At 31.2% G+C, this 72,089-nt stretch overlaps 3 protein-coding genes and 2 long non-coding RNA genes across 9 annotated transcripts in view; all 5 read left to right on the plus strand.

Annotated features, from left to right (window-relative positions):
* Positions 1–17,293: 17,293 nt before the first annotated feature.
* LOC129289433 (ankyrin repeat-containing protein At5g02620-like) lies at positions 17,294–20,027 on the plus strand. Its single transcript, XM_054926204.1, has 2 exons — positions 17,294–17,935; positions 18,950–20,027. The coding sequence occupies exons 1-2, from the start codon at positions 17,333–17,335 to the stop codon at positions 19,817–19,819; spliced, it is 1,473 nt and encodes a 490-aa protein (XP_054782179.1). The 5' UTR covers positions 17,294–17,332; the 3' UTR covers positions 19,820–20,027.
* A 2,152-nt stretch (positions 20,028–22,179) lies between these two features.
* On the plus strand, positions 22,180–24,504 carry LOC129289667 (ankyrin repeat-containing protein BDA1-like). The gene is made up of 2 exons (XM_054926479.1): positions 22,180–22,939; positions 24,206–24,504. Exons 1-2 carry the CDS (start codon positions 22,319–22,321, stop codon positions 24,497–24,499), a joined length of 915 nt encoding a protein of 304 aa, XP_054782454.1. The 5' UTR covers positions 22,180–22,318; the 3' UTR covers positions 24,500–24,504.
* Positions 24,505–38,930: 14,426 nt separating this feature from the next.
* LOC129287533 (uncharacterized) lies at positions 38,931–40,218 on the plus strand. The gene is made up of 2 exons (XR_008587730.1): positions 38,931–39,236; positions 39,324–40,218. It is a non-coding gene; the product is annotated as an uncharacterized LOC129287533 (long non-coding RNA).
* An 18,033-nt stretch (positions 40,219–58,251) lies between these two features.
* Positions 58,252–62,449, plus strand: LOC129287618 (ankyrin repeat-containing protein ITN1-like). Of its 3 annotated transcripts, none has more exons than XM_054923833.1 (3): positions 58,252–58,809; positions 61,150–61,552; positions 62,000–62,449. In XM_054923833.1, the coding sequence occupies exons 1-3, from the start codon at positions 58,345–58,347 to the stop codon at positions 62,074–62,076; spliced, it is 945 nt and encodes a 314-aa protein (XP_054779808.1). In that variant the 5' UTR covers positions 58,252–58,344; the 3' UTR covers positions 62,077–62,449. The 3 variants fall into 3 exon arrangements, with proteins under 3 accessions (XP_054779808.1, XP_054779809.1, XP_054779807.1); XM_054923834.1 differs by lacking the exon at positions 62,000–62,449 and adding an exon at positions 61,707–61,776; XM_054923832.1 differs by having other exon boundaries at positions 61,150–62,449.
* Positions 62,450–70,205: 7,756 nt separating this feature from the next.
* LOC129289699 (uncharacterized) overlaps positions 70,206–72,089 on the plus strand; it is a 3,891-nt gene continuing 2,007 nt past the window's right edge. The window contains exons 1-2 of one of the 3 annotated variants that reach the window (XR_008588191.1): positions 70,206–70,289; positions 70,916–71,319. This is a non-coding gene — a long non-coding RNA (uncharacterized LOC129289699). Of the gene's footprint in view, positions 70,290–70,679; positions 70,838–70,915; positions 71,320–72,089 lie in introns of those variants that run through there. The other 2 variants (XR_008588192.1, XR_008588190.1) reach the window with 2 other exon arrangements.

Below are 72,089 nucleotides of genomic sequence, written 5' to 3' on the forward strand. Positions count from 1 at the left end.
GGAAATCAATGATACTATTTTTATTTATCTGAAGAAAATTAATGACAGTGTAACTTAATTATGTTAAATTTTGTGATTAAATTAGACACTCATAAATAAATAGTATATCCTTAGCACAATATAATTATGCTAATAAAGCTAATATTATAATTTAATTAATTTAAATAAAGATTAAAAATTAAAAAGTTGATTCTACAGTTGTATATTCGATCACACGTTTTACTTCTTTGTTATAAAAATAATTATTTTGACAAAAAAATCACAAAGCATGTTTCTGCATGTAAGTGAAAAGAAAATATAATAAACATGCCTTGTCAAAGGAATCGCATTTTTAACATTTTGATAATATTTGTTTTCCAAATTTATCCGAACTTTTGAAAGTTTCGATCATCAATTCATGGGTACATTATTTTTATTATTGTATTCACATGTATTTCTCTCTATTTTTCCCACCATATTTCATTGATGAAAATATTTTTATTTTTTATTTCTTTTTCCAAATTAAATGCGTTATGATCAAAGCTGAAGGAATTGCATCAAGATGCTAAGTGCAAATTACCAAAGGTATAAGTGTGAGTATTACGTCAAGTGCTAAACATGTTTAGTATTTTATTATCTTTTTTGGTCTTTAGAATTATAAATTTATAATAAATCAAAGTTGATTATTGTCATGCATTTTAAGCTATCTATAAGGGAACGATTTGATATTAATAATAAATAGTACATCGATTACCAAAAACAAATGTTAATTAGGTTATATATATAAATTTTTTTGGCCAATAGGGTAGTATAATGACGAGTCCTCGCTTTCTGGGATGTTTAATTTGCATTTGAATTGGTCAACTGCAGACACAAGAAATAGGCCCATAAGAAAAAGGTCATCGCTCTTATTGCAGTGTATGGCTTTGAGCAATACCAAACAATGTTAAATTACCTTGAAATAGTCACACTAATAGAGAGAGCAGGGTGCCTATATTAAAATTTGGGTTTCATTCTGATACTGTGTGGCATGTATGGAAAAAAATCCGTAAATTACATTTAATCATAATCGATATAAAATTAAAAATAATTCCTACATATCATATCTACCTACTATATATATATATATATATATTACTCCTGTTTTAAAATAACTGGTCGTTTTTCTTTCTGCAAAATGCCCTTAACCGGTCAAATTCACGGAAATTGATAATTTTTAATTCCATCGAAGTACAATTAAAAAAAATACATTCCATTCCATTGTGTAATAGTACTATAACCAAACGGAACTTATGTCCTTAGGCTTTTCATTGTGCAATCGAAAACCTCAAATCATGGGTGGGATTGGAGCTTGCCTGAAATGGCATGCTTGTCAACTAAACTTCAGTGCTCCCACTTGCGAGCGAATTGCTTGTTTCTGGTTCAGACACAAAAAAATTGTCCCAGGACCTTTTGTTTACTTTCATTTGGAATTAATTCATCTAAAAACTAACAAAGATTAATCCAATTGATAAAAAGTTAATTCATAATTTATATCGTTGATGCAATGACCTTGTTGGTGGACTATAATATTTTAATAAGCACTCTTAGAATCTAAAAATATATCTTGGCCCTCTAATGAGCTCTTGGGACCAACTCATCTAAACTACTTTACGTAGGGATCAAGTAGATGAAACTCAAAATCTCATACCACCAAAAAGTCATCATCATACCAGATATGGAGATTACAGCCTCTTATTTTTATTCTTTAAATAATTATATAAAAAAAGAATATTTATGAAGTCCTAACCATTAAGTCAAGACTATCACCCATGATGAGTGAACATGATGGAAAAAGTACTTCCTAAATTCAAGAAAAGTAGCAGTCATAGGACTTGGGCACCAAGCAAGGATCATCTATAAATAGATAAGCTCTCTCTCAACAATCATCATCAGCATCAACAAACTATCAATCTCAGACTTTGCGTCTGTTACTTTATTTTTCTTTTTGTCATGTAGCTTTACTCTTTATTTTTCATTGTACGACCAACATAGCCCGCCACCCTTTTTCTTTAATTAATGCATATTTGCTTTTCTGCATCTATATTAGTGTTCTTCACTTCGCATTCTCGCATATGGATGAATTGTGATAAGAGATCCCAGGGTTCCCTGCATTTGCTTAGAAGTCAGGTTCTTCTATCCTTTTGAGACCCCACGTCTCTGGCATGCCTCGCAACATCATACCTTAATTGTTTTTTTTTCACGAACAATGACAAAAAAAGAATGTTGAATAAATTTATTTCCATAAAAAATTACTTTCCAGGAGTAGACAATTTCCACATATTTTCATCATCTGATTGAAACCATGCAGGAGTTAGCTCTCTCTCTCTCATAGAGAAAAATACATGTTGGAAAAAAACCAACGAGAGGCCAGAGATCGATTGCGACTATACATTAGAGAATGAGTTATCTTAAAGTTGCAATACACACAAAAATAGTCTCCATTACTTGGGACGGGGGTGTCTAATGTGCCTTATGATGCTTCTCATCTTAGCTGTTGATTTCATCTTGAGTTCATAAACAATTCATTAATCAAAACTACATTGTTTAGCATGTTAAATTTATACGGTTCATTCTAACACTTAATCCTAGCCATTCATGGTTTTTAACTTAAAACCACCATCTTCCTCATCACATTGATAGAGAAGACGATCACAGAAATAGAGTCACAAGCACGAGAAACTGAAATAGAGTCACAAGCATGAGAAACTGAAATAGAGTCACAAGCACGGGAAACTTTTGCACCATCATGTAGACCTCATCAAGCATGATTTTTGACACTTTTTTATGATTATTAGTGTGAATATGGTGTAAATAGGCTATAATATGATAAAAAAAACCTATAATTTAAAGTTTTTATTGAGACTTTAAAAAGGGGAAAAACTTTACAAGGTGTTTGGGACTATTATGTTCATTATTAGAACTAAAAATATGATGCTGAGTATATTGTCATTTCAAATATTTACTCTGGGTTATATTGATCATGTTGGTGTTCTTTATTTACTTAAGTTTCTCAAGCCTACATTTTTCATGCCTCCTTTGTCTGCGTTTCTTCAACTATAGCTTACAGGGCATGATATGAAGAACTAGGCTATTCTATACGCTTGTGGTTTGAGATTGGTCATTGCTTCATGTGGAAGTTAGATGAAAAATAATTTTATGTATGACTCCTATGTGCTACACCAAGGTTTTTAACAAGGAAACAACATCTAGCTTTCTTAAAGCATGTTAAAAAAAATCATAATCAAACTCACACTTTAGTTAATTTTCAAAAGTGGTTTATGTATGGAAGACACATTGTCTTTACAATTTAAAAGTCATTTTTCTTCTCATTCTCTACTACTATGTTCTTGTTGAATTTTTTCCTACTTAATTGGATGGATGTTCTAGCTAAGTGTTTCAGATATGTAACTTTATGACAATATATTTTTTGAACTTTATGCTTATTTTTTAACCATGAATTTTGATTTTTTATGTAGATTTAATTGGATTAATATTGAATTTACACCCAGAATAGGCCTTGAGTTTGAAAGTTTAGATGATACACATCAATTTTAGACCAACTATGGAGGTAAAATGGGCTTCAATGTTAAAAAGCATAATTTCACCTACAATAAGAGGGGCAAGTCTATCAGTATTTGTTATAGATATGTTTGTAGTAAGGAAGGAGTGAGAAGGCTAGACGAACAAGATTATAAAACAAAGCATCTTTGTGTAGAGACTAGAATGGATTGCAAAGCAAAAATGATTGTAAAACTTGTGGATGGAATATGGAGAGTTATTGAATTTGTTAGTGAGCATAATCACTCTTTGCATCCTCCAAATTCAATGCATCTTTTATGATCTCAATGTAAAATAGGTAAAGCTTAAGGAAATGAAATAGAAACTGCAAATGATGTTGGGCTTCAATAAAAAGCTACATTTAATTTGATGAGTAAGCAGGTTGGAGGTAGAGCTAATTTGTGGTTTGTAAGGAAGGATGTCAAAAGTTATTTAAGGTCTAAGAGGTAATAAGAAATGAAGTATGAAAAAGCTAGATCTTTATTTAAATATTTTCAACTACAGTTGGCAGAGAATCCATCTTTTTTTCATGTTTATCAGATAGGTTTTGATGAGCAAGTAACAAATGTATTTTGGGTTGATCCTCAAATGCTAATAGATTATGCTTATTTTGGTGATGTTATTTCATTTGATACAACTTATTGCACCAATCATCAAAACAGACCCCTTGCTATTTTTTAGGCTTCAACTATTACAGAACAGGGGTAATGTTTAGTACTGCATTATTGTATGATGAGACAATAGAGTCATTTAAATGGCTTTTTGAAACATTCTTGTAGGCTCACAAACAAAAGTGACTACACACTTTCTTTATTGATCAAGATCAAGTAATGGCTAGGGCATTAGAAGATGTAATGCCTGAGGTTAAATATGGCTTGTGCATCTTCCATTTACATAAAAATAGTGTGAAACATTTGGGGAACTTAATGAAAGATGGCTCACATTTTCTTGATTGATCTTAACAAGTGCTTGTATTACTATCATGAGGAATTTGAGTTTGAGGATGCTTGAAGGAAGCTATCGTTGACTTACAATTTGGAAGAAAACTCTTGGTATGCTCCATATACAAGGTAAAAGAAAAATGGGTAGCTTGTTATATGAAATATGCTTTCACAATTGGCATGCAATGCACTCAAATAAGTGAGAGCATCAATTCATCTTTAAAGGATTGCATGAAGCCTTAACTTGATATCAATACATCCTTCAAGCTCTTTGAATTGATAGTTAATGATAAGCGACATATTGAGTTGCAATCTGACTTTAATACACGTGAAAAGCTGCCTAGATTAATTGTGTTAAGTACATCAAAGCTCCAATAAGTTTTTTAAATCTACACTCCTACTATACTTGCTATATTCCAATTTGAGTGGGATTATAAATGTGCATGCCGTATAAAAGAAAGAGATGAGGTAGGTGATGTAAAGTAATATGTGTTTAGAATGGTTACTAAAACAGGAGAGTGGAGAGTTACTTATGATACTACTAATGGTTCAACTAATTGTAGTTGCATGAACTTTCAACAATATTGAATCGAATAATTTGTTTTCATGCATTGAGGATATATACACATCTAGAAGTTTATGAACTTCCAAAACAATATATAATGAGAAGGTGGACAAGGGAAGCAAGATGTGGAGTTGTTCAAGATATTATGGGTAATGTTATTCAAGTTGATCCTAAGATAGAAAGTTCAATATGTTATAAGCAATTATGTCCTATGTTTGTAAGATTAGAATTTGAGGCTTCAAAATGTCAAGAGACTTTTGATATTGTGCAATAAGGGATCATAGAACTTAATAAGAAAGTTAGTGACATTGTTGCCATATTTGAATCTTCTGAAAATGAAATATCCTCCAAAATGTGTATTAAATGTGTTATAACTATGGTTTTGAAAAGAGAGAGGGGAAGAAGCATAAAAGGCAATATATGACTTGGGTTGATAATAAACCTAGCAAAAAAAAAAAGAAAATTGAAATATAAACATAAATCTAAGGTAAAAATATCATTTTACCATATATGTCATTTTTATTTTAAATTTGATCAATATTAGTTATTTTTTATTGTAGGGTGCTAAAATGTCACGAGGAAAATCCTACTCAATCATTGAGAAGCAAAGAAAGAAAAAAAAAATCAAATTCTCACAAAAACTTGAAGTAAAACATAATTTTTATCATTTCCTATTGTCTTCTTTTTAACTTTGATTATTACTAATCTTTATTTGCTTTCATTGTAGGATGTTCAAGTGCCACAAGATGCCTCTAACTTAGCTTCACAAAAGCAAAAAAATAAAAAAAATTTGAATCTTTTGGATCATTGGGTACATTAGAACATGGTATAATTTTATTCAAAATTTGGTACAATACATGTGTTCTAGTACACTAGAACTTTCAATTCAATTATTTACAAGCAGTACATTTGTAAAACTTTAACAATGCTGTCCCTTTTAACACAGGTTCTCAATCTAGCACTATCAGTTACATGTGAAGATATATCCCATGATCTTGGCCACTACTCCAGATTTGGCATCATTTTGGTCTAAGAAGACATTTTGGTCCAGTCATTGAGATAGGTCAAAGTAGCTCCTTCAATATTTTTGATTCATTTTGGTCCAGTCATTTTGGCACTATAAGGCAGCTCCTTCAGTATTTTTGATTCATTTTGGTTCAGCAAATCATTCAGCAACAACATAACATTACTAGCAATTGTATATTTTGCCAATGGATGTGGTTTTCACTCTACAATTCAGACACATATTCAATGGAGTTTGTTCATTGAATGAAAATTTTAAATTTTCATTTGTTAAATCTCTGTTATAATAACCAGCATAGCCTACATAAATAAAATAGTAGAACTAACTTATTTTTCATACAATCAGTAAAGAAGACATATACTTCCTCTATTAAAAAATGTAAGGCATTTTTTGAGGAGTTGAATGTTAAAAAATGTAAGGCATTTTTAGTCTTTCGAGATGTAATCATTGTTTTTGTTTCAAAAATGCCCCTATTGATAGTGACTTTATATTTATTATAGGGTGTTTAATAGGGATAAATATAGAAAAATAGGGTTAGTTTAAAAGTAAATAACTACTTTATTGGATGGTGAGATTTGATTAAAAATTCCTTATATTTTTAAACGGAGGGAGTACATATTAACAAGACAAAATATGCTAAAGTCAAATGTACAGGGAAGCACTACATTTTGTAGAAAATGGCAATGTATAAGTTGAAGCAAATAGTTAATGGAGAATGATCATAATTTTGTATAATAGAACAACACTCTAATATATCTTACTAGATAGTTCTTAACATAATAGGGGCAACAATTCTACCAAAAGTTATTGCTTTGTAGTAAAATTTTAACCACGTATGATTTAATTTATAAATGCTCAATATCAAATGGAAGTTAAAGTCATAAAATAGATTATAGATGTGTTTAGGAGCACTAGTGCCAGGACCACTTTAAAATCTTCATAGAAATTTCCAAATATAATAGGACCACATAATATTAAAAATAGATTATAGATCTATTTAGCTTTTTTTTCCAACCAAGAAAATCTATTTAGTTATGCCTATTATAAAATTAATAGTGATACAAATATAAAATTCATAATATCTATGTTCATTTGCAATCAATGGTGATGCCTTTTAACAAATTCTATTAATAAATTGTGTGTAGCATGCAAGACTTGCATATAATTTTATCTCAAAAACCTGTTTGAGGTATCTTTTTTATAATTTATTAAAAATATATATATTATCAGAGTAACACCAATCAAATTTATTTTTGAAAACAAACAAAAATTAAAGAAATAAGACTTAGTCACAGAACTTCAATTAATCTTATTCATATTGTAAAATTTAATTAGGCACGAGCATGTTATAAAAAAAAACTAATTAGGCAAGTTCACATGACTTGCACCAATTCAATATAACCAGGGAAGACTTCATTTATTTATTTAATCGTAGATTTCATTTATCTTACTTATTAAACAGTTGATGAAAAAGGAACCATATGATATGCTAATATGAATTGAGATGATTTGGGTTGCTGATCACTCCTATTATTTTGTTAATTTTCTCTTGCAATTTTATTAAAAAAGGAACCATCTAGGTGTTTCTGTTGACTAATTAGATGCATATTTACAAGAGAATAAGGAAATTTGATCATAAGCAGGTAATGTTTAATATAGAGGAGTCTTGGGTCAATTTTCTGCACTAATTTATGTATATTTAAAACATTATAGCTTTGGAGTCAAAGTTAGCATACCTTGGATAAAACAGTATTATAATGTTCTTTCTCCTTCACACCCTAGGATCTTTAATCCTTATCTCCATATATAGTTTCTCAAGAAGTTCAGCTGTCATGATGACATCTTCAAGGACTCTAGATGCTGCCTATAGGAAAATAATACTAATTAGAACCAAGAAATTCATGTAGTGAAACTGCATGTATAACATTACTATGATGATTATACAAGTCTGCGCAGAAAGGAAAGGAAAATCTTTTTCTTCTCTTCAATGACAATTTATAAACTATGCAAAATAAGATTAACTTGCCAAGTCTTCACAGCACATTTAGTCCTACTTGAAAAGATGAAATATTCTATATTTTCCTCACTTGAGTACTATCCTAACTTTAGCAGTGCTTTCTGTTGAAGTATAGACAAATGTCATGCACAACTGAATATCAGTGAACACAAAACCTAAAAGGAAAAGAAATTTAGAATTTTAGGAAGAAGAAGGAGAAATATAGGAAGAAGTTAGACAGTGTACAAAGAAGATCAGTTAACAAAATTCACATCCCTGTCTCACATGAGTCATCATTGGTGAATGTTACAGAGAAGCGATTGAGGCTTTAACTTGGGTAATTGCAGGGCCAGTAGAAAGCAACTTGTCTAATCTTAAATAGGAATCTGATCATAAAAGCTAGTGGGCGTAGCGGAAGAATACATGAGGAAGCTCTAACAGTCGATGAAAAGATTTGCATCTTCATTGAACTTATACTCCGCCATTTAAAGTCAAAAAATTGGGGAAGAAGCCGTTACAAAAGGTACCCTAGAAATAAAGAATGACTAGCTTAATCAATGAATTTAACATTAATAAATATCAATGACTAGGATTTATTCTGTGGATAAGCGATCAGGATTAGCTCCATCAAAACGATGTTGTTTTAATTAATGAAATGTTTCTACCTAATGGATCAATTGAAGGGATGAGATTAGGCATATTAGGTAAGGCAGTAGACACCGTTTGTCCCCATCACTTGGTGTAAAGCAAATGAGAGTTTCTAATTTCCTATAAAAGACATAGTTGATAAACATAGAAATTTCTTATCATCATGAAGAAGATAAAATGAGAATTCTGTATGAGGCATCATACGAAGGCTTTGAATTTATGTTGAAATCATTGCTACAGGATGAACTAAGAATGTTACACAAAATTAGTTCGCAAACTATTATTGTTGAAACTCCTTTGCATATATCAGCTTGCCATAGCCACCTTGAATTTAACAAAACCCTTCTTTCACACAAACGAAAACTTGCTCTTGAGTTGAACTCCTTTCGAAGCAAGCCTCTCCACTAAGGCCACATTGACATTATGAAGCAATTATTGCTATGTTGTGAAGAGGCATGCTTAGTTTGTGACTAAGAAGGCAGAATTCCCTTGCACTATGCTATTATGAGAGGTAGATTAGAGGTTGTGATACAGCTTATTAGAATAAAGCCAGAGTCTATGAGGATCCTTGATAGGGAAGACTATTTTTCACTTATGTGTGATGTATAACTACTTGGAGATCCTAAAATCTTTAATAGAACAATTTGTTCTTGATGACATCTATGAATTCTTAATGAGAGAGACTTGGAGGGAAAGAACACTATTCTCCATTTAGCTGTCATGTTGAAGCAAGTTGAGGTACTTCTGATGAGTTATTTTTATGATTTTGCATTATATTAATTAGCTTGAGTTTAAAATATCTAACTAGACTGAAACAAAGTCTGCATTATGGAAAGTAGATGCATTTATTATCATAATGATAGGATTATTTGTAGTGAAAGGATACAAATGTCGTGATTTAATAAAAAAAGGATCATGATATATTTTCAAGGACCCACGATCAATTATTCTAGTATTAATGTTTATATTTCAATCCTTTATCTATATGGTTATACATCAAAAGCATTGAAAACATTAACATATTTTGTTTATTGTTTAGATTGTAAGGTACCTCATGTCAATTCTTAAAATAAGAGAAGTATCAAACTTGAAGAACAACATGGGTTATACTGCCCTTGATATTGTTCATCTTATTTCACAAGACTCCAAGAGCCTTGCACTACAAATCATATTGATGAACTATAGAATTGAAAGTAGTGAGAAGAAAGAGATGAAAACTTTTAAAGTGCCAATGGTTACTAATGTTGTAGGCCTAGAAATGATGAAACCTTGAAAGAAGTGTTAGAAAATTTTTGCTCTAAAGCGTATGGGGAGATGGTTTAAGTATAATGATTATTGATTAGAAGATATAAGCGAGAATTTAAGTCTTGTGGCTACTGTCATCTCAACCATCACATTTCAAGTAGTATATAACCCTCCAGGAAGCATCATTCAACAAGGTATCTTTGTTAGTTCCAACAATACTGTCAATCACGACCATAATTTTATTTATTTTAATAAGGAATTAAGACCTCTTGGCTGCTTGTGATTCAACAATTATGATGGGAACGATAACGTTGTTTGATATGCATGTCCTGAGGAAGCTATACTTGCTTTGCTTTTTCTAAATGACTATTGCAACTTCATAGTTTGTAATACTATATCTTTCATTACTTCTCTTAGCATTGTCCTCTTGCTAATAAGTAGAGTTCCTCTAAAAAAAAAGTTATCGTTAAGAATGGGGAGCGACTGCCCAAGAACAAGGGGAGAGAAAAGACAGGCAAGAGTAATGGAAGGACATCACATCCTAACTTAAAACCTCAAAGTTTAAGTTTATGGATCTGTTCTCTTTATTATATGTTAATTATTAAGCCCAACTTTATTCAATATAGGACTTTCCATATCATCTTATATCCACTCACATTTGGGTAACTTAACAATCTTTCCCTTAAATATGAGTCTACAAGCTCCCCATATCAAAGACGTTATAAACACTAAGTCCCTATTTTTTAGGGCCAACTCAGTTTTCGAGCTTCAAACAGTATGGCACGTATAAATCCCTACTGAAGTAGGGCTAGTCCCATTTTGGACTTTAAATATGTGAGAAATAATAGGCTTATAGGTCTCGGGCAAAACTTGACTCTGATACCATTTGTTACGAATGTGAAGCAATCGTTGGGGAGCTAAGGAAGAGGAGAGATGGGCAAGAGTAGCAGAAGGATGTCACATCCTAACTCAAAACCTCAAGGATCAAGTTTATGGTTCTTTTCTCTTTATTATATATTAATTATTAAGCCCAACTTTATCTGATGTGGGGCTTCCCACATCATTTTATGTCTATTTACACTTAGATAACCTAATAGTTATCATGTGGATGTTATTAATAGCCATGTGCACTGCTCTCACATTCCTAGCACTTGCCTATTTTGTTACCCTCTTCTTGATCTCCCCGAGCAATTCTCCGAATATGTCAATTGATTTATTGTTTTGCAAAGCCATGTGGACTTGGATTGGATTGCTTGTGCTAGTTGGTATATACATCATAACCCTTTTTGTTATCTGGTTAGTAAAAAAAATTAAGCATTCAAATCAAGGAGTAGAAACGGAAGAGGCTGATGTTTGATATGATCTTACTCAATGTTTGTGTTCTTGCCTGCTTAGGCTATGTTGATGACAAATGTTAATTACTTGATTTCTTTAAAAATACTGTTAGTGGTCTATATTTGCATTCTATGTGTGAAGAGTGTAATTGTGGGAATTTTATATATGGTTATATATATTTTATATATATATATATATATAGTAGCAATGGAAAAAGCATCTAGCTGATTATGAAGGAAAAGGGGGCCAGCGACATGAATAATGGAAGGCAAACTATAAATTTGGAATGGTCAAGTAATATTACAATGATTAATGTGTTTGATGTAACATCCCAATTTAAATTTGTAATAGTTAATTTGAGTTAATAGAAATTTTGAAGAATATTTAGAGGTAAGTAAATGAGTAAGAGATGATTATTAGATCTAACTTAAAATATAATTCTAAGTTAAGATTTTAAAAATTATTATTACTATTATTATTATTAGGAAAGAAGAAAGAGAAATATAATAAAGAGAGAGAATGAGAAATGGGATATAAATATACATGTGTGTGTGTGTAGAAATAAAAAGTGAAAAAAAAAGAATGGAAGGGGCGGACGTTTCCGCGTGCTGTGATTACATATATATATATACATTAAAAAAAAGGGAAAGGAAAGCAAAAGGGGGTGGGACCCATACCTTTTTTATAAACCCACGCACACCCCTCTTTTCTCATTTTCCCTTCATTTCCTTTCTCTTTTGTGTGCGAACATGGGGTGTGTCTGCGAGCACAATTTCGTCGGTGCTGGGGGGCTACATTTTTTTAAAGTGAGACTTCTTAATAGAATATTTAAGGTGAAATTTCAAGCTTTTCAAGACTAAGTAAGTATTTTAAAAATTTTTTTTAGCCATCCTTCCTCTTTAGTTTCTGATTTTGTGGTGGTAGAAAATTTAGGGTTTGAAAGAGGGATAAATTTATATTGAATAAATGTAGTTGTTAAGGTTGTTAGTAGTATAGTAAATATTCTGGAGTATAAATTTGTTAGTGAGCTTTAAATTTGAGGCTTATGGATCAAACTCTAGGCTAGATTTTTATTAAATTTAAAAATATATGTTAATTTATTGAGGTTTAGATGATTATTTGGGATGAGAAATGGATTATTATGGCTATAGGATGATGATTCTACGCTTGAGACTCAATTTTTAATTTTTGGGTATTTTAGGTGCGAGTTTATGAAATAAAAAGAAAAATTTTGATAATAGAAATTGGTTTAGAGGTTGATTTTAGCTTATTAATATTTATTGATGACTAAAAGAGGAGTTAAAAATTTTACTTAATAGTACTAACTCTAGATTTGTATTAAGATTGAGATTAAAAATTATGTTATATTCTCTAATCCTATTATTAGAGTTATTTTATTAGTTTCAATAATTGAAACTAATATTTATAAATAATATGTTATTTGTAGATTGTGTTGTTGGTGAAGATTGTGGTGGGAGAGAAATTGTAAGGAATAATTTATTGAAAAAGCTATAAGGTAACTATGCTTTTAATTTGTGCTTAGTGTTGCTTTATATTAATTGGGTGATTATTGAGAAAATTATGAATTGTTGTTGAGAAATTATGTTGTTATGTTTATGGAAAAATTGTGAAAGTGTAGATTTACATTTTGAAGTATTTTTGCCAAGTGGGATGTCATATTGTAATATTGTTGAAAATGAGAAAATTGTGAAGATTGTAATATTGTATAATTGTACAATATTATTATGAATTTATTTGATTAGTATGAGAGGTGTTGGGAGACTTGTTTTTATTGTTGTATTTATGTGCCACGTGGTATGCTTCTATTAAAGCCCAATAGGTGGCTTGTAAAGGCTCGAGCTAATCTACTTTTAGTCGGGTAATTTAGCACCAAGTAAGGGCTACGGCTCGAGATTAATGGAAGGAGATAAGGATGGTTGTTTGTTATACATTGTAATATTTCTTGTATTTTTGTTAGAATTATATGACTGTTGTTTTTCCACTTAGCAAGTGTAACAGCACGGAGCCACCCCTTGGGCCTCAACTCGGTACTGGACTCTGGCCCATCACTGGACCAAAGCCGACTTTCCCACAGGTGGTACTGTGGTTATTCCTCACCACTGCCTCTCCAGGGTCTTTTGGAACCTCCCCAGACTCGAACCTCCAACCTCTACCACCTTAACAAAGTTGAGGCTAAGTCTGGTACCATTGGGTCACTTGACTCAATGGTACCAGACTTAGCCTCAACTTCGTTAAGGTGGTAGAGGTTGGAGGTTCGAGTCTGGGGAGGTTCCAAAAAGACCCTGGTTAGGCAGTGGTGAGGAATAGCCACAGTACCACCTGTGGTAAAGCCGGCATTACCTTGTGAGAGGGAAGTGTCCAGCGCCTGGGAAAAGACCCTGGAGAGGCAGTGGTGACCCAGGAGGGCTGTTACATAAAAGGCGCCTTTTATGTAACAGCCCTCCTGGGTCACCACTGCCTCTCCAGGGTCTTTTTCCAGGCGCTGGACAACACACATGTCACCACATGATTGCCGGCTTTAGCCCAGGTGGTACTGAGCATATTCCTCACCCCACCCTCACGGGGGTCTTTTGGAACCTCCCCAGACTCGAACCTCCAACCTCTACCACCTTAACGAAGTTGAGGCGAAGTCTGGTACCATTGAGTCGTGACTCAATGGTACCAGACTTCGCCTCAACTTCGTTAAGGTGGTAGAGGTTGGAGGTTCGAGTCTGGGGAGGTTCCAAAAGACCCCCGTGAGGGTGGGGTGAGGAATATGCTCAGTACCACCTGGGCTAAAGCCGGCAATCATGTGGTGACATGTGTGTTGTCCAGCGCCTGGAAAAAAACCCTGGAGAGGCAGTGGTGACCCAGGAGGGCTGTTATAGCAAGCACACATTTAAATGTTTGTATATACTATCATAAATTGGCATTAGTTAATGAAACTTTTGAGTCTCATTATGTGGTGAACAATTTTCAAGAGAAGAGTCACGAGTGGTGCGTAGAGGAGTCCCTGAGGCTTAGTGGCATAGATTCATTGTCTCTTTTGGGTATTTAATTTATGATTTTTAATGTGTTATATTGTCAATACTAGGGCTTTTATTTATTGACAATTATATAAATGTAATAATGTAATCATGCCCTTCAAACTATTTCTACTTTTGGTACACTTTGAATGACTGTAACTTTGATCTCTGATTTATTTTGGATGGTTTGAAATGGCATGATTATGAGGCCAAATAATTGGCTTGTTTTGGGAATTAATTAAATTGTTAGTTATTGGTTTGTGGTTTGCACTTGTTGGGAGTATAAGGATGAAAAATATATTTTTAGCCTAATGGCATGTGGGAAGTAAAAATTTATCTGAGATGTTGTATTGTACAAGCTTAAGCCAATTATAAAATGTTTTATATTGAATTTATTGATATAAAATGTGTTAGGTGGTTGTAATCCAACTGTGATTGTAAATGTATGTTAGTTGTATAAAATTATTTTGTATTATTTAAAAAGGGGTTTAATTTTTTCTACCATGATAGTGTTTTAAATTATAGAATTGTTTCAAAAAAAAAAGGATAAGTTGACTTCTGTTTACCATAGTAGATACTTTTCTACCATAATTGAGTTAAATTGTTTTTGAAAAAAAAAATTAGGGTGTTACATTTGAGCCCAAGAAATTCATGTTTCCAGCACATTTTCTGTTGTTATCTTCCATTTATTGATGAATTACACTCATTATTCCATTCTCTTGAGATTGTAGTGTAATTTGTAGTTGAGGTGTAAAGATAATAATACTCTTATTAATTTAGCTTTCACTTACAATAGCGACTTCAAAATTTACAAATAAATTTTATTTAACTTACACTTGATATAATATGGAGTGTTCATGAAATTAATTATACCTACTTAAGGCTACAATTGGTCTACAAGTTGTTTGATGTTAGATTTAATTAATAAAGCTATTGACAATTAATTTTGTTTTCACTTACAAAAGCAACTTCACATTTTATAACTAAAACTTCATAATTCACTAGCCAAAAATTTCTTGTTTAACACTTGGTATAACATGATTATCTTGTTGCCAAAAAAAAAAGCCTGGTATGACAATTAAGGCTATGATTGTCTTATTAGGATGCAAAATTCATAATTTACTCTATACATATCAAGTGTTAAACATGACATTTTGACTTGTGAATTACACATTTTATTTGAAAATTGTGCAGTTGTAATTATAAGTGAAAGTTAAATCAATAGGGGCAGTATTATCTTTGCTTCCCAACTTAAAATTGCACTCAGGTTTTCTAATGAACTGACTATAGTTTTTGAATTTTATGAGACTTATTTGTAAATAAATTTCTTGCATTAGACCTATTTTCAAATTTGCAATAAAGAACTAGAGGTTCTTAGTAATTAAATGCATTTACTTCATCATCATTTTCTCTAAAATGTTTCATGTTATACAGGGAGATAAATTGCAAATTATTGAACTAAATGTTCTTAATAATTACATTCATTTACTTAAAATTTTGTCTAAAATAATTATATATTTAGTAGTAAAATTTGGATGATCAAAACTAACTACTTGATATAAAAAAATTTAAAATCGTAGGGTTTCGTTATATAGTAAAATATTTCATGTTACATGCATATCAATGTAAAAGTGTGATGTAATGTAAGTGATTTTTTTTTTTTAATAAGCGATATTTTAGTCAGTCAGGTAATTTATTTATTTTTTCTTGGCCAACAGGTAATTTAATATTGAATGTTCGCTTTCCGGGGGGAATGTTCAATGTTATGCATTTGACTTAGTCAGAGGAAGATAAAAAAATCGGCCCATAATAAATAGACCATTGATCTATATATTGTATGGTTTTGAGCCATCGAGCAATAATAAATTACTTGTAAATAATCGCCAAATTATAAAGAACGAAAAAACCTATGAACTCTATCCATAGATCCGTATTAATTAATCATAAACTCTATATATAATTAAGTTTTTGGCTAAACTATACAGGCACCCCCCTCATTTGGCTAACTACAAGCAACACATCGATCACATGATATTTTTGATAAAAAAAGATCACATGATATCTAACCGCACTGTATATTAAAAAAATAAGGCTTTCATTTCGAAAACTTATATTTAATTTTAATCAAATTAAAATTTGAGAAATATCTTCCAGTAAAAACATATCGATTAAATTCAGGTAAAAAATATATCTACTAATTATTAAGGTCAAAATTATATCTGCTAATTAAGTTACTTCTTTCATTTTTCTTTCTAACTGTAATTATACTTTACTTTTATTAAACTTACAAGTCAACTTGTGAATTTTCAAATATCTGCAAGATACCTTCAACCAACTAAATTTTGAAATACATTCTATAGCTTAACATACATACAGACATACATATCTTTCTATCCAAATGGGGAGAACTTTTGAATTGAAAAATCCATTGTGCAGGAGTACTGGAACCCACCAGAATTCTCAATATTATTAGTATAAGCATGAAAATAATCGCGAAGAATTTTAAAAATGATTTATTGTATTGAATAACGTTGCTGACTTGTGTATTAATTTTTCAATATGCGCGTGATGTAAGTGAAACTTTACCACTTTAAATGTTTTCCATCTTCTACATTTTTTTTAAAGGGTTGAATTGGTCAGAAACGGCCCAAAGAAATACTATCCCAATTTTGGTTTAATTTATCAGCTGCCATATACATTTCCATCTTTCACATCAAATACGAACTTTGTGAATTGAATTCAATAGTGAAAAAGTTTGAAGACGTTGTCATGAGAGACAAAATAAGAAAAACAAGCTGAAGAAATATAAATACTATTCCACCAAAAATTTGCTTGGAATAATCATTGATTAGAACATTAGACAACCATACGCAATATATACTTTGACAGATTCTTTCAAAATGATGTGTATATATATAATGAAGCATATGTACACGTTTCGCATTCACGCAAGAGATCGAGACTATAATCAAAATGGGAACTTGTCATCGTGAAGAGGATGGATTGAGCATTCTATATGAAGCATCACGCACAGGATCTGTATCAACTTTGAACTCAGTTTTGCAGAAAGAACCATTAATCCTTCACAAAATTTCACTGAGTGGCTTCACAGAAACTCCTTTACACATATCAGCTTTGCTCGGCCACCTTGAGTTCACGAAGGCACTTCTCACGTGCAAACCCAAGCTGGCCATTGAGGTTGACTCTTCTCAAAGCACGGCCCTGCACTTGGCTTCTGCAGAAGGTCACAACGACGTCGTTAAGGAACTGCTTAAAGTTAATAACAAGCCATGCCTGTTTCCTAATGGAGAAGGCAAGATTCCATTGCACTATGCAGTTACCAGAGGAAGAACCGAAGTTGTGAAAGAGCTGGTCAAAGCGAAGCCTGAGTCTCTGAGCTTTCTCGATAATGGAAACACTGTTTTTCACCTATGTGTGATCTACAATCATTTGGAGACTCTCAAAGCTTTGGTGGAATTAGAACTCGCTATTTCTGGGAAGCTTCTCAACTCCACGAGTTCTGATGGATCAGGGAACACCATTTTCCATTTAGCAGTCATGTCGAAGCAAGTTGAGGTGCGATATTCATCCTTTTATGTCTCGATATATCGCCTTGTTTTTACATTCTTGCGTTGTTTTTTCAGTGAATTATTGGTTAAGACTATAAATCTGGGCGTATTGTTGTAATTTTGTTATGTTACTATCATAAATTTAGAACATGACTGATCCAGTTCCCAGGGCGAATTTCTACACACTCGGATGAGAAACCAAATTTCGCCCAATACCTAAGTTGTTTATTTATTACCCGTAGCTGCGCTAGTATGAATTTGAATTCCCGAATTTAAGAATTCATCACAATATTAAGTTTATATTTAGTCCCTTTATCTAGTTTGCTTATTTTGGGCAATAGCTCGATCACTGTCAGATCGATGATAGCGGCGGCGGAGGAAAGATTGTAGAATTTTCGGGTTAATGAGTTAGAAGGAAGAAAGGGGGCCTATCTTCTGATGATGAACCCCACCTCCATTATAATCTTGCACAATAATTTATTTAATTTATTACCGAGAATTTGAATTTAATCTTGAGTTTGTAATATTTAATTAAGTAGGAGGATCAGGAAAAGATAAAATTGAAATAGAAAGCTTTGAATTACTTCGTAATTGATTGAGGGGTTTGGATTTTTGTGAGTGTGTCAAAGCAACGTGAAAAGTCGCCTATAGAATAAAATTGGTTTAATAACAAATATATGATAAATAAAATAAAATGATTTTATAATTTTGAGTTTTAAAATTTGACTTAAATTTTTGTCTTCCCATCTTCCAACGTTGAATATGATGGAAAATAATTTTTGCTTTTGATTATGATTGTTTGCTTGCTGGGCCTTCACGGCTTTGACGTCGACAATGTCAACCATTCTTTTCAATCCATGGAATGAACCTTATCTGGGGTCCTTTTGTTTTTTGTTTTTTCCTTTTTTCCTTACCCCAACAATCCTTTCTTGTTACTTTCTTTCTTCAACCGGAAATCATATATGATACACCACAATATATATATATATATATATAATAACATGCGTGTTTATTATTTCAGACTATAAAGTACCTCCTATCAATCCCAAACGCTAGAGAAGTGGCAAGCTTAAAGAACGACATGGGTCTTGCTGCATTTGATATCCTTAAACGGAATCCCAAAGATTTCAAAACCCTAGAAATCCAACTGATGCTGATGGAATGTTCTGGAATCAGAACTGAAGAAAACGGAATCCACGTTCATTCACACTCCTCATCACCACCAGTTGCAAGATCTCGAATCCGAAAGAAGAAGAAGAAAAGGAATTGTTTCATGAGAATTTTGAAATGGATTGGTGGTTGGTTCAGACACAAGGGTGACTGGCTAGAAGAAATGAGAGGAAATCTGAGTTTAGTGTCCACTGTTATAGCCACCATAACATTTCAATCTTTAATCAACCCACCTGGTGGCTTCATTCAGCAAGGTTTATCTCGTGACTCTTCGTCACCAAATGATGCCCTAAACTGCACCATCCTTAATAACAACGAGTCTTACTGTCCTGGAGAAGCAATATCATCTTTTCGTCTCCAAACTTTGTTTCTGAGATATGTGATTTGCAATACCATCTCTTTCATTTCATCGCTCAGCGTCACACTCTTGCTCGTAAGTGGGGTTCCTGTGAAGAACAAAGCTTTGATATGGCTGTTATCAATAGGCATGTGTATCACTCTCACAACCCTGGCTCTTGCATACTTGATTGCCCTTAAAATGGTGTTGCCAGACCATCTTTGGGATAACCATGCCGCGTCGATCACAATTGAAGCGTCAGTTTTGGCGTGGGCTGCAATGCTTTTTCTGATTGTGGTGTTAATCACACTGCGTCTTTTTATTTGGATCGTAAAGAAATGTTTCAGAGCAATAAAAAAGCTTTTGACATGGGCAGTTGGGTGAACTTGATGCTGCTTCTTTTTATGACATTTCATTTCAACTACTTAGGTCCAATTTGGTTTCTACAGTATTTCTTGTTTAAAGCTTGGTGTAACATGTTTACATGGTGTTAATTATGCCTACTTAAGGCTATAATTAGTTCAAGTGGGATGTAAAATTTGTAATTTACTTTGTAATTACAGCATAAAGTAGGTATAATTAACTTTATCAAGACTCCATGTTATATCAAGTGTTAAATAAAAAATTTGACTTGCAAATTATAAATTTTTACTTGTATATTATGAAGTTGTAATTGAAAGTAAAAGCCAAATTAATAGAGATAGTATTGTCTTTACTTTCTAATTTCAAATTACTCTTGAGTTTTTTAATCGATTTAGCTATAGTTTTTGAATTTTACGAGACTTATTTGTAAATAAATTTTTTATACAACACTTATTCATAATTTTCCCATCATTTATTGCAGTTTACAACTAAAGGTTCTCAACAGTTACATGCATTTACTTATTTCTCTAAAATGTTTCCTGTTATAAAGTGAGATCAATTACAAATTATTATACAATTAGTAGTAAAATTTGGAATATTATCAAATCTAACTACTTGATCTGTTAAAATTATAGGCCAGGCTTCGTTATATTGTTACATGCATATGAATATAAATTTAATAATTTTCTTACAATAGATATATCTATTAAATTACTCCAATTTTCGAACTGTACATTTTTTTAATTCAAACAAGAACGTCATTATATTTTCGTCAATCAGGTAATTTATGCATTAATTTATGGATACTAGTGCGCTGTAATGCACGTGATTTGTTTTATAAGCGTAAGTGATATTTTAGTAAGTCCGGTACTTTAATATTGAATGTTCGCTTTCCGGGGGGAATGTTCAATGCTATGCATTTGACTTAGTCAAAGGCAGACCAAAAATAAAAAATGGCATGTTGTATGGTTTTGACTTTTAGCCATCAAGCAATACTAAATTACTTATAAATAATCACCAAATTATCAAGAAAGAAAAAAACTATGAGCTCTATCCATAGATTTATATTAATCATAAACTATGTATATAATTAAGTTTTTGGCTAAACTGTCTGTGTGTGTGTGTGTGTGGTGTGTGTGAACACATTTCATTTGGGCAATAACAAGCAACACATCGATCAAATGATATCGAACTGCGTTGAATATTAAAAAAAAAAAAAGAGAGGATAAATTGGCCCACCAGCAAATCTTAAATCCAAAAAATATGGATTAAATTTTTAAAAATTTAAAAGTATAGTCAGTTTATATTAACATACGAGAAGTTTATCATTGATATATAAAAGATTTATCATTGAATATTTAAAAATTTACAAGGAGTTTTTTATTGATATACAACAATATATCATTGACAAATATAATAAACCAGCCAAAATACAAAATGTAATAAATGTTAGGCTGTTTATTTGATTTGGTCTCATGACATGAGTTATATCTACAAAAGTCTAAAAAAATAAGACTTTTATTTTTGTAATTTATATCTAATTTTAATCAACTTACAATTCGCTAAATATCTTACAGTAAAAATATCGAATAAATTCAGGTAAAAAAATATATCTACTAATTATTCATGTCAAAATTATATTTGCTAATTAAGTTACTTCTTTCTAACTATAATTATACTTTACTTTCATTAAACTTACAAGTCAGCTTGTGAATTTTTCAATTATCTGCAAAGTAGCTTCAACCAACTAAAATTTTCAAATAATCATTTTTTAAAAATCAGTTGCAAAAAGTGAAATACGTTCTATTGCTTAACACATACAGACATACATATATCCAAAAGGTGAGAACTTTTGAATTATAAAATCCATTGTGTCAGGTGTAAATGGAACTCAACAGAATTCTCATGCTCTAAGGACAATCAACATTATTAGTATAAGCATGAAAATAATCTCTCTAAGAATTTTAAAAATGATATATTGTATTGAACAACATTGCTAACTTATGCATTAATTTATCAATATGCGCAGGGTGTAATTGATAATAGCCAATAGGGAAGGCATTGGCTTGGATGCCCCTGTTTTGTTCTGCTTTGTTATTTCCATTTTCCTTTTTATTTTAATTTAATGCTTTGGATTCTATTTTGTACTCTGGATACTTCTTTAGCTAATGGGATTCCCATCTTTGCTGGTTTTTTTTTTAAAAAGTGAAACTTCACCGCTTTAAATGTTTTCCATCTTCTACAATTTTTTTTTCTTTAAATAAAGGATTGAATTGGTCAGAAACGGCCCAAAGGAATACAATCCCAGGAATGTATTTGGATTGGATATGGTTGGGTGCTAGCAAATAGAATTCACGCTCTGAGAATATTACTAGTATAATCATCAAAGTAATGGATCAAAATTCAGAATATAGTATATAGAACATTAAACAATCATAGGCAATATACTTTGACAGATCCTTTCAAAATGATGTGTACATATAATGAAGCATATGTACACCTTTCGCATTCATACAAGCGATGGAGACTATAATCAAAATGGGAACTTATCATCGTGAAGAGGATAGATTGAGCGTTCTTTATAAAGCATCACGCGCAGGGTCTGTGTCAACTTTGAACTCACTTTTGCAGGTAGAACCATTAATCCTTCACAAAATTTCACAAAGTGGCTTCACCGAAACTCCTTTACACGTATCAGCTCTTCTCGGCCACCTTGAGTTCACAAAAGCACTTCTCATGTGCAAACCCAAACTGGCTATTGAGGTTGACTATTCTCAAAGCACGGCCCTGCACTTGGCTTCTGCAGAAGGTCACAACGAGGTCGTGAAGGGAATGCTTGAAGTTAATAACAAGCCATGCTTGTTTCCTAATGAAGAAGACAAGATTCCTTGGCACTATGCAGTTATCAGAAGAAGAACAGATGTTGTGAAAGAGCTGGTCAATGCGAAGCCTGAGTCTCTGAGCTTTCTTGACAATGGAAACACTGTTTTTCACTTGTGTGCGATGTGCAATCATCTGGAGACTCTCAAAGCTTTGGTGGAATTGGAAATTGCCATTTCTGGGAAGTTTCTCAACTTTACAAGTTCTGATGGAACGGGGAACACCGTTTTCCATTTAGCAGTCATGTCGAAGCAAGTTGAGGTGCGATATTATCCTTCCTTCTATAGCTTCTTCCTTTTTGCATGTTTGGATTATATTTTTGCTCAATTATTGGTTGAAACCAAGACATTTAAAACCAGATTTCATTGTTGAACTGGTTAAGGTCAAGAGTTAATGATCAAAACTGTATAATCAAATCGTGGTTAGATCAATCATGAATGAAACATTTTATTGAACCGGCCACCACATCAATTTAATAGTTTAATCAGTCAATCGACTGGGTTATAATCTTTAATACTGTGGTTGAAACTATAAATATAGGGGTATTGGAGTAATTTCGTGGTGTTAAGATCATAAGTTTTTAGAACATGATCGCAGCTCACATGGCCAATTTTTACAGGTGGGGAGAACAAAGTGAATAAAAAATCCAATTTTTCCTCAATAGCGAGCATCAGCCCGAATTTCTGAATCAAAAAAATTATTAGAATTTTAAGTCTATCATTTAGTCCCTTTCGCTAGTTTTCTCATTTCGCCTTGTAGCTCAAATGCTCAATCACTGGCAAAGCCATTACGGGAAGATCAGATCGATAAGGCCGTCGCTGGGAACAAAGATCAAAGAAATTTCGGGACAGTTAGTCAGAATGAAGGAAATTGATCCCCATCTTCTACTGAACGACAACCGATTACAATAATACCACAATAATTCAAATATTTATTACAGAGAATTTATGAACCTATATAATATCAAGTTTAAAATATTTAATTAAATAGGAGGAAAAGATGAAATTGAAACGGAATGCTTTGACTTACGTTGTGATTGGTTGAGGGGTTTGGATTTTGACTATGCCTTTTCTTTTCCTTTCTTCTTGTCATTTTCTAAAGTTGAATGTGGTAGAAATTAAAACTATTTCTGCTTCTGATTATTATGATTGTTTGTTGCTGTTCCTTCACGGCTTTGACATTGACAATGTCAAACATTTTTTTCAGTCATGGGATGAACGTCATTCTTGGGTCCTTTATTTTCACCCAACTACACCTTTTTTTCTTTCCTTCCTTCCTTCTTTTTCAGAAAAATATGAATTATGAAGAGATTTTTGTGCTTCGTCGACTAATTTTTCTTGTCATGGAATGAAAGAAAATACAAGGAAAATAAGCCGCCTCCATCCAGCTGGTGAGTGAGTGAGTTTATTGGGCAAAGTAAGAAAACTAGAGCTAAATTATAAAAATAAAAATATTTTACCTGACAATCATATATATATATATATATATGACACCTCAATATACTGACAAGCATGTATATTATTTCAGACTATAAGGTACCTCCTATCAGTCCCAACAATAAGAGAAATGGCAAACTTGAAGAACAACATGGGTCTCACTGCCTTTGACATCCTTAAACATAGTCCGAAAGACCTAAAAACCCTGGAAATACAACTCATGCTGATGGAATATTCTGGAATCATAACTGAAAGTAACAGAATCTACGCTCATTCACACTGGTCACCACCAGCAGCAGCGAGACCTCGAACTCTGAAGAAGAAATTGTTTGATAAGGATTCTGAAATGGATTGGATGTTGGTTCAGACAAAGGTGACTGGATAGAAGAGATGAGAGGAAATCTGAGTTTAGTGTCTACTGTTATAGCCACCATTACATTTCAATCTTTAATTAACCCACCTGGTGGCTTCATTCAACAAGGTTTATCTCAAGGTTCATCAAATAATAATGATGCCCTAAACTGCACAGTCCTTTATAATAACGAGTCCTATTGTCCTGGGGAAGCAGTCTTGTCTTTTCCTTCCCAAAGCGTGTTTCTGTCGTATGTGATTTGCAATACCATCTCTTTCATTTCATCGCTCAGCGTCACACTCTTGCTTATAAGTGGGATTCCTGTGAAGAACAAAGCTTTGACATGGCTGCTATCTATAGGCATGTGTGTCGCTCTCACAACACTAGCTCTTGCCTACTTGAGTGCTCTTAAAATTGTAATGCCAGACCATCTTTGGGATGATAAAGCTGCTTGGATCACCATTAGAGCCTCAATGTTGGCCTGGGCTGGATTGCTTCGGCTGATTGTAGCTTTACTCACCTTGCGCTTTTTTGTTTGGATTGTGAAGAAATGTTTCCGAGCAACAAAAAAGGCATTGAGATGCACAATATGAATGATGCTGCTTTAATTATCTCAACTGATGCTGTTTGGCGAGCGACAAGCGGCATGTGATGTTTTTAGGATTATAGTTATTGTTATACTAGAGTACTATGCTTCATTTGTTGCAATATTATTGTGTTTTGAGCTTGTAATAAATTTCTAGGTAAACACACTATACACACTATTGGTCACTAGTGTTAGTGTGTTTTATTATTAGTTCCTGTATTTTTTTCAATGTTCTATATCTCTATAGTTTTTCTCGATTATAATGTTAGTCCATCTATTTTAAATATACCAAGAGGGATGAAGATATAGCACTAATTGTATTAAATTATTTCGCATGTAACTAACGTACATTTAACTACTCATCAAACAGAATTTAGGTTTTATTTTATTCATTTTTATAGACTTCAAACTCATCTTTTCATCTCTTCAGTTTCGTTCATCACACCAAGATATTCTGTTTTATTTTATTTTATTTTTTTTCTAATTTTGAAGCCATTGGTTGTTGTTGTTGTTGTTATTGTTATTATTATTTTGTAAAGGTTGACGTTGAAATTTATTTTGTTTTCATGTAGCTGAGCACAGTCTTTAGTTTCTTCAAGTTGATGTTCATTACTCTGTATTCTGTGAGTGCTCTGCTTCTTTTTTACTTTAACATGTCAGACAATTTAACACCATTAATGCCACATCATCATTCCTTTATGCATATTTAAAGATAGAAGGACTAACGTTATAGATAAGAAAAATTACAAGGACATGAACCAAAAAAAAAAAATAATATTGGGACCAATAACAAAACATAATAAAACTATAAGGACTAATAGTTTTGTTTTCCCTAAATTGCTCATAGGAAATATAGATTTTTTTTAACTTACCAAAGAAGGAAACTCGAATTGCATTTTTGTTAGTTTTATTATGGTTGAAATCATAATTTGGGCGAAGTATTAAAGGTTTTGAAAAAGTTTTGCTGGATCCTAAGCTTCAATTTAGTCCAAGGCTGAGCAGGGGGATTTTGAATGAGAATCATATGCAGTCATCACTAGTTGGTGATAAATTAATTAACCCGCTACCCCATTTAAAACAACCCAGTTTATCAAAAACTTAAATAACCGTAAGATTCATCTAAATTTTTAGACCTAGGAGAATTTATTGTAATAAGGACTCACTGGTTTTGCATTGGATATTGTCTTATGAAAATATGAATATATTATTGTTAAAAACTAAACATTAATTTGTTAAATTTCTAAAGAAACCCTAATAAAAAATACAAGCTATGGTTCAGCTTCAACAACAAGATATGCATATTTTTATAAAACAATATTTAATGCAAAATTGATAAGTCCTTATTGCAATAAATTCTCGTGAAAGGGCCTTAGACGTCATTCTCCTGAAGAACAATTGCAAGGAGTATGTAATTTAATTAATTTTAGTGACATCATAAGCTAAGGGACCATGGAATTATAAAATTTAGGAATAATATAAAATTTTTAATCTTTTAAATTTGTCTCAATTATTAATTTGACCTCCTAAATTTACTTTTTATCAATTTGGTTTCTTAAGTTTTTCTCATTCGTTAATCTGGTTCTTATTGTCTAAATAGGAGATGACAATGTTAAAACATGCGTGTTGAAAAGAATAATGAAATATTGACGACACCCATGTAAATTAATGAAAAGAAGTATAATTATCCAGGTAAAAGGAATAAACTCAAAAATTTAAAAAAAAATAACAAGGGAGAATGAAACATGAATCTCTTTGAAATAGCAAAATGATAATTTAATCTTGCAAAATATGATATTGACATTGAGGTCCAAGAAACTTCTTTGAGATTAAATTTCTATGCAAAATTACTTTAATACCACTTTGTGATTTAGAAAATTATGATTTTCTAAATTGTTTTGGTCATTCATGGAACCAAATTTTTGAATATTTATACCAAACTTGTAAATGATATAAAATTAGTTAAACTTTATTGATAGAAAATTGTGATCTTTTAAATTGTTTGAGTCATTAGTGGAACCATATTTGAAAATACTTACACCAAACTTGTTAGCCATATAAAATTAGTTAGATTTTGCTAATAAAAGAAAATTGCTAATAAAAAATTGTAATTTTCTAAATCTTTTTAGTCATTGGTAAAACCAAACTTGCGAATACTTATATTAAACTTATAAACCATATAAAATTAGTTACAAAAGGGATAATAAAGTAATTTTACACAATAAATTAAATATCAAAGAAGTCACTTGAGACCTCATTATCATTATATTTCACGTGCGGGACTAAATTTTTATTTTCCTATTTCAAGAGAATTTATCTGTCATTCTCCCAAATATCAAAATGATGGGTAAGGGACTAGATTAATAAAATTTAAATTGATTTAAGAGTAAATTAGTTCTGATTTAGTTACATATGCATATCAAGTTATCAAAATAATTTACATATTAAATTAATTTGAGATTAAATTTGTTTTTTAAAACATAAAGGACTAACATGAGAATTTAATAAAACATAAGTAACCAAATCAATAAAAATTAAACTTAAAAAATTAAATTGACAAGATAAATATTGTAGACTAAAAATTTCATTATCACGTGAATCTTATTTTAATATGGAAAAACTGTACATTGTTTTTGTTCTCCTTTCTCATAGACTCCTGGTCTATGTGTGAATGATGTAACCCAAGATAGTTTTGTAATTCCAAGTGTCAGCTTACTTCCATTTATCTTCAATTTTTCAATAATCTGCCTGGATAGAGCCTTATGGCTATTCTTATCCATAATATATACTGGCATGCTGAAAATGTAAAATGCGCGTATAGGGAAGGGGAGGTTGGTATTTTGAAGAAATAGGAAAATATAAAGTGGAAATCACCTGATGTGGGGTGGATAAAGTTGAATCTAAATGTGGCTGTGAAAGGACAGCTAGGAGAGGCTGGATGTGGTGGTTCAATAAGAAATAATAATGGAGGATAGTTAGGAGGCTTTGTGAATATAGGATTGGGTGTTGTACAGCTATTGATGCTGGTGGGGATTTTGGTGTCATGAATTGGTCAAATAGCACTTGTGGGGCCCAAGATGATCACATGGCTTGGGAGGTGGTGCTTCTGTATGATGTTGTTACTAGTAACTGAATGGGAAAGACGCTTGAACAATGTGAAGCTAAGGATATATATGAGGCGAGATTGTTTGCAAGGGTGTGTGAAATTTGTGATGATGCTTCTCCTTTCTGTTGCTTCTTTATCTCTAAGCCTTCCCCTGTATCTCTCTTCTGATCTGTACCTCTCCTTCTTCTTATAATTCCCTTTTGCAACTTATGTAATTCCCTGTAATTAATTCTTCATTAAGAATACCTTGAGTTTATCAGTGACGTTCTTGAGTTCTTGTTCTGCTTATTTTGTTGAGTACGTACGTGATAAAGGTGCTTTCATTGAGAGAGTCAATCCTGCTTCAATGGCTAATGACATTGATGAGACTGAACTTAAAGAGCTACATCAGGCAATTAAACAAGTGGCTAAGGAGACCAAAAGCTTAGTGGCTTTCTTGGAGGCTTCCTGAAAGCAACGTGAGCAGCACTTTGACCGAATTGAGGCTATGATAAATGTGATTAAACATAGCTCGAGGTTTGATGATGAGCACTTAACATTATTAATCAAAGGAGATATTAAGTTTTCGCAAAGTCATCCTGCTCTGGCATCAGTCGTTAATGAAGAGATAACAAATCATCTGGGAATATCAGTTGAACCTCCACCTGCTAGTAATATTTCGTCCGTTGAAGTGATCGCTTCTCTACATTCTTCTCTCTATTTTGACCCTATTGTGCTGCAATCTGATCTTGAATCGAGTGACGAGATAGAAGACATTGTCTTCGTGAACTATGTCCTACCGTTGGCAAAATTTAAATCAAATGGAGAGATAGAATATATATGTTTTCCTTCTACTATTAGAGTGTCCTCTACCGCTGAAGGGACTGTTACAGAAGATGATAAGGGTGATGCAACCATTAGCTTAGGAAATGAAGAGGGTGTTCCATCGGTGATCAGTGAGTCACAGAGTCTGGCTAGTTTGCCGGAGAATGGACCTTTAATGCATGGTGTTTATTTTTTCAAAACTACGTTTGGAGCCCAAGTTAGGGGTCTTCAACCCTCATTCAACTACCCTAGCAACTTCTCTTCCATCTTCAGTCAAGGATAAAAGAGAGCCAACAGCCACGAGTCTGGAGAGTACGATAGAGATGCATTACTTGATCCTTGCAATGTTGCTCTTATAGTAACAGGTTGGCTCAATGAATTCATTCAATATTTGTCATCACTAGCCACACGATTGAAGACTTTGGCCTCCAAAGCCATTTCACACTTCTAGTGTCTCGATCCTCTTTGGCCGTTCAAGTTTAGTACAATGGAAGGGAATTATTAATGGCTTAATATTTGATCCAGGTATTCCCGTCTCTCTTTTTCTTGTGAATTACAACCTACAATCATTTCAATTTTTTCTACAGACTCTAGAGAATTCACATGGTGTAGAATCAATTTAAGTGAAATTCTTGTCCGGCTGTGAGGGTCTTGCTCTTGTCTAATTACCTGTCAAATATTTTATCCTAGTCCCACTAATAACCTTCACTGCTGCAATTTTATTGGGATTCTTGGAGCAGATCATTTTTATTGGAATTCATTAATTTTCAAGTACAGGAATAATTGTGGAAATGATAAAGAAATGCATATGTTTAAAGCACGGCAGCATATTCCATTCAGTGGCTATGTTATCACCGAGTTGCTTTTACGTATGGTTGATTCTTGCTTGTTCACCAGTCTCCATGGAATGTCCTGTTTAAGTTTGCCAAACAGGATTGCATATAAAGTTAGTTCACCAATGACAATCTCTGGTTATGCAATTTATACCCTCACCTTCATGATATAACTCCGAGCTTGTTATGCATATCTCTTGCATGCTTTCTGTAAGAGGATAGGCAGTATTGGTCCTCTTTTTAGAGTTTTTCTTCTTGTGGATTATTAGAGTAAAGAACATTGTGATTTGACCTCGATGTTGAATTTTCACCTTTATCACGAACATACTGGTCTTGGATTTTTCTACTGGATTTTGATGGGTAAAATGATGTTTGTATTACTGTTATTAAAACTCAAGTTGAGATACAGTGTGGTTTCTGGAATCACTTTATCTTGGCTCGAAGTAGGTTCAACATTATCTCTACTTTCTTCAATAATTTTCGATCCTGGAATTATTGAGGGAGTTAGAAATTCGCATTTAATAATCCTAGTCCTTGCATTAGCCCATTTTTACATGTTACTGGTCATATGGGCTTTGACGAAGCTTAGCAATATGATACCTTCTTGGATGTTTCATGCGCCATCCAATTTCTACATGTTAATGGAGTTAAGAGCTGAAAGCATTCCTTATGCTGTATCATCAAACAAAATTCGCCATCTTCATACCCCATACACTTGTGTTGCTCATTATGATTGGGTCATTGTGAACACAAACTCCCTGAGCACCACTAAATACTCAAGCGTTTAATATATGTCTCAAATTCAACCTAATTGATTGGAGTTCCAGGCTTAGTTGTCTTCTAGATGCCCCTTCTACTCTCCCTTATCTGTGCTTCAGACTAGAGTGGAACACACATAAAGATGAAAATACTAATTCAGACCTCCTCCTTCAAGTTTTCAGGTTGATGATAATTGTGCTTATTGGACTTGGCACGGATGCAGAGTACTTATGCATTCAATTCCAAAACTTTTGGGTTAATTATATTTTAATTTCTTGGAATGGTTTGGGTTCTCATGCAAGGTACACCTTGACTGCTTTAAATGCTTCTTCTTTACCCTTTGACCTTGAGGGCAAGGTCAATCTCTATGGGGAGGGTAATGTCATGAGTTGGCCGAATAGCACTTGTGGGGCCCAAGATGAACACATGGCTTGGGAGGTGGTGCTTCTGTATAATGTTGTTACTAGTAACTGAATGGGAAAGATGCTTGAACAATTTGAAGCCAAGGATACATATGAGGCAAGATTGTTTGTAAGAGTGTGTGGAATTTGTGATTATGCTTCTTCTCTTTGTTGCTTCTTTATCTCTAAGCCTTCCCCTGTATCTCTCTTCTGATCTGTACCTCTCCTTCTTATAATTCCCTATTTGCAACTTATGTAATTCCCTCTGATTAACTCTTGATTAAGAATACCTTGAGTTTATCAATGACGTTCTTGAGTTCTTGTTTTGCTTATTTTGTTGAGTATGTGACATTTGGTTAGGATTTCGTATTTTGAAGAGATTGGGTCTCAAGAAAGTAATTGTTGAATCTGATTCCATTGTTGTAACGACCATGATGCAAAATATGATGATTGATTTTGATGTAAATAACAAATTTATTAGAGTTGTACAGAGACTTATGCAAAATATGGTGCTTTTGTATAATGTTACTAGTAACTGAATGGGAAAGACGCCTGAACAATTTGAAGCCAAGGATACATATGAGGCAAGATTGTTTGTAAGGGTGTGTGGAATTTGTGATTATGCTTCTCCTCTTTGTTGCTTCTTTATCTCTAAGCCTTCCCTTGTATCTCTCTTCTGATCTGTACCTCTCCTTATAATTCTTTTTTGCAACTTATGTAATTCCCTGTGATTAACTCTTGATTAAGAATACCTAGAGTTTATCAATGACGTTCTTGAGTTCTTGTTTTGCTTATTTTGCTGAGTATGTGACATTTGGTTAGGATTTCGTATTTTGAAGAGATTGGGTCTCAAGAAAGTAATTGTTGAATATATTCCATTGCCATAGTGACTATGATGCAAAATATGATGATTGATTTTGATGTAAATAACAAATTTATTAGAGTTGTACAGAAACTTATAGATGATAATTGAGATATACAGATTTTTCATACTTATAGAAAAGGTAATTTTTGTGCTGACTTGGTAGCAAACTGAAGTCTTAACTTAGGAATATAGCTTACAATTACTTAATTGTCCTCCTAGAGGATACTGATTTTTGTGTAATTTTTTCGACTGGATGCCCCATTTTTAATTAAAAAAAAGGAAGAAGTTAGTTATGTTTTGTTAGTCATAAAGAACGCATGCATGTGAATAGTGGTGAAAATAACTGACCAAGCTCTCCTTAACCCTTTTTTTTTTCACCTTGTAAAGAAAGGGTTACATATTTTCAATCTCCCATGATATATTTGTCTATATTTGGTACTAGAAAAATTTAACTTTACCTAGTTATTGAACATAGAAAGATATTTGAAAAGAGAATAATGTTTTATACCCAAAGAAATAGATGGTAAACATAAAACTACTCTCTTTGACCGTTGATCATCATATTATGGTATTTATATATTTATTACTATCATAGATTATCAATTGAATAAACCAAATAATAAATTCAATCACGAATTTGAATTATAAGAATGCATTTAATCATTTAAATGCATTTAATGCATGTGAATATCACTACATATAATCAGAGCATATATATTCTAAAAATGTTTTCCCAGTTAAAGTATTTCCACACTCACAAGACAGCAGTTTTATGGAACAAATTGTGCCGCCAGCACTTCCTCTTAAATACAATCAACATATGATCTCACAAATTTTGCATTGGCTCAGTAATTAACATTAGTAAATGATTATATTTCTCATCCTCCACCTTGCGTTAATAATTAAAACATTAATTAATTAGCATTTGATGCATTATCCTAATCGCAAGATTATACCCTAAAAAAATAAAACCTTTATAGACCATAACCAAGTCAACGATCATAATCGAAAATTAACGACGCTTACTTCCTCTTCATATATATCATCGTGCAGTGAGATTACCGAAGCAAATTGCAGATAATACTATCAAAAAAAAATATTTTTGTCGACATTTAACAGTTTTAAATCATTGAATAATATGGCATTTAATATTCTAGAACCTTTTATTTAACAATTTTTAACTGTTGAATATTCTTCATTTATTCAACAGTTTTTTAACCAAACCCATTGAATAAATGTTTGCATTTTTGAGGTGGATATTTGGAAGAGAAAATATTCAACAGTTTTTTTTAACTATTGAATATTATGACTACATTTCAAAAAATATGAAACTGCATTTCTTGCAACCTCAAGTGTTATAAATTATAGAACTATATTCTAACACCCAAAAACAAATTCCAGCTAATAGTTAATCACATATATACATGAATACACAATAAATTCTTATACAAGCTATATACAACTTGAAGTTGCTTACATTAAATCAGTTAGTGGCTAAAATATAAAGCTTAAAATCTTAAAACCTGACTAGGTATATACCTATCTATATCATTTATGTCATGATCCAAAATATATTAATAAAATTAGAATTATTAATTTGGTAACTGACTAAATAAATAAAAAAATAAATCCGTGGATCATTGGAAATTATGTTTCTCTTGTAGTTACCTTTGGTTCCCAGTTGGAACCTTTGCAGTGTTTGGGGAGACATTTTATTTTATTTTAATTTGGTGAAATTACCAAAATGCTCCTTTTTAAAAAAATAATAAATAAAACACCCATAAGAGTTTTTCCCCGATCCTTCTCCTTCACCCGGTGGAAAAACAGAGAGGGGTTCGGGAGACGTCTCGCTTCCCTGTTCTTTCTCTTCCTCCATCTTTTTGATTCATAGCCGGTGTGGGTGTGAATCGTCCATCCGTCGCTGCTGTCAAGGCTGTTAGATTCCTATTTCTCTGTTCAGTATTACATCACCAAAGATCTTCTTCCTCTGTTTTGTTCGACGCTGCTGCATGTTGGAGTTGGTGGCTTCAATATTTTATTGTTCTTCATTCTGATGTTAGTGAGTGAGCGTGAAGGAACGCCGTTCATCGTTGCTATCGGTTGCTCCTTGGTATGCGAGTTCTTCTTTCCCTGTTTCATTCGATGCTGTTATTCAGGGTGAGGGTGATAGAGCTTCATTTTTCCTCTTCTCTTTTGCGGTGCTGATTGTGTAAACTTAAAAATCTTCTCTTCCTCTAAGCTGTGCTTGTGTGCATATGATTTCAGGGGGACATTGGCCCTCCATTTCATTTTTGTTCCCTTTCCTTTCTTTATCTAATGGGGTGTTTGGATGTGAGGAGCTGAAACTTTTTTCATTTTTGTAGTTGGATGTCAAACAGAGGGGAAAATATGGGGCTTAGCTATGTTTTAAAGATAAAAGACTTGCTTGAATAGCTAATCTATGGCCATTCCGTGAAAAACTACAAGACAAATAAGATGAATTGAGGTTTTGTTTTTCTTTCCTTAGGTTTAAATCGATTATTGGTAAATAATTAAGTTTGGGAAGCATAGTAAATTTATATTGATGTTTAGAAATTGTTGAGCAAGAGATTTGAGGAGCATGAGACTTGATGGTATAGTCTGAAATTTGATGCCCACAAAGTGTTTGTTAAAATGTGTAGAAGAGTTGGAATGCAATAATTGAATATATTCAATGTATTAAGGATTAAAATTTAAATTTGGGACCATGTTTTTATCTTATACGAAGTCAGATATTGTTGTGAAATTTAATCTAAGAAATGTAGATGCTTGAAAGTTGTATGGTTGATAATTCACAAATTTTGGTACTTGTGTATGATTTGATTTGAGAACTCATATAAGATGTTTGATTTAATGAATAACTAAGCATGGATAATGAATCACTGACTAAATTTTAGTATAGAAGTTATTCAATTTTATGTTGCAACTTGACATTAAGGACGTTGCTCACGTGTGGGTGTTGGAAAGTCATATGGAATGTAGGAAGATTGTTTTTATTTAATTCTTTATTTTTGACCTGTAGCTTATTTTATTTATTTAAATATTTAAAGATATTAAAATTAAATACCATAGCTTCAAGTTATAATGTTGTGGAAAGAGTGCATATGTAAACAAACAGTTTAGCAAGGACATTGTTTGGTTAAAGTAACAATTAAAGTGTATTATGTGTTAGTGAATTATCATAACCTCATAGATTAAAGAGAAGTGTGGAATAGAATGAAAGCTAAAAGATTAGTATTCGAGAACAAGGGAGGAATATACTGCAATAATTGAGTGAGTGAACAATGACAAGTTTTATAAAATTTTAGAAGTTCAATTATCTTTATATTGAAATGTTTCATGAATAAATCATGTTGTGAGAGTGTTAAGGAGTAAATTGCAATGTTGGAATTTCCTCAAATGAGTGGATAACATTCCAATTAATTTATTGATTAAAATTCTCTTTTATAAAATTATTATTTATATTTTATTTTGTTTTTATCATTAGCAAACCACATATATATGAATAGATACCTCTTTTATTGGATACTTTAGTAAGATGGATTATCTTCAAAATATATCTCTTTTATCATATATTTTGGTAAAATGGCTCATTCCTTAATTATGTTGGATTGATAAAATGTTTGTACGTGTTTAAATAATTTTACTTGATGAAGCCATGCATGAAATTGGGTAAAGAAATTATGAAATGTTGGTTATATATTTTCATGCATGTTTGGAGATTTCTAAGAGAACTATATGCAGAACACTAGTTGCTAGCAGCAGTTCTATTGGTCCTTAGAGCGCTAAGGTGAATGACTGGCTAGTTCGCTTTTGTGGGCTTTGCTCTCACATTTGATATTCGTGAGTCTTATACTTGCATTTGATTTCATAACTTCGAGCCTCATTTAGCTAGCATTATCCTTGTGAATTGTGTGTTTACGTTTGTTTTCGTGGCATAAGTCGTGTTTGTTTACTTACCCTTGTGGATTATATGTTTACATTGGTCTTCATGGCATAATTAAGCTCTGTTTGTTTACTTACCCTTGTGGATTATATGTTTACATTGGTCTTCGTGGCATAATTAAGCTCTGTTTGGTTATTTACCCTTATGGATTGTGTGTCTACATTTGTTACTTGTTCTGTTTAGTCCTTAAAGTTTTGAACTTTTAATTGATATATGCATTTAAATTTTATTGGTTTCAATTAATAAGTATGCTATCTCTTCTATTCACATATAAATTATTTGATTCCTTAAAAACTAAAGATAGAGTGTTTTAGTTTACTCTTATTTAATGGTTTATGATTTTTGATTTTAAGATTTAGTGAGCATATTATATTGAATTATTTTCTTTCCAATTATTTATACAATTGTTTAAGTTTATTCAAGTTATTCTTTTAAATTTTATCATTATTGGGATGTTATTCACTGAAAATTATTATTTTAATTTCATATACATTAGCTAGTAGTGTACTTCCTGCTAATCATTGAGAGGCTGTAGTATTCAGTTGAAGTAAAAAATTGTAGATCAAACTTCTTAAAATGTAAATTTAAAATTCATGTATTATAATTTGTAAATTTAATTTTAGACGCTCAACATAAACTACGGATAGGATCCTAATCTTCTTATAGTGTTGTTTGTCTATTGTTGAGAAGTAGGGCTCCTTTTTGTTTAATTGATATTCTAGAAATTTTGGAAGATTCTGTTTTTGGGAGAAGTTTTGCAAACATTTCTACAAAAGATTGGTGATTTGTAGTTTATATAAAAAGTATTATAAGATTGTCTAATTATAGTAATTACATATTCAAGTATTAGAAATTAGAGTTTTTTTTTTTTAGTTAATGCTTTTGGGATATATATATTGTTCCTATAATCCATATCGGTCACACCTTATTTTTGGGGCGTGACAATTTATGTAAACTTTAAATATATATAATTCTTTTTTTACTATTGCTATTGTTGGTTGTTAAAATTAAATAATACTTTTTAAAATCTCACCTATATTTATGTAACAATTCAACAAGTAACCGTTGCATAAATGGTGTTTTATATTTTTTTATTTTGTAATAGTGTGATGACTTGCAAGGCCCCAACTAGGGTTTCATTTAAGTTTTATTTTTTTAAAGGTTGTCCTCCATGTTTGAATTCTTTTATATAGCATGGCGCAGGAATAGTTATAAATTAACTAATATATTAATCAAATGTTCTAACGACATTTACAATACTTAAGTTGCATCATTGCCAATGACCTTGCAGGCATGCAAGCTCTCCTGTGTAAGTGGGAGGTCATGGGTTTTATCTCACTTGTAATTTCAGGATATTAATGCCTATTTTAATTAAAGAAAGTTGCATCATTATAAATTTGATGTAAATATATATGTATATATATATGGAGGGTAGTTAGTTATAATAGTCCCCGCCTCAAGGGGAGAAAACTTTATATACAGTGATTATTATTATGAATCTGAACGTCGGGAAGCCTAAAAAAAATATAACTTACAAATTTAAGGAGCTATTTTAATCAATAAACTAATTTTTTGAAAAAGAGTTTCCTGTTAGACTTGTAAAATTGGGCTTTTTATTATTGAAAGACCAATATCATGGCACGAGAAATAAATATAATTTAAAAGACATGCAAATATAAATAATTAATCATGAAGACATGTATAAATTAAATTAAAATTAAAAACAACTAAAATTATTGCTCCTCCATTTCAGTTTGTTCTCAAAAGACTCTAAAGACATTCAAAATTGATTTTTGGCTGTCCAGGTATAAAAATTGGACGTTTTAAAATAACCTTAACAACCTTTATTTAGAATATTCAATATTTTGTAGTTTTTAATCCTTTAAATATAGTATAGTATTGTCTTTCTTCTTGATTTGATTTGATTTAAAATCTCATCCTTCTCTGTTTCCCCACCCCCACCAAAAAATATAATAGAGCATGTTTGGTAATCTGTTTTGAGAATAATTTTTTATTCTCCAAAACAAAAAAAGAATAAAAAAATTTATTTGATAATATGTTTTTAAAAAGTATTTTATAGAAAAAAAATAAAATTTTTTAGAGAATAAAAAAATGAAAACATTTTTAAATTATTTTAAAATTATTGTTTTGAAGAGTAAAGGAGAATGAGATAAACACTTATTTTTATTTTTTTTTCTTAGAACATGTTTTGAAAACATCAGTTCTCATAACAATAAAATAAAATTAATTTTAAGCAAGTCCTAAGTCTTTCTCTCTTCCCAAATCATATCAATCCTTAATGACTAATCTTTCTTCTTTTTTTTAATTCCTGTTTTCCTTATTTTGAGCTCCAGTTGCTTTCACTTCTACCTCTTCCTTCTTCTCATATGTGTGTATGCGGGTGTATACATTTGCCGTCTCTTCTTTCCTACTTCTTTTATAATTTTTCTGCTCAATAGATTTTACATCAAAATTTCTTTTTTATTTTGTAATTGAATGATAAGAGAAAAATATATAAAAAATAATTAACTATATATAAACTACTAATAAATTTGATCAAGTATAATTCAAAATATATGTCTATTTAAATATAAAATATGCACTTATCAGGTACCTTGATGTGGAAAAACTGTGTGGTTAAATATTGGGAAAAATTTGCGTAGTTACATCAAAATGTAAACAAACTAGAAATTAAAAATATAATACATGGAACAACGGGCAAAAAAGAAAAGACAACTACATGAAAGATTCCGTGGGTGAGAGGTTTCAACTAAAGTTATATATCATATAAACTTGAATTGCACATTCATCAAATGAGCCATCCTCTCCCACAAGAGATGGAACTCTTGAAAATGGAAACTGCTTACCATGATGAAGATGAGGAAGTGAGAAACCTCTACGATGCAGCATACGAAGGGAGTGTTCTAATCTTTAACTCACTGATAGAGCAGGACCCACTAATCTTGCACAAAATTTGCTCGCGAACAACCTTTGTTGAAACTCCTTTTCACATATCGTCTTTACTTGGTCACCTTGAATTCATCAAAACCCTTCTTACTCTGAAACCCACACTTGCCCGTGAATTTGACTCCTTCTGAAGCACTGCTCTCCACTTTGCTTCTGCAGGGGGTCATATCGATATTGTGAAGGAGCTGCTTCTAGCTAGCTTATGACTAGGCATTCTTGGTTCGTGATGAAGAAGGAACAATTCCATTGCACGATGCGGTATATGAAGAAGACTAGAGGTTGTGACAGAGCTTATCAGACTGAAGCCTGAAATTATGGGGATTCTTGACGAAGGGAAAACTATGTTCCACTTCTGTGTTACATACAACCACTTGGCGATCCTAAAAGCGTAGGTGGAATCGAATATTGGCTCCAATGAGCTTCCCCATTTGAATGACCGGGATGAAAAGACTGTTCTTGATTTGGCTATCATGTTGAAGCAGGTTGGGGTAAATTTTTCTGCCAATCAATTATTCAATTAATATTTTCTTGTATTGACAGAAAACGATTCACTGACATGTTGCGTTCAACATTAGATCGTGAGGTACCTCCTTTCAATTCGTAACATAAGAGAAGCTGCATGCTTGAAGAAGAGATGGACTTTGCAGATCATCATTTCAAAGACTTCAAAAGCCTTCAAATCCAACTCATGTTGACGAACACTGGGATCCAAATTGCTGAAAGGAGCCAAATGGGAAGACCTCCTCAGCCACCACCATTAGAAACTACTTTGGAGAAGGTTTGGAGAAAGATTTCAGGGATTAAGGAACCACATAATTCTAATTGGTTGGAAGAGATGAGGGGGAATTTGAGTCTCGTGGCTACAATGATCTCAACCATAAGCTTTCAAGCAATGATTAACCCTCTAGGTGGTTTCGTTCAACAAGGTATACTTTCAGATAACGAAACCTTCCAATGCGTGACGTCAATCGATGGTTACTATGCATGCCCTGGAGAATCAGTATCAGCCATTGTATATTTCACCCCTACATAAAGTACAATACTATCTGTTTTATTGGATCTCTCAGTGTCGTTCTCTTGCTCGTAAGTGGAGTTTCTCTGAAGCATAAAGCTGTGATATGGATGTTATCCATTGGCATGTGCATCACCCTCACATTTTTATCACTCACATATCTTCAAGGCCTCTACATGGTGATTCCAGAGGGTAAAATTTTTTCCTCAGCCAGGAAAATGTTCATAGCGTCAGTTTGGAGTTGGATTGGATTTCTAGCGGCTGTTGCTGTGTTCTTCACGTCGCGCTTCCTCTTTCGGCTAGTGACAAAAGTGAAGAACATGTTCTGACGTCAGATAACGTTTCATCAAATAATGTATTAATTTGTTCTTTAAGTAATATGGAGCAAACGAACATATCAGAGCTGTTACTTAGATTATTGTCATCGCATGTTCTGTAACTTCTTTCTTCTTTGCAAAGTTGTGTTAATTCATAATGACTGTACTATTCACGTATTTTGAGTTTGTAACACATGCATTTGCTGCTGTTGTTGTGTAGCCCGCGAGTTTCAAATATTAAGAAATTAGAAGTGTTCAATTTTCATATATAACTCTTAAGATTTTATTTTTCCATGGCTGATTTTCTAAATGAATTATATATAATTAATATGTATTTTAAGAAAACAAATTTTCTAAAGTCGAAATTCATGAATTTATGTGAAGTTTCTTTTCTTATTTTTCCACAATGTTTTATGATTTTTTTAATTGAACATGAAACTTTTCTCTTCTACTCTTCTGCTCCAAATTATAAGACAATTAAAAACAAGATTAAGCATATCAATACAAACAATAATGATGCTTTACAAATTTATTTTTCATAATAAAACTATAAAATTTTAAAAAATACTCTTACACACTTAATCATTACACTACAATATTATTTTAATTTTCTCTCTACTTGAAAGGTAATATTAAAAAAAATATATCATATTTTAGAATAAAAAATCTTTTTAAAATTATTTTATAATTTGGGATGAAGGATGTAACTTTTTTTCAGCCTATTCTCTTCTACTCAAAATGGTAAACGTCGTACAAATCACCAATTCTTAACTTGCCATTCCCACATTTAATACCAACACGGAGGGAAAAAAAAACATGTACGCCTTCTCCTTTATCGATGCCGAATTGATTAATTTTAATTTACAAATTCCATAATCATCGTTGAAGAACTATACATATATGATGCAATCTACATAGGTTCATCAACTGATTAGAGGGTTGGTTCAGTTTAATTAAAGGTCTCAAATTCAAGCTCAGGTCTAAAAAAGTATCTGCAAGCTACTAACTGAATTAGTCAAGGTCAAATATTTTTAGGATGCTAGAGCGAAAGAAAAAAAAAACATTTCACGGCCAAAAAAAAATAAAATAAATATCTCAAAAATAACTTTTGAAAACCATGTAATACATTACTTGATTTAAAGGGTTCTCAATGGTTGGTTTGTGCAAAGTTTGCTTAGACTTTTACTTAATTGATATCTATTTTATTTTATTAAAATTAAATTCATTTTACTTATTACTTAATATTTGATTCTATTTTTTATTAATTAATAATATTAATATGCATTAATCTTTTTATTAATTTACTACTTTCCACTTTAATTTTAAATTTCAATTTAGAATCATTATATTTGACTTTTACCATTAACAAAAGTTAACTTAATAAGAAAATGACAGGAAAAGATTTCAACAGTTTTAGAAAAAGGCCAAAAAATTGCATTCAAGGACCAATATTTTTGAAAAAATTACATTAAAGTCTCATACAAAGAAATTAATTATTACAAAGTTCAGTGACAACTGATTGTATTGTGAATCTTCTTAATTTAGTTGTCAATAAACCTTATAGTAATTAATTTTCTTGTGTGGGATTTGGATGTAATCTTCCCTTTTTTTTAATATTTTTTCATCATTTTCTAGTCTAGATTACATTATTTTTAAAAGTGGAAGACAAACATTATAGCAAAAATAAGTTTAAGGTCCCAAACGCTTCTGAATATATAATTTAACAGTCAATTTGCTCTTTTACCCATAAATTAATAATACAAAGAAGAGGTATTATTCTTATTTTGCATAAATTTTAGCGTGTTCTTCAATGTTTTATAACCATTTTTACATTTTAGCCCTTAATTGTTGATATAATTGCTTAGAGAGTCCGTTTCAGTTATCTAGATAATGCTACTTGCGCAATGCTCAGTTTTTCTTAATCTATTTTGGCATTTTCAATTTTACTTTTACAAAGACAACAAGCCTTATGTCACTAACTGAAGTTAGTAACATGGATTGTACAATGCTCAATTTTACTTTTATTTAATTAAATATTAAAATAAATATATTTCCCTTCTTCTAATAAGAAGTAAAATCGCTTCTGCTGGAAGCCGTGTGTTTTGCAGCACATGTCCATCTCATATTTCACGGATCTGATGAATGTTCTTCGTACTTTTGCTATATAATTATTCATTTAATTTAATAGTATAAGAATGTCAATTATAAAATTAAAATAAATATATTATTCATTTAATGACTACTCAGAAAAACCATTTTGTGCTCTTATTTAAAAAAATTAATTGAATAACAGATATGACTGAGTATAGAGAGAGATATTGAGAGATGGTATATGTATGGAAAGTATCCAAATCCTGTAGTTGTAAAAGCATGCATTTGATTTCATTTATAAGAAATGTAATGCCTAATAAATAATCTAATTAAGAAATAGATAAACAGTTGCATGATAAATTTTACAAATCTGTGCATGACTGGCTGGTGTCCATAGGGATGTCTATATCCCTCTTACAGATATAGTCATGTAGAACAAATTATGCCACCAGCACTTCCTTATAAATTCAATCATCATATATATGATCTCACGAATTTTGCATGGACTCAGTAATTGACACTGGTAAATGATTATATTTCTCATCCTCCACCTTGCTTTAATAATTAAACCATTAATTAGTATTTGATGCATTCCCCTAACCTTGCTTTAAAAAAAACTATATAGACCATGACCGAGTCAATGATCATGATTGAAAACGAGGATTGCTTCCTCTTCATAAATATCATCGTCCAGTGAGATTACTCGAGCAAATTGCAGAGCCGAGAAGAAACGCGGGCAAATGATGACTTGCAAGATCCCAACCAGGGGTTTAATTTAGTTCTCATTTAGTTTAAAGGCTGTCCTCCATATATATGGAAGGTAGTTATTATAAACCCCCCCTCCCAGGAGAAAAAACTCTATATACAGTGAATATTATTATGAGTACTATATCAAGAAGCCTCCAAAAAAAAAAGTAGCAGAGAATGATATATGGGTTCCAAGGGGACAAATTAATTAATTAAATTTCAAATGTCAAACTCTAAAAATTTGTAAGTTCAGTTCTTAATTTTGTAATTTTACTGTGATGAATTTATAATTTATTTTTTAAATTTTAACATGGTTGAAGAATAAATAAATTTATTTTTCCTGTTAAAATTTGAAGCACAAGTTACAAATTTGTCACATTAAAGTTGTAAAATTGAGAGTCGAACTTACAAATTTCTAGAATTTGACATTTAAAACTTAATTTGAATTAATTGGTTTTTTTAGGACCTATCTATCATTCTCCCAAAAAATAGAGTTCATAAACTTAAAGAGCTATATTCTATCCAATATTAAACTAAATTTTTGAGATCGATTTTCCCTTGTACATGTAACATTGAGCTTTTTTCATGACACGAGAAATGAATATAATTTAAATGACATATAAATGTAATTAATTAATATCATGAAGACATGTATACATTAAATTAAATTCAAACACAACTAAAATTATTGCCCCTCCACCTGAATTTTCTCTTGAAAGACTATAAATTAAAGACTTTCAAAATTGAGTTTTGTCCAGTTTAAAATAATCTTAGGAACCCTTATTTATAATAATAAGCATTTTATATATTTTATAATCCTTTAAAAATATATTTTTTATTTGATTTGTATAAAATATTAACTTCAATGCACAAATTGTCTTTTATCCAGATTAATGACAACCATATACAACGTTGTTTACTTCAATGAATATAATATTTTTAAATATATTATATATAGTTAATTTGTTTTTCATTAATGAAATATTGTATATAACTATATATAATATATTTAAAAATATTTCAAAATGAAAAGTGGCATCACATATCTTTATATTATTTTTTTAAATATTATAAGATTTAGATATTTAAAATAATTTTAATTAATATTTTATACAAATCAAATAAAAAATATATTTAAAAAATATGTTTCATTTAATTTTTCATTTAAGTTTTCTTAAATTTTTATTTTAGCCCTTGAAGTTTTTAAACACAAAGTAATTGTCAAATTAATCTACATGTAAAGTATACAAATGACTTGGCATGTATATAGATGTAATTAAATAAAAACAAATTAACCCTCAAATCAGTTTTTTTTATCAATATATATAGTCTTACACTGCATTTTGTTCTTTTTTATATAAAAAAATTCTAATTTTGTTTTCTTCAACCTAAATAATTATTCTTTTTTTATTAATCTATATGGTTGTCATTAATACTTCATTACTTATGTCAGCAAATTTAATAGTGTTACCTCCTTTTTAAATAATAAGGACCAAATTGATAATTGAAGTAAATTTATAGATCAAATGTATAAAAACTAAACTTGAGGAATAAATCCGATAACTGAAAGAAAATTACAGGACTAAAATTTTCATTATTCATTAAATATTTTTATATCTCTTATTTTATATTCATTGAGCAATGGTCAAAGAAGAATGCTGAAATGATCAAATTCATGAAACAAGCAGTGGCGTACACAAGTATGAATATTGGCGGGCAAGTGCCCCACTCAAAAAAATTTACAAGGAGTTGGTGAAACTTTTAAAAAAAATTTTTCATTGTCCTTATAGTTTTGAACCCACTAAATACAAACTAAAATATATTTGAGTTCAAATTTTTTTGGGTCTTTTATATTTCATTTAAGAGAAAAAAATTTTGAATTTTAAATCCATTATATTTAAATTTAGATTATTTGTATACAAATATCATCTAATTTTTATTTTCCAATATTATTTTACAAAAATAAATATATATAATTATTTTATTATTATTTTTATATTTTATATAATTTAGGAACCAATTCTGCGTTCGCCACTGCATGCAGGAGTGGCGTTCCAAATGAAAATTAGTTACATCAAATTGTAAACAACGTTGAAATTGAAAAATTAATACATCAAATTCTTAGTTTATTTTTTCCTTTTCAATTTTACTTTTATAACAAGAAGTCTCCCACTAGACGGAGTTGGTAAGATGGATTTCACAATGCTCAATCTTACTTTTATTTAATTAAATATTAAAATAAATACATTTCCTTCCTTTCTATAATAAGACTGCAAAAATGCCTTTGCTAGAAAGCATGTATTTGCAGTATGTCCATCCCATATATCATGGGTTTTGGATGTTCTCCAAACCCCCTCTTAATACTTCCCTCTATATTTAATCACATTTATCCAATTAATTATTCATTTTATTTAACTAGGGGCAGAACAACCATTACCGTTGTGGGGGGCCAATTTTTTTAAAATTAATATATATATATATATATATATATATAATCTTGCTTTTAATTTTGTAACTTTAAAAATCATTAGATTAAAATTGTATATAACTATTTATAATATATTTCAAAATATTTCAAAATGAAAAGTGGCATCACATATCTTTATATTATTTTTTTAAATATTATAAGATTTAGATATTTAAAATAATTTTAATTAATATTTTATACAAATCAAATAAAAAATTATGTTTCCATACAAATGCAGAAATGCTCAACTTCCAAGCAATAATGTGTAGAATATTAATACTAACTATTACTTTTATTTTTCGAAGTGAAGATTTAATAAATAACAAAACCTTTATTAAACTGGAAAATTATATAGTTTATTGCTATTTAAACATATAAAATTCAAAAATTATATATAAATTGTGAAGAGGAAGGGATGTATATAGAAAGAGACTAGTGGAGCCCATTGACGTTGACGACACTGTTTCACCACCATACCATTCATTGCTCTGACCATTGCTTGCTAAGGCCTTGTTTGGTACACAGGTCTCAATTTAGAGAGATTGGGATTGGGATTGAAAATGATAGTGGGAATGAGATTTTAAAATTATGTTTGGTATGAGGCAATACTTGTAGGAAATACTTTTCTTTATTCTATTTTATAATTAAACATAAATTATGAAAAGACTATAATACCTCTTAATTTTTTAAAAAAAAAATCAATCCTAACTCTGATGAACCCTTCTTCACCTTCTACCAAACTGTGAGCACGACGGCGCTGAGAGGCCATTGCCTCTGCTCCCTGACTAGGCTCCACACATGACAGTTTCAACTGTCTAGTTCAATCCATGGTAAGGTATCCATTTTCTCACTCTTCGTGTTGCTTCAATCCACTACGATCTGGAGAAATAATAGCAAATGAAAGGAAGTGAGACGCGATCTGGAGGGAGAGAGATGATAGGAATGACTTGCAATGGAGATGGTGATGGGAACAAGTTTTAACAGAGATGGTGATGAAGACAACTTGTGACGAAGAATGCGACTGGAATGACTTGTGATAGAGATAGTGACAAGGATGACTTGTGACAAAGACGGCCATAAGAACAACTTGTGACAAAGATGGCGAGTGGAACCACTTGTGATGGAGATGAAGAAGTGGAGGGTGGTCGGAGATGACGAAGGAGAGAGATTGGAAAGGCATTTTTGTCTAAACAATATCAATCTCAGGCTTAATTTTGGTGGGACTAAGTAATACTATAGGGGGTGGTGAGTTTCAATATTCCCACTAAAATGGGATTGAGCAATCCCAAGCATTAGGGAATGCTTCCTACCAAACATGCTAAAGGTAAGATTACTCTAACCCAATCCGAATCCTTGCCTACCAATGCTATGTACCAAACAGAGCCTAAAGTCTTCAAGATACATATAATTTTCATTTTTATTTTTTTAAATTCATTTGTCTCTCTAGATTCCCTTCAAAACATGGCCATTGGTCAATTATTCTATTTTCATTTTATTTTTTTTAAATTCGTCTGTCTCTTCTGAATGAATTTAATAATCAATAATTTTTAATTTTTAATAATTAATAATAATTTTTTATTATTAAATAATATTTACTTTTAAATTTGTTTTTAAAATTTTAAATTATTAATTTTTAAGTAATAATTATCATCCATAAATTATTAATAATTACTTTTTCGTTAAACTTTATTCTTAGTTATCCATCTTAATGCTAATCTTAATTTTTATCATATTTTAATTTCCATCTTATATGAGAAATGGCCATATTAATTAATTGAAGGCACAGCCTTCTATACTAGATGTCAACTTTTCCTTTCATTAATATTCATGTTCTCCAAAAGATTTGAATTTTTTGAAGTCTTATCTCATCTAGAACTTTAAAGTTTTGCCATATGCATAGAAGTACTTCTCTGATTCTATTTATAAGGTAGAAAGAGAAAAAAAATGGTTCTATTTATAAGAAACTAGTCAATTTCTAATGCTTCTCTTTACATTTTTATCCTTATTAATGCTTTGAATAAAAATATTAATGATGAGATTTTAAGAACATTTATTAGGGTAAAAGTAGAAACTTGTTAAATTTTAGGACAAATTTAATGAGATTTAAGATTTTTCTTAGTTTCAGCGAAACATGCTGAAAGTAATTTATAAATAAGATCAAAGGGAGTATAAAGCTTCCAGTCATCCATGAAAAATTAACTTTCATGCAAATACCTTTGTTTAGAAGCATGATGAAAATATTCTTGAGTATTGTTTCGATTTTACTTCGATAAGTGAGGTTATCCGTGGAGCTACCATGTCTAAGAAGAAATTCAAATACTTTTTGGTTTGATTCCTATATTTTTTTTTGTTATGCATATCATTATCCTTAGTTCCTCAATACAATGATGTTGTGTTGTTTATTATAGATGTTGTCAACTTCTTGCAAGGTTTTGGCTCCATTCAAGATAATGAGTCCGTGGATGAGAACACAAAAAGGTTGACTATGTCTATAGCTGATCAAGAGTTAGTTATTAAGAATCTCCAACATAATGTAGACAAGTGCAATTCTTATTATGATATCTAAACTCATGTTCATTCAAAAGAGAAATCTTTAACATTTTTCTATTTGATGACACTGCTGTTGATGCTATAAATGACAAGAGTGAAGATATTATTCCTCCTATAGTTGTTGTCATACAAATATGTGTTCTAGGATTTTATAAAGGTGAATATGATATATTTCCATTATTTAAGAGTTAGTGTGTTCATTTCTTCTACAGTTGTTGTCTTAAACTTGGAGGCAATCCTCAACTTTCAAACTATAGTAATGCTATAAACGTTTATTATGACCTCAACATTGATGAAGTCAAAAAATCATTTGCTGTGTGTGTTTCGATTTCTTTCTCAATACTTACATAATATTTGTGAATATTACCCTCTTCATGTTAATCTGTATTTTTTGTTTCAGTGCTCAACATTCATATGACATGTCTCAAGCCTTTTCCCAAATAGTTGATGATAATATTGATTACTTTAGGTCATCCCATATGCTTTCATTCCCTACAAGGATTCCAAAATGCAACTTGACCTTTTAATTACAAATTACAAATTTTTTTATCCTATTTCTAACTACTTTTTGATTTAATATGTCAATAAAATATTTTTTTGAATGTACGAATGTGAGGTTATTGTCAAAGGGAAGACATTGGTGTGAATGGTTGGTTCTATAAAGGCTGTGCTCCATGTGATGTTAAGCCTAAAGAAAATGAGAACAATGTCCTATATTGCAAGACTTGTAAGCTGGCAGATCCATTCTTATAGCCCAAGTAATTAATAAAACAGTATTTCTCAAAGAATTCTCCTTTGCAACTTCTTAATTATAATGGATTTAGTGCCTCTATCTACAGGTTTAGGGTCTAATATTCTATTACAAATATTGGTCACGCTTTAATTGTTTTCTTCAACTGTCTTACTGTGGAATTATTTGAATCAATTGTTCATGAGCTGTTACGCCAAGTTAGGAGACCACTCTCATCTACAATGATCTATCTTTACTTTAATTTCCTATGACTTTAATTTGATTTTTTTTAGATTACTAGGGAAGGATCTTTCCTTAGGAAACTTAATTCTCTTGTTGGAAGGGAGATGGTATTGAGGATCAACTTGGGTGAATGCAATCTTCCCCAAAAATCAAGTTCAATTAGTGTATCTCAATACAAGGAGGACATTGAGATTCTAAAGAAGTTTACATACTTAAATAGACAAGTAAACCTTCTACAGTAGTGATCAATTTAATTGGAGGTAAACTTCAATTGTTCTAATGAAGGGTGTTCCAACTTGTGTAATTCAATATTGGATAATTACTATAGCATAATTTATACCAACATTAAGTACAATGCAAAAAAATTTACCTTATGTAAGATGTTTATTGGTTCTAAATGTCCTACTTGATTACATTATATTGTTTGTATTTTGGTGCCTCCATTAATCTAATCAACAGCAAATTGTTGCTAATTAGAGAAAATTAGAGGAATTTTAAATGAAAAATACATGATGAAGATCTCTTACTAAAACTCTCTATGCTTCCATCTCTTTATGAATCTTGTTTTTATGAAGGTCTATACCTCCAAGTCTTCATAATCCAACTTCACTCAACCATCCCTCTTAAATGGAGAATATCAATGATAAACTTCTTTTTATTCTGCAATTTGTCCCTCATTTATCTCCTACTTATATGTAGAATCCTCATCATTGTCCTCAATGGTGAAGAGAAGAAAGGCTGCCAAAATTAACATATTAGGCAGACAACAATCAAATCACATCCCAAGTGCAACAACAAACCAATCCTTCACATTCTTATCCCAATCTTATAAAGAGAATGATCAACCGCCCAAGCTTCACCTTGTATAAGAAATGGCGCAGCTCTTTCTGTTACTAGTAATATAAGTCTTAATAATAATGCAAATTTCAAAAGGAAACCAATTCAAGATCTCTCAAATGATAAATTCATATTTATAAAAATACTTTAATTTCTTTTATGATATGATTGGCACTCCTCTAACTACATTTGGCTATAATAATGGCATATTCCTTTCCTTTCATCTAAATTTTCTCCATGATTGCTTTAACTAACAAATGAATTATTATTAATTATTAATTGCAACATGTGAGGCAACAGACCAATCCTTCCCATTCTTATCCTAGTCTTGCAAATAGAATGAATGGCCCTAATTTTCACCTTGTATAACAAATGATGCAACTCCCCCTATTACTGTAACATAAGTTCCAACGGTAATGCAAATTTCAAAAGGAAACATGTTCAAGAACTCTCAAATGAAAAATTCATATTCATATAAATACTTCTAATTTCTCTTCTAATATGTTTGGGACTCATTCAACTATAATGGGCTATAATAATGGTAAATTCCTTCCTATTTGTATGAAATTTCTCCATCATTGCTTTAAAATAACATCAGTCTACCTTTCGACATTCAATAGATCCAATATCTTTATCCTCAATGGTGAAGAAAAGAAAGGCTACTAGGATGATCCAGTTAGGTAGCAAAGAATCAGCATCCCTTCACTATGGACTCAGTAAAATAATCCTTTTGAATTTATTTTATTCCATTTTTTAATTACAATTCTTTAATGTTTAGAAACTATATACTTTACAAATGTTTAAAAACTGATTACTTAATGAATACTTAATAGATTAGTCGGTGAGGAGGAATTGGGTGTATTTAGATATGAGATATTGCACATTACCTCTAACTTAAAGATAACTAAAAATTCATCCATTGTTGAATAAATTAAATATTACTACATTGACCATAGATCTTTTTAATCAATTCTCAATATATCGACCATTACATACATATATCGACCATTATTTGTACATGCCTTAGATAAAAGAGAGATCCCTATTCATACTTTAGAAATTCTGGCATATAATTGGAAAATTAGATACAATTGTTCTTTGGGAAAATCATACCTAAGTACCCTAGAGGAGAAAAAATTGCACTTAGAGCCCAATACAACAGCAACAATAACAACAAGCCTTATCTCACTATGTAGGATCGGTTACATAGATTATATGATGTCATTATGTTTTAACATTTATTAAGTTTTTAAAAATATTGTTAATTAAAAGTTTTCGATCAACAACCTCCAAAAGTATTTTCTTCAGTCTTCATCTACCCTTTTTGACAGGGTTTAAAGTCATTTGTTTCACTCTTCTCACAGGTGCCTCCTGTAGTCTTCTTTGTACATGTCCAAATCACCTCAAACAATTTTCTACCATTTTTTCTTCAATAGGTGTCATATCTACTTTTTCCCATATTCACTCATTTTAAATTTTGTCTTTACGTGTATATTCATACATTTGTCTCAACATTCTCATCTCTGCTACTCCAACTTTATGTTCTTCTGTCCCATCAAAGCCCAACATTAACTACCATATAAATTGCTAGTCTTATAGCATTTCGATAAAACTTTCCTTTAAGCTTATCAGGTATTTTACGATCGCAAATAACTCCTTTAGCCTTTCTCCAATTAAACCATCCCGCTTGTATTCTATATGTAATATCTCCATCAATGTCCCCATTTTGTTGAATAATTGCTCCTAAATATCTAAACTTTTTTACTTGAGGTATGGTCTGATCACCCAATTTCACTTCCAAGTTATTATTCACTGACCCCTTATCAAAATTACAATGTAAATATTCTATTTTACTCCTACTCAGGCGGAAACCTTTTGACCCCAATATCTTCCTGTATAACTCAAGTTTACAATTTATCTCTTCTTTTGTCTCTACAATAAGAACTATATTATCCACAAAAAGCATGCATTTAGGAATTTTCTTTTAAATATGCTCAGTCAAAACATCTAAGATTAGATCAAACAAATAAGGACTCAAAAATTATCCATGATGCAATTCAATCTTTATAGAAAAATTTTTTATTTCACCACCAAATGTTCTTATACTATTTGTTGCCCCTCTCATACATGTATTATATAGCTTGAATATAGGCAACTCAAACATCCTTTTTTTCTAAAGCCTTTTAAAGTACTTCTCTCGATACATGATCATAAGCTTTTTTCAAATCAATAAAAAACCATATGTAAATCTTTTGTTTTACATCGATACTTTTTCATTAATCTCCTTAGTAAATAAATCACTTCTGTAGTCGCTCTCCCTGGTATGAAGCCAAATTGATTCTTCGAAATCCCAGTTTTCAATCTCAACCTATGCTTAATCACTCTTTCTCATAATTTCATAGTATTACTCATAAGTTTAATCCCTCTATAGTTAGTACAATTCTGAATATCTCCTTTATTTTTATAAATAGGAACTAACATACTCTTCCTCCAATCATTCAGTGTAAACTCCCTAAGGTTAATCCATAAATTTACACCAAATCTTAGTTATTCAACGTTTTAAAAGAGAATTTCTCAAAATTATTTCAAAGGAATCTCAATTTGTCAATTAAAAACCTAGACATAAATTAAGGATTCCAAATCAAAGTTTTAAAAACAAAGCGAAAGCTTAAAAATCAATTGGGATTCAAATAATGAGTTTTAAAACTCAAGAACAAGTTTTGTGCAGAAATGACACATGCGCCACGGCTTACAACCTGTGCGCCACGGCGTGTCCTCTCTGTACTATGTGTCGCGATGTGAGGAGCCATGTGCTGTGGCACATTGCACGAAATTTGACAAATTAATGCTATCATTTGACAGCACAGGGACCAAACTTCCGACGCGTCCCAAATCTCCGTTCGACGTTCGATTGAGGTGATTTCAGTGTTTACAAGGAGCTTTCTCCTAGCTCTAACTAATGGCACAAGTTTCACATTTAAACTCATTTTCTATAAAAAGTTGGACACTAAAAACTATTTATACCACATTTTAACAAAAAAAACTCCCAAATGGGTGTCCCAACTCAACCACATGTGCTAAAAGCTTACACAAATCATCCGACCATACTCAATGGACTATCATAAACTCGTGCAACACACCACACTCAACCAATAATTCTTATTTCATAAAATTACCACTTAACCCCGATTTTCACAAAACATAAAGTTGCACAAAATCAACCATTTCATTCACATTTCTTAAAAATACATATATTTCTACTTGCATAAATATTTTAGCCCTATCCACGGGTTCATAATAAAAACTCACTAATTTAAGGCACAATATACACTAGTTAAATATAAAATCGTGTAAGTAGTGCACCAGTCATGACAATCGCTCCTAGTTGGCAAAGGCATTAACAAAATACACATGTAAATAGCAAAAGAGAGGCATAAAGAGGACTACTCCACCAATCATAAGCCTCTGTATGTTTTTCTCGACTCAGATCCAATGAGTTAGGTCTTAAAAATATTTAGAATTGAAGGGTGAGTACAACTACTCAGTAATCAAATTTCACTTAACCCTTACAGTTACATATTAATTGTAAATAGATGCAATATGGCACATAAACACATATATCACATAACATTAGGCCACAGTTTACAAAACTAACAACCATGTGACCGGGCTTGCCACAAAATACCATATCATGTTATTTTCAAAAACACAACTCAGGGTCATAAAAATAACAACCATGCACCTTTAACACATGCCGAACCACAAAACTAACAACTATATGGCCAGACTTATATGCATGATCATGTGCTAACCTTATATCCTCTTGTTACTTCCGACACGAAACCGTTGGCTATCACATGGCCACATCTTTTAAGGACTAACCTAGCCTTTCACTTATGAGGAGCTACCGGGTTAGGGCTAACTCACTCACTTATATAATCCGATTTCTCCCAATACTAATAACCATGGGGTGTTGTACCCCTAATCTAGCCTCCTTGTGAACTAGTGGAGACTAGTTAGGTTTGAGTCCCTCATAAAACAAGTGGGACAGTCTCAAATCAACCATGGGACAAGAGCTACCTCTCAATTCCAACGGTCAGTGCTAAGGCTAATTCCCGATTCCAACTGTCACTGCCAATACTACGTGAATTTTCAATTAATCTACTCCTCTCCCTAGGCGAATTCCCACCAATGATCATGCTATGCATATTTTACACATAATATACATTTTAACAATTATTTCTTAACATATGAATTCACATAACACAAATGCTCTACACCTAACACATATTTCATCGTAATTCTCCACCCCTATTAATAAATCACAACTAATTTCATAAAACATCAAGGGTAGCAGAATTGAGGTTTTCTTTCCTAAAAACCATTTCACAAATCAATCACTTTGCCAATATACATCATCAATTTAACTCATAAATTATATTTTACAACACAATTAACACATAACTATAAAAATTAAGTTTCTCCCGATTATCTCAAACCTTTGAGAGGTCAAAGGTTTACCCCTCACTATATCAGCTTCCCAAAGCTTCAACAAGCTCGAATGGTGCCAAAACAAACCTCTCTATAACTATATCACAAGCATATCATCATTATCTAGCTCTTTAAGCTTTATCAATATAAAACTCTTCATACACTATTTTTATCAACTTATAATCAATACCCATTCATACCCAATAGGCTCATTAAATTTTATTAATGCACATCATCATTAAGTACACTTCAAACCATCATTAATGTACATTAATGTCTCCAAACTACTTCATAAATATTAATTTTTGGATATTAAATGCTTTCATAGACCAACCACTTCCAAAATCATTAATGTGGTATTCTAATACATTAAACCACTCCCATATAACTTATTTTAACCAATGAAATCGGACCCATACTTCTATGGACCGAAAATCTATCTTCCAACTCTAATCCTACCATAAATCATTACAAATCAGGGAGAGAAAAGAAGAAGAAAGCACCATGTTGTTACCTTGGGTGTTTGGGAGCTTTAATTTATCAATAATGGGACCAAATGTCGTGCCCTAGTAGAGCTAAAATTGAGCTCTTCATTTTCCTCCTCTTTCTCTTTTCTATTTTCACGTAGCTCACAAGCTGATTTATCTCATTTTTTGGCCGTATTTAAATTATCTTCGTGCACTGCGGCAGACCAATCATGTGTTGCGGCGTGTGGCACAGAAAACAACTCTTCACCTTTTCATTCTCTTTCCTTACCAGGGTGGCCTGCCATCAATTCGGACCCACTTCTAAAGTTGAAATCACATCAATTATATCAAGTTAAGCCCCTCTGGCCACACACCTCATTAATTCACTAATTACTCTCATTAGGTTAATAATTCGGGGTTAAAATTTTCTCGGATGTTACATCCGGCATTCTTTTGAATTGTAAGATCTCATTAAATAACTTAGTTAACCACTGGACTCCTTCTTTACCCAAACATTTTCACATTTCAATAGGGATTAAACTTAGAGCCCAATACATTCTAAATTTATTCTGTAGGCCCGAGGGCCCTTTTTACAAATATGTTTTAGGGAGAAAAAGACATAGTTGTTCTTAATGAAAAAGGACAGCAAGTCAAAGTTTGTATTTTTACAACAAAATGTTTACATATTCACAACTTTAGAATCATATATTAACAAGTAATTGTCCATTAATAGTAAAATTATTGTTTAGAGTTAATAAGTTTGTACTAGCTAAGTTCACAAATTTACAACTTAAAATTTAAATATTCACAAGTACAAGTTTATTTATGCACAATTCAAAATCCATGACTTCATATATATATATATATATATATATATTTAGAGGTTTATTGTGAATTCGTAATAGCAAGTTTAGATTTTTTATAACTAATTAGATGTTTACAAATTTACAACTTTTAAGTTCACATATTATCAAGTAATTGTCCATTGGTACCCAACGTTCTTTCCTTCCTACCAAAGGTGATTGTGTCTTTTCCTCCTAAACACATATTTATAAAAAGGACCCTTGAGCTTGCAGAATAAATTTATAATGCATTGGGCCCTTAGTGTAATTTTTTCTCCTCTGCAATCCTTTGATGTGATTTTCCCTTGTTCTTTTGGCTCATATTTCTGCAAGAAAATTCTTCATGCATGTATGGAGCATCAGAAATAGAATGTAAATGGTGCAAGTCAAGTGATCGCTGAGAACTTTCAAAACGTGTGATAAGTGCCAGTCAAGTTAAGGAGTATGTTCGTGCGTGTGTATTTTTCAAGCCCCTGTATGAATAAAATTAAATGTTCTTTCCGAGATGTTTCCTTATTCAGTTGAATTAGTCAAGACATGAGAAAATATTGGACCAGAAGACGGTAGTTGCTCATTCTTATAAGGAAAATATTGTATGGTTTTGACTTTTGAGCCATATAATTAACCTTGCTAATAAATTATTATGAAATAGTAAAAGACAATAAAAAACCATGAACTTTATATACTATGGATTCATTTTAATATTAAGTCAAACTTTGTCCAAATTATACTTTATCCATCCTAAATTATAAGATACTTATAGACAAAATCTCACATACCAATAAACATCATTAAATACATTTAACAACCTTATTTTTTAAAAATAAAAATAAAAATTTTCAAAAATATCCTTCATTTAATAATCTTAAATCTACACTTATTTAATATTAAATAGAGAGATAAAGGTTAATATTTTTCAAGCCCCTGTATAATAAAATTAAATGTTCTTTCCGAGATGTTTCCTTATTCAGTTGAAGAATGTTTCCTTATACAGTTGAATTAGTCAAGACATGAAAAAATATTGGACCAGAAGACGGTAGTTGCTCATTCTTATAAGGAAAATATAGTATGGTTTTGACTTTTGAGCCATATAATTAACCTTGCTAAAAAATTATTGTGAAACAGGAAAAGACATTAAAAAACCATGAACTTTATATACCATAGATTCATTTTAATGTTAAGTCAAACTTTGTCCAAATTATACTTTATCCGTCCTAAATTATAAGACACTTATAGACAAAATCTCACATATCAATAAACATCATTAAATACACTTAACAACCTTAATTTTTAAAAAAATATAAATTTTTAAAAATATCCTTCATTTAATAACCTTAAATCTACACTTATTTAATATTAAATAGAGAGATAAAGGGTAATATTAGAATAGGTCTATTTAATGAAACCTTAATCTTTTTAAAATGTCTTATATTTTGGGGCTGCAAATCACTCCCAAAAATGTTTTATAATTTAGGATAGAAGGAGTAATTATTATCAGTAATGAAAATTACAAGTAATACATAATAACTACTATAATATACAAGTAAAATTGACATAACTGGTGAGAGCTTTTGTCTTAAGCAGGTGGTTTATGGGAGATTGCATCCTAACCCTTGTATATGTTTGGAGATGTCTATTTTTCAACGTAATTTTTTCAAGGAAGATAATTTTTATTATAAGCAGAACTTACTATTTGTGCTAGAATTAAAAAAATAATTAACTAATTATATTAAAAGTTAGCGTTTCATTCTTTTCAATGACCAGGCTGATATGCATGTACGGAAAAAGAAGTGTACATAATTTATATTTCATTTTGATCAATAGAAAACTCATGAAATTTCTTCGAGTAAACATATCCATAAAATTACTCCCTTTGTCTTCAAACTGTTCAATTAGCGAAACATAAAGAAGTTAATGTTAAATATAATGAAAAAGAAAAATAAACTTTGGAAACGCCATGAGAGTCAATTAGGTTAATTGTAATGGGTGGGATCGGGAGTGCTTGAAATTGAGGATTCAAATTCAAACCTGATAGGTGAAAAGATAGAAAAATCCCTCCAAATAAACAAATGACAATAATCATGAATTCAGCTACTTATCTTGAAGTTCTTACATTTTTTTTCTAACACGATTATTTGAGAAATGACCATGTTGGTTATTTGTGAAAAAAGCAAATCTCAACATTGCCGATCGCCGATGGTCTAGCCACCTGCCGCCGGCCAAAGCTTTGGGAACTGGAGAATTATCTATCGAAAAGGGGTGCATGATTACTTAACGTTGAAGCACTGATTACTTCATTTCAGCAAATGACCAAAAAAAAAAAAATACAACTAGTGGTGACAACTAATTTTCTTAAAAAAATTTTATCAATGTTTAAGTTAATGACGAAAGGCCTGAGCAAATAAAGTTTCTACCCACGACAGAATCTTCTTCCATCTTGCTGATATTGACTTTCATTAATTCTGAATATCCTTTTTATTTTGAAAACCTAAGTTCTTTGAATGACTCTATATATGTCCTACTAATGAAAATACTGTAATTACATGGAAGTTGATCTCGAAAAATACATGGAAGCTTCCAACAACAAGGGGCAAGAGAATACTGTAATTATAAATTAAGCAAATAAGCTATCCTTTCTGGCAAGAGACAGAACTAATGAAAATGGAAGCAACTAGCGATCGCTATGAAGGGAGAATGAGACTTCTATACGAGGCATCATACAGAGGGTGCGTTTCAACTTTGAACACACTAATCCTGCAAGATCCTCTGATCTTGCACAGAATCAACTCGCGAACCATCTTTATGGAAACTCCCTTACACGTTTCAGCTTTGCTTGGCCACCTTGATTTCACAAAAGCCCTTCTTTCTCACAAACCCAAATTAGCCATTGAGTTGGACTCCTTCCAAAGCACACCTCTCCACTTAGCTTCTGCAGAAGGCCACATCGACATAGTGAAGCAGTTGTTGCAGTACTGTGATGATGCGTGCTTGGTTCTTGACCAAGAAGGGAGAATTCCCTTGCACTACGCTGTTATAAGAGGGAGACTCGAGGTTGTTGCAGAGCTTATTAGAGTAAAACCTGAGTCTTTGAGGATCCTTGACAAGGGTAAAACTATTTTCCACTTTTGTGTCACGCACAACCACTTGGAGATCCTCAAATCTTTGATTGAATTGGCTATTGGCGACACTTACGAGCTCCTCAATCAGAGAGACATGGATGGCAAGAACACCATTCTCCATTTGGCTGTTATGTCGAAGCAAGTTGAGGTACTTTTTCTTTTTCTTTTTGGTCAATACCTTTACTTATTTCTATAAATGAAAATTATGGAGAGTGCATTAATTTGTTCATTTTAATACTGATTTGATTTAATGATGTAAAATTGTTAATCATGTCACTAAATTAAATATATTACACGTTTAATTACAACCATAACCAATTATTAAAATTTGTTTCCAAAAGCATTGAATTGATCAAATGCAGATAATGAAATGAATAGATAAGATTGACTTTGGAGAAATGTGCTGATAAAGAGTAAGGAGAGAGTCTCAATGTAATCCAGCTAGACTCAGTCCACGCCTTTATTAAGCTAAATTTCTACCAAAATTGAGATATACTTCTCTCGTTTTATTTATAAAACTATTTTCAATATGTTTTCTTATAATTAAGAAAAATTTTAAAATTCATTAACCTTGTCTAAAAAGTAATAAATTTTAAAATTTATCTCTATTAAATATATATTATTTAATAATATATTCCCCTGTTAGTTAATCTAAATTTATTTAAAAAGAGTTGTTAAAATATTGATTTTATAAAAATTTTCATATATATTCAATCATATCCTTAAATTGAATAAATATAATATTTAAATTATTCAAAATAACCTCATTAATTACTTGAATAAAGTATAATAAAATAAAGATATAACTGAATATATATATATATATATATATAAAACTTACCCATGCTTTATATTTTGAATCAAGGGAGACTTCTTAAAAAACAACCTATACGGCAGGCCAAAGGGAGTACTTTCTCTCACCAATATTTAATGAAGGGTAAAAGAAAAAAATTATCATTAAAATTAATTATGTAACTTATAAATAGAACCAAATAAATTATTTTATCTCTTCCTTGTAAATAGAACTAGAGGAAGTGTGCTTTTTTTTTTATCAATGAAGAATAAGAAAAAATTTGATGTATATATCTTTCATTCTTTCTTCATATTTTAATTCTAAATTTTCTCAATCAATATATATATGATAAAACCTATTTAAAAGAATTAATTTTCTTTAATTCAAAAGACATTTATCCTTATTCATAATGAAGTATTCTATACAAAAAATCTCATAAATTTCATACTTAAATATCTTCACTATAATTTTATGAAATTTTCATAAAATTTACTTTTATAATATTATATATCTAAAAATTGCATCTCATATCACAATTAAAGTGAATTTTGTATATTAGCAAAAATTTCAAAATAAGTCATGTCAATGATATTCCATTCGATCATAATGTAAGTTATTGTTAATTAATTTATGTTTCTAAAAAAATGTTGGCTAAAATTTTAAATTTTTTTAAAATTTCCACATCTTTAAAATTTCCTCATTAATAATTCAATAAAGTAAGGGTATAATTGAAAAAAATGTGTAACACCTATCCCGTGCCCTATATTTTAGACTAAGTTTTTAAAAAAATGACTTATATTATAATCCAATGGAAGTATATAGCCTGTGAACTGTAATTAAACTGTGTGTATACTAATGGTATTATTTATTAGGCGTATCAAAACATGATTGTTTAAAAGAAAAAATGATCCTAATAGTTATTTTAAGAGATAATGACAGTTAAGTCCCTCATAGAATTATTTTAAAAAAAATGAGTTGAAAATATCAACTCAAACCGTTGTAAATAAGAATTTCAGATACAATCAACGAGTTTGAAATTTAAATATGTTGTCTATAATTAATATTGTTGAATTTATAATTGTCATAAATTAATAATTTCAATTCATTTTAAAAAAAACTGTCGAAAAACAATTATTAATTCTAACACCTGTGTCATTCCCTTATTTTAAAGTACACAACGTCGGTTATTTTTGTTGCTTATTCTGTCAAAACAAGAATACGAAAGCTCTATAATATAAAGCTTGCTTACATTAATACCTGACAATACGAGCTGCTTTGAGGCAAAAAATGCTGCTCCACTTCCTAAAGAGTAGAGCAACGGCTTATTTTTCTACTCCTTCCAGTTCATATATCACAAGATGTTTTGGACTGCTTCATTGAAATCAAAAAATAAACGTTAACTCATTAAATATGTTTTAAAATGAAAAAATTTTCAACTTTACCTCTATTAGAAATAGGATAAAAGAGGTACATAATGTATGATGAGTGATAAAATTAAATTTATAAGGGGGATAAAAATAGAAAATGATAATAAATAACCCTCCATATACTTTATATATATTAAGGATAAAAAATCATAATAGAAAATGTCTTACAACAGGGATAGGAAGGAGTACACTGCAAGATGCCTGTTAATAAATTTTTCTGATATTGTTTAGACGTATTAATTAATAAATTTGCTTGTATATTGTTTAGACGGTGAGGTATCTCTTGTCAATTCCTGAAATAAGAGAACTGTCTAACATGGAGAACGGGATGGGTTATACGGTCCACGAAATTCTTGAGCAAATTCCGCAGGACTTGAAGAGCCTTGAAATACAAGTGATACTGATGAACTCTGGCATTAACAGTACCGAAAGGAGAGAAGTGAAGGATCGTGAAGGCCTAACAAGTACTAATGTCGGCCAAGGAATGAGACCTCGGAAGAAGTGGTGGAAAAATATTTTGAAGCACGTGGGAAAATGGTTTAAGTATAAGTTTAAGTATAACGGTGATTGGTTAGAAGACATGAGAGGGAATTTAAGTCTTGTGGCTACTGTCATCTCGACCATAACCTTTCAAGCTGTAATCAATCCTCCAGGAGGCTTCATTCAACAAGGTATTTTTAATAGTTCCAACACCACTTCCAGTTACGAGAATGCTTTAGGTATTAGACAAGGACCCCTCGGTTGCTTGCCACTTAGTAATGGCACTTATTTTGCATGTCCTGGGGAAGCGATACTTGCTTTTAAGCGTCCATCTTACTTTTACAGCTTCATGAATTACAATACCATATCCTTCGTTGCATCTCTTGGCGTTACACTTTTGCTTGTGAGTGGAGTTCCTCTCAAGAATAAACTTGTGATGCGGATTTTATCAATAGGCATGATTATAACTCTCACGTCCCTTGCACTTGCCTACTCTTTTGCGCTCTACATGATAACCCCAGGCCTATATTATTGGAGTAAATCGACTTCCGATGTAAATGTCAAAGCCTACATTATTTGGATGGTTTTGCTTGGATTCATTGGTCTATACATCATGACCTACTTTTTCATATGGGCAGTCAAGACATGCATGAAGATGATCAAGCATCTGACGTCAATATGTCCAAGGAACAGAAACGAAAATGCCATTGGTTGATGTGATCTCAATCAATATGTGTGTGTGCTGGGGGAGTAGCTAGGTTGTCTCACGCTTCTAGATTGAAACGTGGGGTCACACACGTTAATATAATAATATGGAAAGAGAGGGAGAAAGAGCACAAAATGAGATCCTCAACTGATTTATAATGCGATTGCTTCCTTCTCCTATCAGTGAACAAAATTGATCAGACGATCCTCTCTGGCAGAATTTTAGTAAACAGTTTGAGTACTATTATTGAGTTCGTATTTTTCTTAGATTTAGTTCTCCTTTTATATAATTTGTTTATAATTGTGTTGCTACTTTTTATTTATTTTTCATATTTAAGAACAGTAAACTTAATTCATTCCTCAAGCCAAATATTTTTCTTCCATTTTTCCAAAGCTGCTGACACTTCGTTTCCATATTTAATTGTTATCACGTTGCTTCATTATTTCGAGATGAATTGAAAGATTAAAAAGAAAACCTTAGAGTGAAAATCTTTGTCAAATAAATTTGGTGTAGTTCATTTTAACCAAACAAAAAAAATGGTGTAGTTCACAACTACTGCTTATTTTGAACACTTTTGAATTGTTAGTTAATATATGTATTTTAAAGTTATGATTAATGGCAACATTCAAAAAAAAATATCCCCTATTCATATATAAGGCAACAGTTGTAAAATTGTTGCCAAAGGCTAAAATTGTTGTAATGTAATCCTATATTTTTTTAAATAATTATATAACTTAAAACATTACCATAATAGGAAAAGATAAAATATAGTTTTATAAAATATTTCACTTTTTAAAATAACCACCATGATATAAAAATTTAATATAGATAAACAAGTACTATCATAATAAGTAGAGTTTAAATTTCTTAAATTGTCATTTTTAAAATTTAGGATTCCAAGCAATTAAAATAATACAAGTGTGAAATGTTCAAAAGATCCTTTTAAAATTGATAATATAATAAACTCAATAGAATAAAAAAAATAAAAGTAATTATGCATTTTAAGATATTAAAACCACCTATTAACTTTGCCAAATAACACAAAATAATTTGTAATATTGTTAATACACATCTACTATTATAGTTAGATTATAGCTACCTAATACATTTTATATCAATAAATTTAATATAAAAGCATTTAATAATTAGTTTAGATTTGCACAATTCAACACTTTAAATAAATTTTAACCTCCCGCATGCTATTAAGCCAAAATCATGTTTTTCTAACTTTATACTTTCAACAAGTGCAAACCATAAACTCAACCAAAATAAATAGCTCAATTAATTTTCAAAACAAGTCAATTATATAGCCCAATAATCATGCCATTTCAAACTATCCAAAAGAAAGAAGACATCAAGGTTATAGTCATCCAAAGTGTATCAAAGGCATAAACAATTTGAAAGGAATGATTACATCATCATATTCATATAATTGTTAATAAACAAAAAACACTAATATTGACAATATAACACATTAAAAATCATAAATCAAAATGCCCAAAAGAGATAATGGATTTATGGCTTTATACCACTAAGCCTTAGGAACTCTTCTATGTACTACTCGTGGCTCTTCTCCTAAAAATTATTAATCACATAATGATACTTAAAATTTTAAGTAATCAATGCCAATGCATGATAATGTATACAAATAGTTAAATGTGTGCTTGTTAAGTGAAGAAACAACAATCATATAATATCAATAAAAATACCAGAAATATTATAATGCATGACAAACAATCATCCTTATCTTCCTCCATTAATCTTGAGCTATAACCCTCACTCGGTGTTAAATTATCCGGCCAAAAGTATATTAGCTCAAATCCTTATAAGCCACTTATTGAGTCTCTAATAGAGGCGTACCATGTGGCATATAAATACAATAACAACAGCAAGTCTTCCTTTTGCAGTAAAAAAAAAACAGCGAGTCTCTCAGTACCTTAATATTACAATTTTTACAATTTTTTTATTTCTAACAATATTATAATATGACATCCCACTTAACAAAAATATTTTAAAATGCATATTCACAATTTCATAAATTTTTTTGTAAACATAAGAAAATAATTTCTCAACAATAATTTATAATATTCTCAACAATCACACAATGAACATGAAGCAACACTAATTATAAATTAAAAGCATGGTTACCTCACAGCTTTTTAATAAATTATTTTTATAATTTCTCTTCCACTATAATATTCACCAGCAACACAATCTACAAATAATATATTATTTATAAATATTAATTTTAATTATTGAAACTAATAAAATAATTCTAATAATAGAATTAGAGAATATAACATAATTCTTAATCTCATTATTAATACAAATTTAGAGTTAGTATCATCAAGTAAAATTTGTAACTCCTCTTTTAGTAATCAATAAACATTAATAAGCTAAAATTAACCTCTAAATCAATTTTTATTATCAAAATTTTTTTTATTTCATAAATTCACGCCTAAAAATGTTCAAAAATTACAAATTTAATCTAAGTCTGGAATCATCTTTCTGTAGCCATAATAATCTATTTTTTATCCTAACCTAAATAATTATCTAAATCTCAATAAATCAACATATAGTTTCAAATTTAACAAAAATCTACCTATAGATTTTAGGATTTAACTCATAAACCTCAAATCCAAATCCTATTAACAAATTTATAATTTAGAACATTTATTATACTATAAATAACATCAACAATTACATTTATTTATCTTAAATTCATCCCTTTTTTCAAATCTTAGATTTTTTACCATCACAGAATCAAAAGCTAGAGAGGATAGATAATTAAAAAAATTAAAACACTTATATAGTTTTAAAAAGCTTAAAATCTCATCCAAAATATCTTATTATAAAACTAGAATCAAATTCCTCTCACCATCCTCGCGCACGCTCTGATTTAATTTTGCTCCTCTTTTCGCAGACGACGAGATGAGAAAGGGAAGGAAAGAAATGAAAAGAAATTGGGTGTGTGTTTTTTTAAAAAAGAAAAAGAAAGGTGTGGGCTCCATGCGAAAACTCCTTCGTCCTTTTTTATGTATGTATGTATGTATCGACACACATACATGTCCCTACATGCACACGAATGGAAACCCGTTACCTTCTCCTTCCTTCTTTCTTTTTTTAACTTTATTAATCTCTCTCTTATATTTCTTTTTCTTCTTTATATTACTACTACTAGTAGTAATAACAATTTCTAAAATTTTTAACTTAGAGTTATATTTCAAATTAAATCTAATAATCATCTTTTACTAATTTACTTACCTCTAAATATTCACCAAAATTTCTATTAATACAAATTAACTATTAAAATTTAAATTGAAATGTTACATAAAGTATATCAATATAACAACGCATATACATGAACAATTTATAACAAGTCATAATTAAAAAGTTATAACCAACTAATTATTTTATTAGTGGAATAAAATGATATTAATACAATTATTCTTTAAATTTTATGTAATATGTATATGATACAGGATGCAGAAGCAAAATCATGCTAATTAGGAATAGAATGTCGAAATACAAAACAAATGCAAGAAACATAAAGGAAGAAATGAAAATAGGAAGAACAAGAAGAAAACAAAATTAAGAAAAAGAAAAAATAAAGATCAAGGAGAAGGTTTTTTTAGTACCTGTCTCTAGTAATTTTAACTTTTGAAGACACCACAAAAATGATCAAACTCTTGATCATGTTTGCATTCGCCATAAGATGTTAACACTAACACTAAGGCTCACAAAAGTTATAAACTCTAATAATAAAATAATCTTATTAATCAACATATCTTAGGTTACAAAAAATGAAGGCACGCCTATTTATAAGCAAAGACCAAACTCAAAACCCTAATTGAAACCTTAGATTCAAAAATATAAATAAAATATTCAACAATTCTTAAATTATGGGATTAAAATAACTGAAACTTCTTAAAATATTAAAAGAAATCTTGACTAGAATAAAATAAGAAACTAAATGTAAGATTCAATCTTTCTAATTAACGAAAACAAGAAATAGAAAACTAGATAGTCTTGACTCAACAAAAAAGAAAACAAATCTAATCTTGAATCAATTAAGAGATAATGTGGAAATTCAAATCCTAATCAATCAAGGAGATCTTCAATTTCGGCAAGGTCATACCATTAATGTTTCAAATTTTGTAAAAAATGTGCTCCTCATCAAATACCACTTTTATCACATGGTAAATTAGATTTTTTTTTTTGTTTTGATGGGACTAAGCTTCTTATAACATGTCTGATTTAAAATGGACTTGATTTCATAATTCATCATGCCTTTACTACTACAAGAAAGAATTTTCATGTCAATTTAAAAGACTTTTTACACTAGATTTTAGAGAGAAGTAAAAAATAACATGGTAAAAAGTTAGCTTTTTATATTGATTTTTAAACTAATGTAAAAAGTTACTTTTCAAGTTGGTTGCCTTCAAAACCGACGTGAAAAATCTTCTTTTCACATCAATATCATAACAAAACCAATGTGAAAAGTGACTTTTCACAGTTGTTTTTTAAGAACTGATGTTATAAATCTTTTTTTAAAAAAAATATTTGTATTTTTTTCTTATTATAATCCCCTCCAATAAAAAAATAACTCACAAAATATAAAAAAAAAACAATTGCAACATTCAAAATACAATAAGTTTTAGTATGTATCTTGACTACTAGAGTTTTAGTGCCATATCATTCAACCAAATAATCAGTGGAAACTCAAGAGAACAATCAAGAACATGGGCTCTCTTGGACTCTTATGCTCCACCATTAAGCCCTTATTTTATTGGTCTTTGCACTATTCTTCACAAAACATGGGCTCTCTATTGGAGTAGGCTTATAACACATGTATTATCATCAAAGAATCATCCTATGATAGATTGGTCTATCAACGCCAGACCTCCACAGCTTGATAACGAATCTTTAGACACAATATAAGCTTGCATTCTTGGACATAGGCACCTCCAAACATGTCGCTTTCGCTCCTTGGGCTGTGCTCCACATGGTCTAACTCCTCTACCTTAGTTGGGTTATATAAAGTTTTACATTGGTCCACCAGACCTGTGTTAGCATATGTGTGTCTTTTATAACACAAAAATTCCTCCTCTTCCTTCCTTTAGGATGGGCAAGTTTTGGGTAACTTGGTTATATATGTGCACGTGCATTTAATTCATAATGGCTTAAATTAAGGCAATTATCGAACTTGAAAGTTCAATAATGCTACTGATCAACTGATGCTCCATGATATTCTCTCATTTCTGATCGGCTATATGAGGAGAGAAATAAGTGAGATGTCTGGTTGTATATGCCTAGATATGTGGGACATCACGGATTAAGACTTTAGTATATATTGGATGGATGTGTACAGTACCAGTCAAAGGACGAAGCTTTTTCAAATGCATCCAAATGAAGGCAAGTCATGGAGTACTCTCAAGCGGTGATTTTGGTCTCAGTCAGTCCATCAACAATTGAAGGTGCCACGGTACCATTATGACTCATGCATATCGTTTTATTTAATTTTGTCTAGAACGGTACCTTTTCAATTGTTACATTTAAATGTTTGAATTATTCTGAAATACCTGGATCTTTTTTAACAGTAGGAAAAATCTTACACTGTTAAAAATGCACCTGCATCAATTAAAATCATAATTACAAGTGCAACTTTCTAAATTTACTTCAAACACGGGGTGAAGTTGTCAAAATGAAAATCTATGGAACCTTAGACGAAGGTGCTTTGTATTCAGTATTCACGGTCCCCAATGTCGTTTTATTTCTGGGAAAGAAATGTTTGCGGTTATAAAAAGGATAGGTACTTAGTACTATTCTAAGGTCCCAGAATGCTGCTCTTGAACTGAGAAAGGAGAATTAACAGTTAAATCCTAATTGATTGAATTAATGATAGTTATGTATAGACAAATTGTTGAAAAAATTGATTCAGTTAATTGAAAAGTTAAAAGTTTCAATTACAGATATGACATTTAAATTTTAAATTCAAATTTCAAATGTAACTAAGTTTCCTAGTTAATTTTAACAATTTAAATTGATATTTCTAATTCATTTTTTAAAGATCAAAAACTTAATTTAAGTATTATTAATTCAACTATTCCTCTAGTTCTATATATAAGACAGAGAAAAAGATTTATTTTGGTTCTATTTATAGGGCACCTCAATATTATTATGTCTATCTTTACTATTTTTTCCCCTCTTCAATGTTAGAGAGATCATTAACTAGAGCATTTTTTTTTAGAGTAAGTATTTAATAGGGGTAAAGTTGAAAACTTGTTAAATTTTAAGATATAATTAATGAGGTTTAAGGTTTTCTTGATTCTGGTAAAAATATTGAAAGTGATTTATGAATAAAATCAGAGAAAGTATATGAGATTTAAATGTCACACACCCAAATAAAAAAAAAAAAACCGGTTACAAAATGATCTTTTTCATTAGCAATTTTATTATCACATGCTTACATGCTTACAGATTTAAAGTTTTTTTTGAAACCGACGTTGAAAACGTCATTTTGCATGTCTGTTTTCAAGAAAACCGGTGTTGAAAATATTATTGACGTCGGTTATATGAAATCAATGTCAAAAGTCCGTTACGCATTTTCAAAATATTTAATATATTTATAATTTTACCATCGCCTTATTTATCACAACAGTTATTTATAACCGATGTTAAACGGGCACGTCAAAACCATTTTTTCTAATAGTATGCTTAGCATTGTGTACATATTTTGCCGCTTCAACAGTAGCGCAATAAGGGAAACAATGCGTATAATCGGCCCCAAAAAATCAGCAACATAACAAAAATACGAATTAGCCTAAAAAACGTACGTGCAAATTTGCAACATCCGTGTTCTCTCCTCCAAATTAACCTTTGATTCACGCATCTCGTTTTATTTTTTTTCCAGAAACTTCTCAATTTTTACATTTAAAATTTTTGAAATTATTCCAAAATACCTTGGTCTTTTTTAACATACGGATTAAAATGCCCCTAAAGCAATTGAATTACCTGATTGGCATAAAATCATTTGATGTATAACAGCTGCATGTATGTTTATTTCTAAGGTTCTGTTTGATTTAAAAAAAAGAGAGAGGATGGGAGGTGAGAGGAGAGGAGGGGAGGGAGGGAGAGACGAGAAGGAGGGGAGGGAGGCTCCCTTAATTTGAGGAAGAGGTTTTAGAAGAGAGGAAAAAAAAAATTTTAAAATTTTTCCATCCTCCAACCAAACAATGCCTAACAGGCACAGGTACAGAGAGATTTGATGTTAATGAATGAGTCAAAGAATAACCAACATGCTTCATGCGGTGGGGCCATACAAAACGGGCTGCAAGTCTGCAGAAGACAAAACTTCAGCAATAACATAAGGCTCTATTGCCCAGACTCTCTTGGTGAGAGATAGTGGCTTATATAGAATCAAAAAATTATAAAGATTGGGTTATTTTTTTATGAGATAATATAATTTTTAGTCCTCAAATTTTCTCTCAATTATAGATTTAATTTTTAATCTTTGATTCAATGTTACTCCTCTTTGTAGCTTATTGATTCTAAGAAATTTAAAGATTGAGTTAAACTGAATTAAAAAACTTTAAAAGACTAATTTATTTAAAGTCTAAAAAGTTTAGGAATTGAGTTGCTCTAAAGAATCAAGTTTCATTATATTACTAAAAAAATGAAATATAATAAAAAAAATTAAAATAAAAATAAATTAAATCACCCTTCCCCTTATAATAAGCATAATAAAATTTATTAATATAAATTATAAATGTGAAAATTATCACACCTTTAAAAATTTCATAAATTATGATTTTTAATTCCATAAACTAAATACCCCTCTCCTTTATGAATGCGATTCACTTATCCTTTTGATCATGTTATTTTTATCTTTGTTTTTTTTAATCAATTCCATTCAAATTTTTTTAGTAACCAGACGGGGACCTCAAAGTTCAGAAAATGAATTGATAATTGAAACAAAGCTCAAAAACTAAAAATTACGTCTTTCCTATTTTTATTATTAATATGACATGTCTAATTTTTTTAAAAGCGATAAAAAATATTTTTATGGACAAAGTTATTTTTTATATTTATATCCTCCTTTTATTTCAATCAACTCTGCGTACTTGGTCCCTGTAAGGATTGGGATGTGGATTAGTTCTGAACGAGGTCAGTTACCTCGGCTTCCATCTCTCTAGTCCAATAGGCTGGAAATGGAACCTTAGGTGAGAAGGTGCTTTAATTTGTTTCCTCGGTCCCCCCATTTCGTTTTCTTTTATTTTCCGGTTCGGCATCATAGAAAGGATAGTATTTCGTAGTTTTCCCAGGTCCCAAAATTTTAAATGTTTATTAAGAATCTTGCATGTATAATTAGTAACAAATCTTGGAAGAATCAATCTCCTATCTAAATTTTAGAAAACCAGCTACAGTACTTTAACAGTACTTATCCTGATTCGGTTTGTGCGCATCTTTCACAAATGGGTCAGTTTATGGGTTGTCTCATGTCTGGGGGTTGCCTTGCAAGGGACGTTGTGGCGTCATTCTGCCTTGGGTAGGGTGTCAGATCATCCTATATAGTAAATTACTGGAAATGCCCTTCGATTGTGGGTTGCTTCCGTGCCTTTTCCTTCCTCTTTACTTCTTCCCTCCTCACTGTACCATGTTTCGGATTTTCTTGGGCATCAAGTTGGGTTCCCGCCGAGTGTGCTTCCCAATTTGAAGTCCAGGATTTTTCGCCTATTCCAGTGCAGAGTTCACACGGCGGTTTGGGCAGGTGGTGCTTGATTTTTTGTTGTTTCCATCCCAACTTGGTCTGCACGCTAATGTTTTTCTTCCTCTCCACGTTTCTTAGGGTGCACAATTTCCATTTGCCCATATTTCTGTTCTTGTAGTATGGGTCAAGTTTATGGTTTGCCATTTGTTCGTGCGTTTGGCTTTGGGTTGGGGAGTCCCAGAGGCATCAACCAGCATAGCATTCGCAGGTTGCATCCTTCCCTCCGTCTTGAGTCTCATCACCCTCCAAAACTCCAACTCTAGACGGAACAGTTCCGGACGAAGAGACGGATCCAGATTCAAGGTTCCAGACCTGATCTTCCCAAAGATGGTGGTGTCGAGGATGACACACGACTCCTCTCGAGTGCGATACGATGACGAAATTGACAGGAGGGAAATTTGCGCTTGAGTTTCTCCAACGACAGTGTTTCCGAAGATCAAGAGCCGTTCATGGTGACCATGGTCATGAGCAAAAATGAGTAGGTAATATAATGAGATGTTATTTTCCTATTTATTGTACCATCTTCTAAATCTCATTTGCTCATGTCTTGAACTCGTTCGTGGGAGAATCGGCATTGAACTCTCTGAACTGGCACCTATTTTAAAAATCAATTAAATACATCCCAGTAGCATAACCGAGGATGCAAACATCCTGAGTGAAAGGAGGGGAATGCCAAGTCTATAAATTTTTGCAATCTCAATTTTTTAATTGGAAGTTTCAGTCTTAAAATTATGTTTGCATCTATTATGCATATTGGCAATCAATAATCAGTAATTACTTTATATACCTGTTGCTGATTAAGGATTAATTTATACGCCTGTTGCTGATTAAGGATTAATTTATACGCACAAACAGAGTCACAAGCAATTGTGTGTTGTTTATAGTACTATTGATTATTGATATTGATTGATGATGATTTGTATTGCTTGTGAGCTCTCTCAAAAAGCATCTTTGTCCTTAGACTAATCATGAGGTTTAAGGTATTTTTATAAATATTTTTGGGGGATGGTGAGCCCTTCTGAGGTCATAAGTGACTGGGTTATCAGTTAAAGAACATGTAAGATACTGAAGTTGAATAGTTGATTCGAGGATGTGAAAAGGGGATGCTTAAAATAGGGTCTATTTGCTTTTTGACAAGAACCTTATTTTGGTCTTTGAACGATGGCGTCATTATCAATCAATTTAATACTCTAAAACTCTTAAGACATGGATGTCTGTATATGGGAGCATCAGATTCTTAGTTCAGAACATG

Source organism: Prosopis cineraria, unplaced genomic scaffold, assembly GCF_029017545.1.
Source record: "Prosopis cineraria cultivar Desert tree isolate PC_DT_omini unplaced genomic scaffold, ASM2901754v1 PC12, whole genome shotgun sequence".
Lineage (NCBI taxonomy): Eukaryota > Viridiplantae > Streptophyta > Magnoliopsida > Fabales > Fabaceae > Prosopis > Prosopis cineraria.

What these genes read in the sequence shown, in the direction of transcription:
- LOC129287618 (XM_054923832.1), top strand. Translation starts at nt 58,345, where the DNA reads ATGGAAACTCCCTTACACGTTTCAGCTTTGCTTGGCCACCTTGATTTC. An exon ending in TTATGTCGAAGCAAGTTGAG is followed by an intron (nt 58,810 to 61,149) that starts GTACTTTTTCTT and finishes TATATTGTTTAG; the next exon opens with ACGGTGAGGTATCTCTTGTC.
- LOC129289433 (XM_054926204.1), top strand. Translation starts at nt 17,333, where the DNA reads ATGGGAACTTGTCATCGTGAAGAGGATGGATTGAGCATTCTATATGAA. An exon ending in TCATGTCGAAGCAAGTTGAG is followed by an intron (nt 17,936 to 18,949) that starts GTGCGATATTCA and finishes TTATTATTTCAG; the next exon opens with ACTATAAAGTACCTCCTATC.
- LOC129289667 (XM_054926479.1), top strand. Translation starts at nt 22,319, where the DNA reads ATGGAGACTATAATCAAAATGGGAACTTATCATCGTGAAGAGGATAGA. An exon ending in TCATGTCGAAGCAAGTTGAG is followed by an intron (nt 22,940 to 24,205) that starts GTGCGATATTAT and finishes ATATTATTTCAG; the next exon opens with ACTATAAGGTACCTCCTATC.